Genomic DNA, 70,369 nt, shown 5'->3' on the forward strand with positions numbered 1-70,369 from the left:
TCGTTACACCCTCATCGAGGACCAGCTGTACAGGCAAGGCTTTAGCGCCCCTCTCCTCCGATGTGTAACCGATGAAGAAGCAGATTACATCATGAGGGAAATATATGAAAGGATCTGCGGTAATCACACCATCGCACGATCTCTTGCGAACAAGGTTGTTTGTCAAGGGTACTATTAGCCCTGAATCCAAGAAGACACCTACAACTTTGTCAAGAGGTGTGATAAGTGTCAGCGGTTCACGAACATATCGTGAACTCCTTCTCACGAGCTGATAACAATGACTAGCCACTGGCCATTTTCCATGTGGGGAATCGATCTCATCGGTCCCATGCCAGTCGGTAAAAGGGGAGTCAAATAAGTCGTGGTCGCGGTAGATTACTTCACCAAATGGGTGGAAGCCGAACCGCTAGCCACGATCACGACCAAGAAACTCAAAGACTTTGTTTTCAAGAATATTGTGTACCACTATGGAATTCCTCATACCCTCATCTTGGATAATGGAAAACAGTTTGACAACGAAGAGTTCAAGCAGTTTTACGATGAGCTGGGCATCCATAAAAAATTCGCCTCAGTCGCAAGACCGCAAGCAAATGGTCAAGTTGAAGCTGTCAACAAAACCATCAAGCAAACTCTAAAAGCCAAACTTGGCAAAGCCAAAGGGCATTGGGCCGATGACCTCCCCGAAGTCATATGGGTGTACAGGACAACTCCGCGAACCTCTACCTCAGAAACCCCTTTTTCGCTAACATACGGTTGCGAAGCGATGATCCCTGTGGAGGTAGGAACTTGTTCACTTCGGAGGGACTTGTACAATGAGGCCGACAATGAAGCGCTTATGAGAGCAAGTCTGAACCTTGTTGAAGAACATCGCAGCAAGGCATTGCTAAGAATAGTAGCCTATCAGCAACACGCAAAGAGGTTCTTTGATTTGAAGGTTAGACGAAGAGACTTCCAGGTCGGTGACCTTTTATTAAAGGAAGTTCTTCTCGGTACTAGGGAACCAAGTGCGGGAGTGTTAGGACCAAACTGGGAAGGTCCATACCGCATCGATAAGGTGATAAGACCGCAGACTTATCATCTCAAAAGACTGAATGGTTCCAAAGTACCTCGAGCTTGGAATGCTGAGCACCTTCGACCTTACTATCAGTAATTCCGAACTCAGTTTTTCTTGTAAATTAATTTTTGATCTTTGTAAATTATTTCCTCGTAAAGTATTACTTTGTTCGCTTGTAACAGTCTTCGCATGTAATCTTGTTCGTATAAATGTGTTATCATGTTCGCATAAACTTGTTCCAATATTGTAGATAGAATGTAAACTCATGTATAATAAAACGAACATAAATTGTAAAAGAAAAATGTATTTCATTAATGCGAAGAGTACAACAGGCAAAACAGTACAACTGTTAGCCCTAATCTGACTCCTAGAGGACCGACCTCATCATTCTAAGGCTGGTCGACTGGGGGCTTCTCCGAGGCCTGTCCTGAACCCTCTGTCTGATCGGATTTTCGGGTGGCCGCCTCTTCATCATCCTGCCAAGCCATGGACATGAGAGTTTCCCGCCAATCCTTCGGGAGATCGGACATATCAACGGGCGGATTCTTCGGTCGCAAGGCATAGATAGACTCGATCACCCATTCAACAACCTTTTCCTCGACCTCTGCTGCCTGATTCTGCATCTCTTTGGTCAGGGAAGCAACTTTTCCCTAACTTGCTTGGAGCTCGGCCTCAAGAGCTTGCTTTTGCTTCTCGAAGGTATCCCTCTCTTATTCTGCTCGCCAAGCCTGCAGAGAGGTCGCTTTGAGTTCCTAGTCCTTCTCTCCGATCTCCTTGGAGAGTCTAGCTATAGTCCTTTGGAGCTCTTTTACTTCCTCTGCATGTTTCTCGAGCTCGGCTTTTTAGAAGTCTGTTGTGCGAAGAGCCGCGTCCCTTTCGCTCAGGTACCGGTTCGTCGACTCAGAAGATAGGTTTCTTTCTGCTTTGGCAGCTTCTAGGCCTCACTTGAGCTATGCGTTCTCTTCTTTCAGTGCGACCTCCCCCTTGGCAGCTCTAAGCCGAACCTTCTCCAGGGATAGTTGCATGGAAAGCAAGGCCTGCAAACAAGAAAAATAGCAAGTTAGTTTATCAAAAGGAGCTAAAAGAAGTCCTTGCCGAGGACAGTTCGTTTACCTTGCTCAAGTGTTGGAGCGATGTGCACATCAGGTCCACGTCGCTGGAAGCTACGAACTACTCGAATGATTCCAAGAGTCTGCACTCCAGCAAAGTATAGACTATCAGCTGTAGGTACTCCGGCAGGTTTTCCAGCGAGTCCAGCACTAGAGTTTCCTTCTTCGTGCCTTCCATAGGGGTCATGTCGCCCGTCGGTTCCTTAGCCGACCTCCTCCCGATGTCCGGTTGTGACCTCTCGGGTTGATCACCCTCGGATTCGATCCCTGACTCTTCAACCTAAATTTGCCTTCTCTTCTTCTTCACTCATTGAGTCGTTGTCTTTAGCCTTGGGCGAACAGCAGATGGCTGGGAAATTTTGGCAGATTGGATTGGTGCGTCCTTCGAAGGCTAATGCTGGGAAGTTCCAGAAGGTCACACCAGGGGGCTCGATGTGGCACCTTCAGTCGGGGGATCGGCAGGAGCAGCATCAGTCGCCTTGGCGGTCCTTGACTGCGAAAAGTTGAATTACCTTCGTCGCAGCGGCTCTGACTCCTTCGGAGGCATGGTCACTGCATGCAAGCATCGTTAGCAAAAGTATTTCATTTCATGACCAGGAAGGAACAAGTTAGCAAGACTTACTCAATGGGGGCTCTAAAGACGCGTTTGCATTGAAGAAACCGTATTTCTGCATATTCGCAGTCGTCACGAGCTTCTTCTCATCGCGATTGGCTTCAGGCAGGAAGCTGAAAGATACGATCCTATCCGGATCGAAGAGCAGCCCTAAGTCGGTCGTCTTGTTAACTGCCAGAAAAGAAACAGGTCGTTAGAAATAAAATGCATTCCAAATTTAATGAGTTCAACAAGGGAAAAGAGCCTACTCGGGTCCTGAAAGCGGTAATGGCTGTCGTAACGAAAAAAGAAAAACTTCGTTTTGCAGGCGCCCGCATTGCTAGGGTAGCTGTATATCCTCTCGGCTATGGTAGGTCGCTTGGACAAGTAATAAGAATCCTTGTCCTTGCTTTTCTTCAAGAAATACGAGCAACTGAGCTCCGTCGCAGTCAGCTCACCTAGCCCGTTCTCACGATACGCGATGTACATTACAATAACAATAACATACGCGTTCGGAGTGAGCTGCATTGGCGCTATCCCGAAGTGATTCAAGATTGACCTGACGAAAAGGTGGAATGGGATCAACCCCCCACCCTTGATGATCTCCTCGGAGATCGCGGCCATCCCACTTGATGGGTATCGCGATGAGTGGGCCACATCGTGGAAAACTTCCACCTCGATACTGTATTGTTTCATTACCCTCTCGAGCTCTTCCTCGGTAAGTATCGAATAGACCTCAGAAGTGACACTCGGAGCACCTTGCGAGGACGAACCGATTCCTTCCTAGGATCTGGTCGTTGAGGAGTCCATTCTACTGGTCTGTAAAAGCAACAAGCAGGGGGCTCATTTAGCCATCGTACGTTACTCCATACGATGATGTGAAAGAAAACAAACTCCCTAAAACCTAGAGAAAACCCTAACAACATGATTTGAGCCGCCATTCATGGCTCGAACCCAACATGAGCGTCATGTCTCCGATGAGTTATCGGAAGACTAACGCCATTTACCAACTATGGAGAATAAGAAAACAAAAACAGAGAGATATTTTTACCTCTCAGAGTACGAAAATAGCTTCTGCTTCAAATATTGAAAAAATGCTGGTTTGGAAGGCAAAGGTTCCAAGCTTGCGAAAATCACTTGCTCTCTGTGAAAAAGACGAGTGTGGTGACATTGCCTGAGAAAGATCTGAGTTTTTATAACGCATGAAACGACACTTTTTTTTCTCGGAATCAAAACAACGTTTGGGTGGCAAAATTTTCCCACCGTTGATCATGACCACGTGTCGCAGATCAGTGAGAAAGAGTGAGCGTCATGATTACAGAAAACCAAACCATCACCTTTTTCCGTTGAAAAAACTCAAGCGACGACACTCTTTCCCTTAACATTAATTGCGCCCCAATCTGCATTTAATGCACTGATAAGGGGTGTCGTTTCAGCATGTCACACATTTAATGTTCTAATAAGAGATACCGTGTCAGCATACAACGCATTTAATGCGCCTGGCTGGCACTTATCATGCACAGGACACATCTGTCAGCGCAGAGACTGCTTCATTAAATGCATCCATACCTAAAGTACAACAGATAACGCCTGACGAAGTCAGGTCGCTCATCCTCTGCCAACAATGACCATGCGAGGTCGTGTTCACAAAAAGTGCTATCCCGACCTATTTTCAAATAGGTCAGGAATTGCCAGAATTTCCAAAAATCATCCAATCGCGGGATGACTTGTAGTTTCCAAGGTTCGATCCTCAAACCTTAAAAACTAGGGGACTTCTGTTATGCCTGAAAAATATAGGGCTGACGTAAGGTCCACTCAGCGTGCAAAAGTCAGAGCATAGGTACACCCACAGCCGAGTCACGTGAGGAAAGGGGCAACATGCTTCTGTCAAAATAGTAGGTGCGCACCAGACTAGCCAGAAGCTGTGGTGATCCTACGTGTCCAATCCCTGCTCCAAATCACGTAAATCACTCTAGAAGGTGGGCAATGTGACATAAAGAAGGATTTGTACACTTATCCCACCAACTCACAGATTCGGTAATCATTAGTTCAATGCATCCCACTATAAGTAGAGGGCTCATCTCTCATTCAAGGGATTCGCTCATTTTTTACTCTTGATTAGTTACCCTCTCTCTCTCTAATATAACACACACTCTCTCTCTTGTACTATAATTTGTAAGTCAGTCCGCTAACGCGACCTGACCCTTATCATTAATATAAACATCAGTGGACGTAGGACTTGCTACCTTCGCATCCGAACCACTTTAAAAGTTGTCCCCATTGCAGTTACCCTTATATTTCCTTATATTCACGTGTGTCTTCTAGGCTAGCTCGGCATTTCACACGTGCGTTTTGTTGGTGTCAAAATCACGCATCAACAGAAATAGACAAACCAATCAAACTCAAATAACTAGTATGGGTGATACTTAACATTATAATTCTAATGTATATGGGGAACAATTAGCTTTATATATTGCTGCGACTAATCAATATATTAATATGGTTGAAGATAAATATTTTGAAAGATTTATTAAAAATTCATTTTTACCAGAATTTAAAACTTATTCTAAAATTGCAACAATGAATGATTTAATAAGGTTATTTAACAAAATGAAATTAGAATTAAAAAATAAAATACATAGTTGTCATGTTAGTGTGGCTAACAGCCGATATTTGGAGTGGTAGAGCTAAACAAGATTATATTTATGTGACTAGTCATTATTTTGATAACGAATGTAAATTAAATAAATCTTTATTAGGATTTAATTAATGGATATATATCATAGTGGTCAACAAATTTATTTTAAAATTGTTGAAGTTTTAGAAGAATATGATTTGGTTAATAAAGTAATAAGTCTAACTTTAGATAATTCAAGTGCTAATAGAAGAGCTGTAGATTTTATTTAAACTAAATTTTCCTTTTTATGATAATTTAAAGTTTTTTCACCAACGTTGTGTATGTCACATTATTAATTTAATTGTAAAAAGTGTTATGAAAAGAATTAGAAATAATATTGATAGTATTAGGGGTTGTTTAGCTTTGATAGAATTGGGGATTATTTAGCTTTGATTACTAGTAGTAATAGAAGAAATTCTGAATTTAAAAATGCTTGTAAAACTTCAAATTTATCTCCTACAACTTTTGCATTAGATATGCCAGTTTGGTGGAATAGTACTTATTTAATGTTTGATTCATGTTTACCTTATACAAATTTAATTAGTTATTTTGTAGCAAATAAGAGGGGTCCTCATTTTTTGGTAGAGAGTGATTGACATATAGCTAAAAAATTTCATTATTTTCTTGAAACTTTTTATGTTGTCACTTAAAAACTTTATGGTATGTATTATCCTACGAGTCTATTGATAATACATACAATTTTAGAAATTTCAAATTTATTTGCTTGAAACTGAAATAATGAAATTTTAGAGGGACAAATAGAAGTAATGGAATTTAAATTAAAAAAATATTGGAAACTCATTCATTTTCTTTACTGTTTAGCTGTCATATTTGATCTTAGATTTAAATTAGCGGGTTTAGAACAAGTTTTAGACAAGTTAAGTGAAAATTTACAAGAAGAAGACTATGCCAATCAACTAGGACAGATAAGAGAGTGTATTGGAGAGGTATATTTGCAATATGTAAGTAGGTATGGGAACCAGCGAAGAGGTGCAATACTCGAGGAAGAACTAGCAGAAGGCATAAATGCAGACTTCGACTTCTGAAGTGCAATTGATAGGCGGAAGAAAACCTGAACCCGAAGCACATTCTCTTCTTCAGAAGCATACACAATGAATATAATCTCCTTCATGTAGCTGCAAAATAATGAGCTTGACCAATATTTGGGAACCCCTGACTTGCTACCAGTAAATTCACAAGAAAGAGTCAACTTTGATGTCTTAAATTATTGGAAAACAAGAAAATATTTTTTTTTTTTTGGTATTATCAAGATTTTCCCTAGATGTTCTCTTTGTTGTTGTCTCTACCGTCTCATCTGAACAGACATTTAGTGCAAGTGGAAGAATTTTAAATGAAATGAGGACTCAACTTTCACCAAAATTAATTGAAATCCTCACATGTCTTTGAGATTGGGAACGGTCTCGCATTTAGGATAAATACGATGTTGTCGACGATATTTTAATGGAATCATTTCAATTTTGTAATTTAGAAGATATAGATGAGACATGTCCTAGTCAACCCTCAAATTAGTTGTTTTGTAAATTGTAACTTTGTAATTTGTAAATTAATTGCCAATTATTGTACTCTTTTTTCCTTGCCAAGTTTTTGTCCCAATTGAGTTTTTCTTGGTAAGGTTTTTAACGAGGCAATAATTGTTGTAATTTCTTATTTCTTATTTTATTTTTTGATAAATGAATAAATCTATTTTTTTTTTTTTATATTAAACTTGAATCAATATTTGAAATGTGAACTAAAAAAAATTAATTTAATTGAATTGATATTTGAAAAGTTAACTAAAAAAAAATTACACAAAAGACAAAAAATTTAAAAAATAAAAATAAAAATTAATTTTTTTGTGGGCTGGCCCGACCCGCACAAAAACTCGCTAGGTGAGGGTTACTGGGCCGAGCCAGGCTGGCCTTTTTGAAAAAGAAGCAGGTCAAGTTCAATGGCGGGGCGAGTTAGGCCTGACTCGCAAATTGCCCTGACCAACTATGACTTGTGAGAAGAGATTGTGGATGTAACACTTTCCCAAATGAATGATTCGAAATTTAATTTGCAGAAAAGAAATAGAAAGGGTCCCTTGTGCATGTTAAGTGAAGAAACAGACAATTAATTGTTAAATAAAGACAAATAGTGGACGATAAAACCCATCTCTTAATAAACGTTTTGATTCTTTTGTCTGTTTGTTTAGTGGGCCTTATTCAATTTAATGCAAATTGGGTCAACCAGGCAACACGCTCCCTGTCCACTTGGGCTTGTCTTAGGCTTGTTTGATATAAAATTTAAATACAATGTAATCTTTTGTNCATTCTGTGAATTTCTACTAGATTTTTGTTATATTTTAGAAGCATTTTTCGAAGTTTAATAATTTAGTAAAACAAAATTCGATTACATTAAAATATTCCCTTTATTTTAAAAACGTTAAAGTTTATTGCTGATCAATATAAACCATCTCTGTTGTGTTGGTATTTAGTATATTTTAGTTTGATTTAAAATTATTTTTAAAAATTAAAATACGATTTAAATTTTTTAATTAAATTTTAATATATTTATATTTGAAAATATATTTAATATAGTATTCAGATTCTGTTTTTAAGTTAAAAACTAAGAAAACTTATCACTATTCTATCTATATTCCAAATACAAATGCACGTTTGTTTTCCTATTTTCAAAATCCTATTCTAAATTAAAAGACTTTTTAAACCTCCCTAGATTTGTTCATTAACAAAAACACCCCTAACAAAAAAATTTATAAATTAACAAAAACACTCTCACCCACCCATAATTGCTAGATTCCTGCAACCATCGTCGGTGGTGGTTGGAATTTGTCACAACGGCGCACTATCGGTCGATAATGCGTCGATCTGGCCGGAAAAGGCAAGAACTGACCGTCAGCCACAGCTAAAGAAATGGCCGTCGTTGACGGTCAGCCATCACTGATGGCCAAATCTGGCATTTTTTCGATCGTCGACGGCTAGATTTGGCCGTAGATTTGACATTTTTCGGTCAGATATGTGATGAATCTAGTCGGAAAAGGCAAGATCAACACACGACTGGCCAGATCCGACCAGTCATGCGTTGTAATGCCAGATTCCGACCAGATTTCAGCGGTGGTGGCCGGAATCTAGCACTGTGGGTGGATGAGAGTGTTTTTGTCATTTTACAATATTTTTATATATTAGGGTGTTTAGTTAAATTAGTAAACTTACGGGTTTTTTTTGTTAAATTTTAAATTTTACCTCGTAATAATCACCCAACTCTATCTACCAATAATATTTTAAAAATATTACTAAAAAATACTAAAACAAACAGTATTTAGATTTTGTTTTTAAGTTAAAAACTAAGAATAACCGTGAAAACAATTTCTAATCATTTTCTGATTTTACACTAGTTTTATATTTAAAAATATGTTTAATAAATGTATCTAAGTATCAATGAAATGGTAAAACATAATTGTGTTAATAAAATTTTGTCTCTCATGTTGTGATAATTCCCTTTGTGAAAGAAAATGACGACTTTTTTATTTAAATAAATCATATATATATTGAATCATCCTTTGACGAGGCACCAAATGTCTCTTATCCACGGTTGATAACCTGCCTCTTAAATGAAAATGACACCATAATTAATATTGATAACTACCAGTTACAATAATATTAATGACTGGTTGTTGAATTATGAGTGTTATGACCTTGTTTAAATATAATTTTTTCAGATGGTTTAAAAAGATAATCCTGGATAAAAAGTTTATGTGTGGAGAAGGAAACTTCGTGTGTAAGTTAGTGTTGGTTGAAGAATTTGTATTTATTCAAATGGATTGGGATGGTTTTGTTTCTATACTCTATACTACTGATTTGACTCATTAATAATCGTATAATCGGTTATCTAAAGTGCGATGATGTTTCTGATTCCGATATCATTACGATTATACACTATTATCATTATTTTCTCTGATCATCACTCATTAAAACCTCTCAAATTCTATTCTCATCGACTCATTTGACTGTCAATAATCGAGCGATTAGAGTTTACATAACTAACCCTCCCAAGTAAAATTTTAATCAATTTCAACCACCAAAATCCAAACTTTCACTACCAAAAGATACATCGGTCTCCCCTCTTCAAAAGCCTTAACAGCATGGACCGACTTTGCTCTCTCTTTGACGTATTTAGTATGATAATCAAATTATGTTTTTAAGTTAAAAACTAGAAAAATTTCTAATTGTTTTCTGATTTTACATGAATTTTATATCTAAAAATATGTTTAATATATATCTAAGTGTTAATAAAACCGTAAAACATAACTGTGTTAATAAAATTTTTGTCTCTCGTGTTGTGACAATTCCCTTTGTTAAAGAAAGTGACAACTTTTTTATTTAAATAAATCTATATATAGACATGATAATTAAAAATAAAAATAAAAATTGAATCATCCTTTGACGAGGCACCAAATGTCTCTTTTCCACAGTTGATAACCTACCCCTTAAATGAAAATGACACCATAAATAAAGAGAGAAGGGATCATGTGATTAATCACAATAATATTAATGACTGGTGGTTGAATTATAAGTGTTATGAGCTTGGTTAATTATAATTTTTGAAATGGTTTAAAAAGCTAATCGTAACTATTTTTGGGTAATCGAATGGTTTGATATAGACTCTTAGATGTATTATTTAAGTGGTTCTGAGTTCGAGTCTTTCTTTAATTATTATTAGAGATAATCTTTGAAACTGTTAGTTGATCGATAATTTCAAAACCTCGTAATATTAATTAAAGTATGCATAAATTGATTTATAATTGAGTTATAAAAAAATAATAAAAAAAGCTAGTACTGATAAAAGGTATTTAGCAATTAAAGGACAAGTTTACGTGTCAGAGAAGGAAACTTCGTGTGGAAGTTAGAGTTCGTTGAAGAATTTGTATTTATTCAAATGGATTGGGATGGTTTTGTTTCTATGCTCTATAGTACATATTTGACACGTTAACGTGGTTGTCTAAAGTGTGACCATGGAATTTAATATCTCAAAACTTTATAAATCTATTTTTTTTTTTTTATTTTATACGTTTTAGAAGGTGGATTTTATGTATTTTTTTTTCTTAGGTAACCGAGGTATCCAAGCCTATATTAGAGCATGTCTAATTGTCAGGCCACAAAACACTATACAAGCTCAATAGACTAAGGTAATTGTACAAATATAATAGGTACATTTCCTGCGACTCGAACACAAGACTTTTTAGGTATAGCTAACATCAGTGGCTAAAAGATTTGTCATTCGGTCACAAAGAGGAGATTTGATTTCTAATTGATGCCATAATACCTTCTTAATTAGACAACAATTTGACCAGTTATATAATTTATCAAATATTGTTTGAGAATTAGGGTTTATTATTACCTGACTTTTTCCTGTGAACGTGACGTGTCAACTCGTAATTGATCAACTCGTAATAGGTTTTGCTTACCCAACAATAGGTCCCGCCTGATCAAATGCAAGCGGATTAATTGTGAGCTGTTACGTCAGCGTTAGTGGGAGAAGTTTGTGAAAAATATTTGTCAATCTATCTTTATTATATATGTAGCCTTACTTCATTGGATGAAAGCAAAATCACTTTATGTTATAGAAATAGTTAATGACATTAATCCCCATGTGATATAATACTCTATGATACAAAAAATCTCATTTTTGTTAAGTTTTAAGTGTTAAAATAAACGGTGGAAAATTTGCTAATAATTAATTCATAACAATGTTAATTTTAACGGCTTTGAATAGTTCATTAACTATAGGGAGATTTTTGTTATTTCGAAAACCACAAAGAAATTTTGTTATTATATCATATTTCAAGAAGATAATGTTATTAACTCTTCTACAGAATAATAAGTTATAGATACAACAACATTGAAAGCATGATCGAGTATCAAAAAAATTAAGTTTACATAAACCTAATAGATCATATATATTAAAGTAATTTATTTTTTATTTAAATTGAAACATTATAATTCAATGGACTTTAGAGGAAATCATTTTTATGTTACCTCAACAAATTCTAAAACATTGAATTATACTATCAATAATTATAAGTTTAATTTCATAAAATTAATAAAAGATTTAAATTATATAATCTAAAAAATATCACTTATATTCTTAGTGGGGAATGGGGATTAGTTGTTGAAAGAGAAAGTATGAATATATTCCTTTGTCTTGATTGAAACGATGACGTCTGATTACCCACCACTAAATTCGCAGCCAAGATGATTATAACAAAAGTACAAAACAAAGTGAATCTATGGACCCCTCAGATATTCTTAATAAATACACCACTCAATTAGTTATATGCAGACGAGTAAACAACATATTCCCACCTGAGATGTAGCAAAATTCTAGGTTGATACCCAAGGTTTCATTTATTCCAGATACCCAGCCTTAAAGTAACACAATTAGTTATTGTTAGGTTTTGACGAGTATTATTACTAAACTAACCTTCACCCCATTCCATACCACCACCATAGTTCATTCCAAACCACCCCATCCCAAACTATCATAGCCATCCAAACCACCACAATCAGTCAAACCACCCCATTCCAAACCACCACCACAACCCATTCCAAACTATCCCATCCTAAGACCACCACACAGCCATCCAAACCACCCGATTCCAAATCCAACATCCACCACCTAAAATCACACCATTTCAATAAAAACAAAAACCGGAAACCGAAAAAAAAAAAATACAAAACACAAAAGCAAAATAAAAACCCTAGGGAGAGGGGGCTTCAATCGATGTTGAAAGGTGAGAAATCGGGGACACAAGCATGGGGTTATTGGGGAGGGCTCTTTGATGAGTCAAATGGTGGGCTCGATGAAGATTTTCAGTGATGGGGTTGGCCGGAAAGAAGTTGGCAGAGTGCGACACTTGAGGTGAAGGGTGATGGCGAAAAGAGGAGTCAAGGGGGTAATGGGTTGGAATGGTGAGGCGTCGGGGAGTCGGAAAATGGGATAAGGGCAATTTCCTTCATGGGAAAGTGCCAGAAAATGGTCGGAGACGATTGGTGAACAAGCAGCTGGTGTGGCCAGGAAGTGATGGGGTTTTGATGACGGTGGGGGATGAAGTCGATGGTAGTGGAGGGAAAAAGAAGAAGATGGGTGGAGGCAGAGATAAGCACGAAATGGGAAGGGAAGAAGAAGAAGATGGGAGGAGGAGGCGGAGATAAGGACGAAATGGGAAGGGAAGAAGAAAAAGATGGGATGATGAGGCGGAGATAAGGAAGAAATGGGAAGGGAAGAAGAAGAAGAAGAAGGGAGGAGGAGGCAGAAATGAGGAAAAATTGGGAAGTGAAGAGAAAAAAAAAAATGCCCATTTTAGGCCTTAACTATTAAAATAAATGAAATGGTGTTACTTTAAGGATGAATATTTGAAATAAATGAAACCAGGGGTATTAATAAGTTTTCACTAAACCTCGGGTAGGAATATGTTGTCTACTCTATGCAGACAAATTAGACTCTGTTTATCACTTGACTAATCAATGATGAATGACACTTTGAACGGTGCAAATCGACCATCCAAATATTTGAAATCAAAACAAAAATGGGCTTCTCTTAATCAATAGCATATTCTGTTTTCCTAAAATAAATATAATCTAACAAGAATCTTTCCTTAATGATTCCAAGCCACTATATTTATTTATTTTTTGACTTCTATAATTATTTTAATATGGTTTGATTGAAATGTATGGTTTTTCTTCTTTTAAATTAAAATTATTATTGTTTTACAAGTACACGATAATAATTAATAAGTGTATTATTAGTTCTGACTTTCCCTGTGCAATACCTTTTCTGGGCATACATAACCAATTCAATCATCGTACTTTCTCAAAATTTATAAGTATTAATTTTTATTTAAGAGTAAACGACTTTTTTCCCACCCAAATAATGACTTAATGACACTTTTTCACCTACAGAATTTTAAAATACTATTTTATTATCTAAATTTATATTTTATTTCCAATTCCGGTATCGTTACGATCCCAGATCACCATCATTCTTTTCCCTGATTATCACTCACCATAACCTCTCAATCCCTACTCCCGTCGACCCCGTCAATCGTCGATAATCGAGCAATTAGGGTTTGTGTAGCCGCCCTTCAAAGTCAAATTCTGATAAATCCCAACCACTAAAATTCAACATTCCACCACCAAAAGACTCATTGACCTTCCATTTTCAAAAACCCCAACAACCTGCACTGAGTTTACTCTTTGTTTGTCGTTAGAATATAAATTTGGATAATAAAATAATATTTTAGAAGTCGACAGATAAGAAAGTGTCATTAAACCATTATTTGGGTGAGAAAAAGTTGTGAACTCTTTATTTAAAGAACAAAAATAGCTGTAAAATTAGTAACTTACCAATCATATTCTTAATGAAACAATAAATAATTTATTGATGATATAAAACGTTAGATTATGCTAGACTATTGACTATACAAAACTCAATAGTCTAGTACTAGTTAAAACATGGAGATAATTTCAGAAACCCCTGAAGTATTTCGTAAATACATAAACCACCTCTCATTTTGGATATTGCTATCAATCCCCTGCCGTTTGTCAAAGTTATCCAAATCCTTCACCTGACAGATGCAGATCATTTAAAGACCAATTTTAACCCTATTATTAAAAAAATAAAAAAACTTTTTAATTCATAGAAAAAATTAATAAATACAAAGAGAAGCACTCTTTCCCCCACATTTTCCCTCTAACCTTCGTTATTGGCCAAAAACAAAAAAAACCCGGCAGCTCTTCTTCTCCCACCGCCCTATCACCTTCACCTCCTATAAAATCCAGCAAAATCAGAAATGAAGCAAAAAAAACAAAAAAGATCAAATACTAATCTGAAAAACCATGAGACCACAGCCCTTAAGCCGCCATTCTTCATGCGCCAACAACCTCCATAGTCCATCCCTACCATTTTCGCATCACCACTACCATAATCGCCTCTCAACCTCCATCCCCACCACCGTCACACCACTACTACTATACTCCGAAAGCTTCCCTCCTTAACCTCAACATCCAGCAGCAACCCATTAGCCATTCCCATTAGCAATTCTCTACTTTTTCAGGGAACATTAAATAATCCAAGTACCATATCACATCAAAATTCCAAAAACTTCAAACAAAAAACATTTTGTTTTAGAGGTGGGAATTTGGGCCTAGAACCAAAAAACCGGGCTGGGCCTAGGACCGATCCTCACAATGACCGATCCTATAAGGTCTGGTCCCAAAACCGGACCAAGCCCATGGAGGAGGGCTCAACCCCAGGTTCAGTCCCTCCTCCAAGGCTCGGGCTTGGGACCCATCCCAAACCCCTCGTCCAATTTTGTTTAAGCCCCTAGTAAATATCCAAAACATTTTATAGGAAATACACAACAACCTGTCATGGGCCTATAGGATCGGTCCTAAGGACTAGTCTGGGCCCTGAAAAATTCCATAGGCCCAGGACTCGTGTATTAGGTTGATTTTTCTGGCTAAATTCCGATTGATTTCGACGTCCAAAATTCAATCCGACACCACCCCTTAAACCACCGCTTCCACTCTAAAAAACCCCTTTAACCCCAATATTTGGTAGCCCCTTGTTCGTTGGCGGCCGGTAAGATTAGGGATTTGGATGAACAGTAAAATTGGAAATTCGGATCGGGCAAGATGTCGGTCACCAGTCGAACCAGTTCGGTTTAGTTTTCAAAACCTTATTAATGACTCCTATGGGCTTTTTTTAGACTTGCTTGCATTGAAAGAGTAATGTATATTGTTAATCCATAATATGTATCCGGTAAATTATGTAATGCATATAATTATCCTAGTAATTTTATATATTTAGACAAATATATATATGATAAAAAAGTAATACGAAGATTATTGTGGTTACGTCATGAACTCATAAATGGTGCTAGAAGATTAGGATGATTTTATAGATAAGCTCGAAGGAAAGACAAACTTCTGATTCACCATAAAATATAACTTCAATTATAGTTCTAGTAATAATAAAATTGTTATCAATAAATATTCAAACTTTAATGTTTATCAGTTTGTTTAAAATTTTAATTTATATAATCTTTTCATGTTTTCTCTTTCTCATTCAAAACTCTAATGATACAATTAGTCAATTAAGAAATATATATCAATTTTGACAATTAGTTAATTAGTGGTTGTTTAATTTACTCCACACCCACAACTTTTATAAAGTATTACAAACTCTCCTTAAATCAATAAAAATTCCTTGATACATGTAATATTTTATAAGAAAAGTAGGATTAATCAGGAGATTTGGACCATAATAACAAGAGTTAACGACTATTTCCCACTCAAATAATGACTTAATGACACTTTTCTACCCACACACTTTTAAAATACCATTTTACTATTCAAATTGGTATTTCGATGGTGAAGAGAGGCAAACTTGGTCTGAGTTATTGCGGCTTTTGGAGAGGGGATGCCGATGAGTCTTTTGGTGATTGAAGGTTGGATTTTGATGGTTGAGATTGATTAAAATTTGACTTCGAAGGAGCGACTACGCAAACCATAATCGCTTAATTGCTGGCGATTGGTGGTGTCAGTGGGAATAGGGTTTGAGAAGTTTTGGTAAGTGATGATCGGATAAGAGGATGGTGGTGGTCTGAGGTCACAATGATACTATAATTGGAAACATAATATATATTTGAGTAATAAAGTGATATTTTAAAAGTCTATGAGTGAAAAAGTGTCATTAAACCATGATTTGGGTGGGAAAAGTTGTTTACTCTAACAATTATAATAAACAACTACAGTAAAACCTCTCTATAGTCATAATGGTGGGACTAACTAATTGTATTATTATAAGGAAGTTAATAGAGGTGTAGTTACACAATTTTTTTATTTTATAATTCATGTTTTAGTAGTACAATATTAGGATTTAAATTCATGTTTTAATAATATTAGGATTTCAAATTCAGCGCTTCAATTGCCTACTTTTGAAACGGATAGAAGATCATGTCTTGGAACTAGCAAATATAAATGTCCTTGATGAAATTGTAAATACAGTTTCTGCATTGTCAATTGATGTGAAACCACAGACAATTGCCAATTGTTTTAAACATTGCAAGATTAGGACCCCTGATGCCGATGAATTGCTAGTTACGAATTAAGTGAAGGAGGAGAATCAAAGAGTCATAGTAAAATTGAGTAATTGTATTTGATAATTTCACTACAATAATCGAATGGATATTAATATCTTTCTCAATTATATAAATGAACAACAAGCCATATATGTTTTATTTGAACAAGAAATCATTGTTATAATTAGAAGGAAATAATCATGAGTACAAGAGTATGAAGATACAAAAAATTTAATGACTAAAAGCTCTAAACATACTTGAGATGCTAGAAATATTTTGGTTTCAATAAGAAGATGTCCATGTTAGTAACTAATGTACCCGTAAGTTAAAAGATATGGTATCAACTCTAAAGCATAAATTATTGTCTCAAATAATTTTAGATAAATATTTTATTTTATCTTAAACTTTTAATGTAGTATACAGATAGTTATTACTATATGAAGACAACTTTTTTTAAGATGAGAATTAGAAAAATGATAACTTATTATAATATAGGATTTATTCTTATTTAAACTTATTATAATATAGGAATTATTCTTATTTATAACTATCTTAAAACGAGAATAAAATTTGTTATAACTAAGTAGAGTTTACCATGAGGTAAGATACCATCTAAGAGGTTTTAGTGTATTTATTAGTAAACAAGGGCACGGGCCATAGGAAACGGAAGGCCGGTACTTCACGACTTCATTTTTTTTTTTTTTTTTATCTTAGTTTCGCCCTTTTATAATTTGATTGGTGCACAGACTCACACAACACGCACACCAACTGAGGCCGCCAGCTTCCACCCAGCACGCCAGCAATGGTAGTCGGCGTTCTCGCTTTACAGGGTTCTTTTAACGAACATATTGCAGGCACCCTTTCTTTTCTCTTACATCATGTTAATTTCGTCTCATTTGTAACGTTTTTATGTGGATATAATCTTGTTGAGTGATTATTTATGCAGCTCTTAAGAAGCTAGGAGTGAAGGGGGTGGAAATTAGGAAGCCGGAGCAGCTTCAGAATGTGAGCTCTCTTATCATTCCCGGTGGTGAAAGCACCACCATGGCCAAGCTCGCCGAGTACCACAACCTGGTTATTCTCTCTTTAGATTTTTTCTTTTTCTTTTATGTATTAAGTATCTTTTGTGTCTATTGCTGATAGATTATGTATCTTGATGAAAGTGGGTTTTCTTGTTCTTATTTAAGTTCTGGAAACCCTGTGTGGTTTGATAATTAATCCTTGTATCTTTTTTCCAAATATTACTGAATTAATACGAATGAATTTTGTCTGAAGTAATAGTCTTGAATTGCATGTCAGAGAAATTATTGTGATTTGTGAGTGTTTTGTGATTAATGTGTGATTATTTGATTACTTTTTCTTTTATTGGAAGCTAAGGTTCATATATTGGCTGGCATAGGGCATTACTGGAGTCACTGTAACTAATTTATTGTCACCACAGAAACATATATTAATTTGGTTATGAAATGACGGATAGCTTATGCTTGAGAGAAAACATTGTTACTGCTATAAAAAAGAAAGGCTTGTATCTAGGAAATCTATGTTTTCTTTTACCATCTCATATAAGAAGATACACTTATCTTTTGACATCTATTTTTTTCCTTTTTCATTTGTAGTTTCCTGCCTTGCGCGAGTTTGTTGAAACAGGAAAACCTGTTTGGGGAACCTGCGCAGGTCTTATTTTCTTGGCAAATAAAGCTGTTGGTGGGTTTTTCTTCTGTTGATTCTTCTTTCATCTTAACCTTTAATTGTGGATTGTGTTAGGGCTGTTTGACATGACTCCAGCAACTTCTTTTCCTGGTTTTTTTATTACCAATTTGAATAAATAATAGATCCTGTTACTGTCTTGAATTGAAATGGGTGGCATTATTCTTCCAGGACAGAAAATAGGAGGACAAGGTCTAGTTGGGGGGCTTGATTGCACTGTTCATAGAAATTTCTTTGGCAGTCAGGTAAATTTTTTCACTTCTTCACTCCTTTGGTTATACTTTTTTCCGGCGGGAAGTATATTCTGCACTCTACATTAAAATGTTTAATGTTCAGCACATGTGCTGTTTCCAAAATGGGTAAAAAAATTCTTGGTATAGTGAATATAGAAATTTTGGTGTTCAGGTTATGTAGTCATGGTGCAAATTTCAGTAAAGACAAGCTCTTGTGTTCCTTTTAGCATTTCAAGCTGCAAATTTGTTATCTAGTTTGGAGCGTTTGGTATAATGGGGATGGTAAATGATATAACATGATGGAATGTCGTGATTTAAGTTTACATATATATAATAATTGTTTTATTTTCTTCCTTGGACCCATTCATGTTGATGAGTTGGCTCATGTAATCTTATAATACAAATAACAATCAAACATGCCTTCAATAATACATTTTTTTTTTGTTTGGGTAATGTTCGGACCCGCTTGCGTGCATCTCAACTAATCCTTGAGGTCTATTAAACACCTTACAAACCCAAAGGATCAGGTAAGTTACAATGTGGTGGGTGGCCTCAAGGTTGGTTTGAACTTAAGAACTTAATGAAGAGAGCAAACCTTCTTGACTACCAGGCCAACCCCTTGAGGTTCCTTCAATAATACATTGTGAACCACTAAAATCTGTTAGAACTTGTTAGAACCAAAATTTGAATTTCATCAATTGCTTATGCTGCATTCTGCATGTGGTAGCACAGAATTAGAGTGTTTCAGAATTGAATGTGCCAATCCCTTGTTTATCTAGTAGAATATTACCTTTAACTACATCAAATTCTAATTGTAAGGCTATTTACCATACTGCCAAACAAAGTCTTAGTATATTTTGCTGAAAATGTGCTTAAATAATGTCTTTATGTATGTGCATGTCAAAAGTGATTTGCAAAGTGTTTCAACATTTACCCTTATGTTTTCTTTCTATCTTTTTCTACACTTTGTCTTTATAGCCTGAAGCGCACGATTTGCTTGTCAAGAGTCAAGACCCCTAGATAATAACCCATTGCACTGACATGGGTACTAATATTATTTTTTGTGTTAATAAAATGTTGTTCAGATTCAAAGCTTTGAGGCCGAGCTATTAGTGCCAAAGCTTGCTTCTAAGGAAGGTGGTCCTGAGACATTTCGTGGAGTTTTCATTCGTGCTCCTGCAGTCCTTGAAGTGGGACCAGAAGTTGAAGTGCTGGTTGATTACCCTGTACCATCTAACAAGGTGTTATATTCAAGTTCTACCGTTGAAATCCAAGAGGTTTGCTATATGCTCTTTTATCATTATGGTTTATAGTCTAGCAATAATTAGAGTGACTTACACTGCTTTTGAATATACAAAATAAATTAAAAGTAGTCTTTTCATTGAATTGTATTTGTTTTACTAACTATTTAATGAAGTTGTACTTGACGATTGTGCTTGCATGTATCTCTCTGAAATTACAGGTCCCAAAATTCGTTTATTTTAATAAAAAAATTAAGATTAATTAAGTTGGATGTGTTATACGAAGGTGTTTTATGTTTAAAGTGACATTTATGTTAGTTGATACAATTATAATAGAGCAGGTCTTCTTCTTGTCTCTTATTGAGCTTCTCCTGTGCTGCTTCTACTAATATTCTAATCCCTTAAAAGGAAAAGATCCTAGATGCACCATTATTGCTTGGAAAATCATGTAATTCACTGTGCGCATCATGCTATTAGGAAAAAAATAAAAATATTGCTGTTGTTTGATCTCTTTTTGCTGCCACTTTTAGTTTCTAATTGAAATATTGGATATTTCAGGAAAATGCTATGCCTGAAATGAAAGTGATTGTTGCTGTAAAACAAGGGAATCTGCTAGCGACTGCTTTCCATCCTGAATTGACAGCTGATACTCGATGGTATAAATCATTTCCAGTGTCCTACTATACTCATTACCTTATTTGAGTTCTAAAAAAATTGCTTGTGCAGGCATAGTTACTTCTTGAAAATGGGTAGTGAGCTTGGAGAAGCGTCTTCCAGTAGCATTGTTGCAGTTGGAGGAGAGGATCTGAGTTCCAACCTACAATCAAAAACTGATCTTCCTGTATTTCTGTAGTGGCAATTAGATTAAAATCCTTTTCTTTATAGTTAGCTTATATATTTGTGATCTCAAAATCTTTTAAATAGTAGTCCCATGCAGCAAAGATTCTTGTTATGCTGTTGTTAAAGACGGATATTTGGTTTTTCATCCTATATGGCATATATATTGTTTAAAGTTATCTTCTAAAAGAGATAAGGTGGTTAGTTTTCTACTCTCAGGTTCTGTTAAATGGCTATATATTTCATATATCTCAAATGCCCTGAATAAGATATCGTGTTATGGATAATGGGATTCTAAAACTATATTTGCCCGTTTTAGTGAAATAAAATTCTGTCTGCACGAAGTGTTAAATGTGCATGAAATTGAATGCTGTCAAGGGAACAAGTGTGATAGGCAGCCCCCAATTTTGTTCTTTTTGTTTCTGATTTATTATTATGTTTTTGTCAAGAGAAAAAAAATGGATCAAATAACGTTACTCGGGCAGTATTCAGAAGTGATCTTGCCGATAACAGGATTTCCTTTGTAACTAATGAGAAAAAGAACATGGAATCTGCTACTTTATGAGTAAGTTTTACCATCCAGTGGTAAACCTTCGGACCTTGATTCAAATGGTACTGGTCCTGGTCCTGGCCTGGAAAGTAATATATATATTTTTTTTATCACCAGTATGTCGATTCAGTTTGTGTGCACCTCAATTAATCTCTTGGGTCTTGGAACTGTCGATTGGATAAGAGTTTTAATGATCATCTTTATTAGTATTTTGGGGGATTCGAACACAGAAGCTCGTGAAATTTTTTTTTGCTTTTTTATTATGGTCACCCAATGGTAGTTAAAGGTAAAATTTCTTAAAAGAACAAATTTGAAATCTCCTTTTGTGGTATTTGGCGTCATCGGTATTGTTCTCCAGGGCTTTTTGGGTGGTTCGGTCTTTTCAGTCTTACAGTTCTTCAAGGTTGGTTCAATAGTGTTATAATAAGGGTTTATTGTATGACTGATTTAAGGAAGAGAGTTGGAATTTGGTAGTTTAATTTTCTGTCGACAAGAGTAAGAAGAATCAAATAATAAGAAACCTGCCACAAGAAAGGTGGAGTGGCGGTGATATTCGAGGATCCATGCTTGCAGGGCATTCAACATCCTTTAATAATTTTCTTCTTACGCTTTTACTTCAACTCCACCTTACTTATTTAATAACACATTCATCACCATCATCAAATTATTATTTTGACCAATATATATATATTACTTTCAGTTATTCCAAGTCTCCATTGTTGTATAAGCTTGTATTGTAAACTATTCACGTCTTGTACGCTACAAAAGTTAGTGTAAGCAAAATGAAAGGAATAAAAACTTTCAGTTTATGAAGCAATATCCTGAATTACGGATCCCCTGAACTTCATTCTTATTTTTTAGCCGAAACTTCTGTAAACTGCTTTCCGCATAGAAGCAAAAACAAGTTTAAGCTTCCTAAAGAATTTATTTTGACAACTACTTTATAGCTATTTTGTTAATCACACAACCTAAACTAATCCTTTAGTTACTGACTAGACAACTTAATTTGCTCCAGGAGGAAGCAAAGATGCACAAAAATTAAGGCTGACTCTATGGACAATTTCTTTTTTCAATTCCAGTATAAATTTTTCTTTTCAGTCTACACATTGCATCTCCTCTATATATTTTCCTCGGAACTGAATTGAATTGAATATCAAGAAGAGAAGTAGTAAAGAAAATGTTTCAGTTTAAAAGCTTTGAGATGGCAGCCCGAAAGTCATATATTTTGNAAGTCTCCATTGTTGTATAAGCTTGTATTGTAAACTATTCACGTCTTGTACGCTACAAAAGTTAGTGTAAGCAAAATGAAAGGAATAAAAACTTTCAGTTTATGAAGCAATATCCTGAATTACGGATCCCCTGAACTTCATTCTTATTTTTTAGCCGAAACTTCTGTAAACTGCTTTCCGCATAGAAGCAAAAACAAGTTTAAGCTTCCTAAAGAATTTATTTTGACAACTACTTTATAGCTATTTTGTTAATCACACAACCTAAACTAATCCTTTAGTTACTGACTAGACAACTTAATTTGCTCCAGGAGGAAGCAAAGATGCACAAAAATTAAGGCTGACTCTATGGACAATTTCTTTTTTCAATTCCAGTATAAATTTTTCTTTTCAGTCTACACATTGCATCTCCTCTATATATTTTCCTCGGAACTGAATTGAATTGAATATCAAGAAGAGAAGTAGTAAAGAAAATGTTTCAGTTTAAAAGCTTTGAGATGGCAGCCCGAAAGTCATATATTTTGGCGGCTATCTTTATTGTATTACTCTGCACAGAAGCCACACTTGTTCGAGGTGCTAACAGTGGCAACAACAGTGGAAACGGCAACAGTGGCAGTAACAATGGAAGTGGAAACACTGGCAACAACAATGGAAATGGGAACACTGGAACCAACAATGGTAACGGGAACAACGGCAATAGCAATGGAAATGGCAACAATGGCAACAACAATGGAAACGGCAACAACGGAAATAACAATGGAAATGGGAATGGTAATAACGGCAACAATGGAAACGGAAACAACGGCAATGGCAATGGCAACGGAAAAGATTTTGATGACTTGACACCATTAGCTTCCGGACAGGAACGACAGTTGTGCAAAGCAAAAGGAAATTGCTACTACAAGACCCTTACTTGTCCGTCCGAATGCGCTCAGAAAAAGCCTAAGAAGAATAAGAAGAATAAAGCTTGTTATGTTGACTGCAGCAGCAAGTGTGAAGCCGTTTGCAAATGTAAGTACCCTACTCAATTTCATTTTTAGTCATATAATTTCATCAGAATTAATGTATTCTAATACCTAAAAATTGATGTTATTTGTCAGGGAGAAAAGCAAACTGTGATGGATATGGTTCTCTATGCTATGACCCTCGCTTCGTTGGCGGTGACGGTGTGATGTTCTATTTCCATGGAGCTAAGGGAGGAAGCTTTGCCATCGTCTCCGACGATAACCTTCACATCAACGCTCACTTCATTGGAACTAGACCACAAGGAAGGACTCGTGACTACACATGGGTGCAAAGCCTTGCTGTGATGTTCGATACACACACTCTTGTCATTTCTGCAAAGAGAGTTTCACATTGGGATGACAAAATTGATGCTCTCTCTATCAGATGGGATGATGATCCAGTTGATCTTCCTCTTGATGGAGATGCTGAATGGGAAACTAACGTTGAGGAAAGAAAAGTTGCGATTGAAAGAACTGATGATACTAATAATGTTAGAGTCAGTGTTGCAGGGCTGCTTCAAATGGACATAAAGGTGAGACCAATTGGCAAGCAAGAAAACAAAGTTCATAACTATCAGTTACCGGAGAAGGATGCTTTTGCTCACTTGGAGACTCAGTTCAAGTTTAAGAATCTGAGTGATCTTGTTGAAGGAGTTCTAGGAAAAACTTACAGGCCGGATTATGTGAGCCCTGTGAAAAGAGGAGTGCCAATGCCTATGATGGGTGGAGAGGATAAGTATCAAACTCCATCTCTCTTTTCACCTCTTTGCAGGGTTTGCAGATTCCAAAGACCATCTGGGGTTGCATCAATCTAAGAAGAATATTCATCAAAAGATTGATAATAAGTACAAAAGAAATAAATCATATAAATTATACTATACTGTTCTTTTTTCATTTGTAAACTAAACGGGCATCTAAATGTATGTATCAAGATTATCTTGTTCTCATATTTTCATTTTGTTTAATACACAAATAAGGGCCATGAAAGATGCCCAATATTGATTATTTATGAAATCAAGTTTACAGAAATGCTTGAAATCATTTTCAACATTACCTTTTGTGCAACCTGTTGTAATACAATCAGTCAATGAGAAAACAAGTGTGTTTAATTCATGATAGTATACTCTAATTAATCGATTGTATTACGCCAGGATAAGACTTTTCCTGAATTCCAGTCCTTGTAATTCCAAAGTACAGTATCAATAAATCATCAGGTTCCTCAAAGAAATTAAAGCGGCTTCATAGCAAGATATATAATAACCCTTCAGTAAGTCTAAATAATAAGCAACTCACCTGCATTTGTGTTTTTTTAATGCATGTTTTAATAAGAAGCCATTGAAGATCAAGTACCAGCATAAAATTTGAATTAACGTCCTGATAACGCTAGCTTCATGTGATTGGATGCCGCCGGTGCCTTGGATCCCATGACAAACAATAGAAAATTGTAGGGTATAATCCTTGTATTACTAACATTTCACCAGTGTCATGGTGACCTTCATTACATTGTAGCATTTCTAGATTTACATCATAAAATTTGCAGTTCATAATTCATGTGAATCGGAAACATAAAAAAAATTTAATTAAAATACATGGCTGATGCAGCAACATGTTGAAACCCTGCCATGAAAACCATATGGGTTTCGCATCCTCCCTCTACCCATGACCCCAACTTACCAATTAATTTTGTAGTATCAAGTTATGGACCTTAAAATGGATTTATTGACAATTTAAAATAGTGTGTGTAGCTGCCTAGATTTCTGGTAACACCGTATTGAAACTTTGGTGGGTGGGTTTAATTAAGAGTAAACGACTTTTTCCAACCCAAGGTTTGCCTTAATGACACTTTTCCACCCTAAAGGTTTCAAAATACCACTTTCCAACCTAAAGTTAATATTTTGTTATTACCCAAAATACACTTCACTTTCTCAGCCGACTTTCAGCGAGATACTAGGATGCAGGGTAAGAGGGTTATTATAGAGTAGAGGCCGGTGGATCGAATGGTGGTGACTGATAAATATTCATTATCGAAATCAGTCGGAAATCAACTAAGAACAAGAAACCTTAACTTTGCGGTTGTCGGCAATCGGCGAGAAATTAGGTGTTGGAATGAGAGGGGTTTTGTATAGAGGAGACTGGAGGTTTAAATGGTAGTTATATAGAGAATTTTTGCCGTCAAAATCAACATTGGGTTGTAAATGGATATTAACTTTGGGTGGGAAAGTGGTATTTTGAAACTTTTTGGGTGGAAAATGTCATTAAGCAAACCTTGGGTGGGAAAAAGTCGTTTACTCTTTAATTAATTCTACATAACTTAAAGAGTGAGAAATTAGATTTCACCCAAACTAAAAAGTTAAGAAGAAAACAATGTGCTCACACCAAATAATGTAAGTTGTGAACAAATACAACTGGAGAAACCCATCTACATATTGTAATATAATATAGCGAAGATTAAAAAGTAGTAATGCAAAGCAAAAATGGATTAACAAACAATTTAAGGTTGGTCAAATTATGCTTAGGAGAATGTTCTGAATCATTTCTTTGGAAGGATATTTCTTAGAACTTGTTCCGCTTAAATTGGAGCAAGTACAGGTTGTGAAGCCAATTACTTGTTAAAAACTCAATCTAACCCCATTTAGTCAATTCTACATCCCTCATAGACCCCATAGAATAATAATAACAAAGAGCTGTTTCTCAACTGTGTTAAAAGTAAGAGGAAAGTTAACATGACTTAAGCCGAATTATAAGGGCCTACTTGTTCCTCAGCACTCCTTTATATACATCTCTTCCCATCCAGTCTCCACCATTAAGAAAGAATAAGCGAAAGTAGTACCAAATAGAGAATTTTGGGGCATGCAAGAGATGGATATAAGAATATCAAGTGCTCTGGTANATGGTGACCTTCATTACATTGTAGCATTTCTAGATTTACATCATAAAATTTGCAGTTCATAATTCATGTGAATCGGAAACATAAAAAAAATTTAATTAAAATACATGGCTGATGCAGCAACATGCTGACCCCCTGCCATGAAAACCATATGGGTTTCGCATCCTCCCTCTACCCATGACCCCAACTTACCAATTAATTTTCTAGTATCAAGTTATGGATCTTAAAATCGATTTATTGACAATTTAAAATAATGTGTGTAGCTGCCTAGATTTCTGGTAACACCGTATTGAAACTTTGGTTGGTGGGTTTAATTAAGAGTAAACGACTTTTTTCAACCCAAGGTTTGCCTTAATGACACTTTCCCACCCTAAAGGTTTCAAAATACCACTTTCTAACCTAAAGTCAATATTTTGTTATTACCCAAAATACACTTCACTTTTTCAGCTGACTTTCGGCGAGATACCAGGAGGCAGGGTAAGAGGGATATTATAGAGTAGAGGCTGGTAGATCGAATGGTGGTGACCGATAAATATTCATTATCGGAATCAGTCGGAAATCAACTAAGAACAAAAAACCTTAACTTTGCGGTTGTCGGCAATCGATGAGAAATTAGGTGTTGGAATAAGAGGGGTTTTATATAGAGGAGACTGAAGGTTCAAATGGTGGTTAATTATATAGAGAATTTTTGCCATCAAAATCGACATTGGGTAGTAAATGAATATTAACTTTGGGTGGGAAAGTGGTATTTTGAAACTTTTTGGGTGAAACATGTCATTAAGGCACACCTTGGGTGGGAAAAAGTCGTTTACTCTTTAATCAATTCTACATAACTTAAAGAGTGAGAAATTAGATTTCACCCAAACTAAAAAGTTAAGAAGAAAACAATGTGCTCACACCAAATAATGTAAGTTGTGAACAAATACAACTGGAGAAACCCATCTACATATTGTAATATAATATAGCAAAGATTAAAAAGTACTTATACAAAGCAAAAATGGATTAACAAACAATTTAAGGTTGGTCAAATTCTGCTTAGGAGAATTTTCTGAATAATTTCTTTGGAAGGATATTTCTTAGAACTTGTTCTACTTAAATTGGAGCAAGTACAGGTTGTGAAGCCAATTACTTGTTAAGAACTCAATCTAACCCCATTTAGTCAATTCTACATCCCTCGTAGACCCTATAGAATAATAATAACAAAGAGCTGTTTCTCAACTGTGTTAAAAGTAAGAAGAAAGTTAACATGACCTAAGCCGAATTATAAGGGCCTACTTGTTCCTCATCACTCCTTTATATACATCTCTTCCCATCCAGTCTCCACCATTAAGAAAGAATAAGCGAAAGTAGTACCAAATAGAGAATTTTGGGGCATGCAAGAGATGGATATAAGAATATCAAGTGCTCTGGTAGCTTTCATGCTAATAATATTCATTTCAATGAAAGCTACATTTGTTGAAGGTCAAAACAACAACAACAAGGGTGCCTATGATGCTGCTTCAACAAATTACTACATGTTAACAGCTCTACCTACAGGGCAGGAAAGAGCATACTGTCTAGCAAGAGGGGCCTGTAACCAAAAAACTCTTGTGTGTCCGGCTCAATGTCCACAGAGGAAGCCGAGAGAGAACAAGAAACAGAAGGGATGCTTCATTGACTGCAGTAGCAAGTGTGAAGTCACTTGCAAGTGTAAGCATATCTTCTAACCCATTACATAAATTTGTTTTCTAAAAATGGTATTTTTACAAGCTGAATAAGCTCAGGATAAATTGATTTTCATGTAGGTGTAGTAGATTCATAGTGTAACTGATTGTTGTCACTAGTTGTTTAAAACAATGTTCATGTGCATATCAATTTTTCTGTTTTCCTTCTTTGTTATACTTAAAACGCAAATTTTCTGGTTTTCATTGTTTTCTCCGTGTGAAAACAAGAGATCTAGTGTTCTTAAAGGAACCCTCTAGATTCACCTAACTTGTAAATAAATAAAACGTAAGAAACTTTGAGATGCCTGAATATATGCTCTACTTAAGACCACATGTTGACGAATATATTAACATTTGGCAGGGAGAAAACCAAACTGCAATGGGTATGGCTCTCTTTGTTATGATCCGCGTTTTGTAGGTGGTGATGGTGTAATGTTTTACTTCCATGGAGCGAAAGGAGGGAACTTTGCCATTGTCTCAGATGACAACCTTCAAATTAATGCTCACTTTATAGGCACTCGACCTGATGGAAGGACTCGTGACTTTACATGGGTGCAAGCTCTTGCAGTCATGTTTGATTCTCACAATCTTGTCATTGCTGCTAAGAAAGTCTTACATTGGGATGATGATGTTGATGCACTCATTGTAAGATGGGATGGTGAGACGGTTAATGTACCCACGGATGGAGACGCAGAATGGAGGATAAATAATGACAGAGAAGTTGTGGTGGAGAGAACCGATAATACTAACAGTGTAAGAGTGACAGTTTCCGGTTTGTTGGAAATGGATGTGAAGATTAGGCCTATTGGAGCTGAAGAAAACAGGGTTCACAACTATCAATTACCAAATGATGATGCTTTTGCTCACTTGGAGACACAGTTCAGGTTTCCAAAACTAACTGACCTTGTTGAAGGAGTTTTGGGCAAAACTTACCGGCCAGACTTTGTTAGCCCTGTCAAGAGAGGAGTTCCAATGCCAATGATGGGTGGGGAAGACAAGTACCAAACTCCATCCCTATATTCACCTCTTTGCAGAGTTTGCAGATTCCACAGGCAGTCAGAGACGATTGCAGTTGAATAACTATATCAATACTGATAACAATCGCGAAAGCTGTGAATCTTGTTGGTGTATGTGCAACCCAAATAAGGGATAGTAATTTTTCCCATGTGACATTGTCATTCTTTGTTCATCCAGTTAACATCAATAGTGTGCATATTGTCCGTTGAGTCATGTGTGTTTTCATCTTGTCTCAGTTCATATTTTTGCATTTGGAATACAAAAAAGAAACAGTTTTTGCCAGGCCACATTTTTTTTTCATGCAGTTTAAGCTTTCTCTGTGCTGAAAAAGATGGTATTCTGGCGAAGCTTCTCAATGCCTAATATGTGCAGTTGACTTTACCTTTTCAGAACTATCGATCTATCAGATCCAATCCGATCTAATATTGTTGTTCAAACAGTTTCGAACGTCAAATAACTCTGACCAGAGTTCAAACTCATCAAAATTGTAAAGTTTTGTGATTTAAATAAGGCCATGCAATCGATTCAATGGTTATCTAAAACCTTAAGGTTGATAATTACATCAAGTAATGAAGAATGTTAAAATTTGTGGATACCCTAAATATATCTGAATATAGACAACTTCTAATTTCTAAACATGGTAGATGCTTAATTCCTTTTAGTTAATTAGTTGTTGTCGTTACAGCAAAGAGAGTTTCACATTGGGATGACAAAGTTGATGCGCTCTCTCTAATGGATGGGAGGGTGATTCAGTTGATCTTCTTCTTCATGGAAAAGCTGACTGGATGAGTAATGTTGAGGAAAGAAAAGTTGTGATTGAAAGAATGTAAGTGATGTTGTTGATGGAGTTGTGGGAAAATCTTACAGGCCACACAATGTGAGCCCTGTGAAAAGAGGATTGCCGATGCCAATGGCTACCTTAAAACTACCATAATTCCAATTACTATATCTATTAGTACTCGAGAAAAGATTCAAACTTAGAATTTCTTAAGTAATATACTAAAAAGTCCCTATCAAATTGCTCGACAGTATGATACACATTACTTCTTTGTTAACTTTCGTTTCGTCGAACTCTAAATTTATAACTCATCTCACATTTATTTGTTCCGTGGAAAGGCACATGGGCATTATTTGTTTCTAATTAAATGCTAGTTATGAGCAAGTACATATAATTATATAGCAAAGAATATATAAATGTATTCATACAAAGGAAAAATAGATAATTAAACAAACATTTTGATTAAGATTAGGTACGATAATTTAATTCCTGAATCATTTCTTTGATGGCTGTTTCTTAAAACTTGTTCTAATTTAATTTAAGCAAGCACAAGCTGAAGTTTTGAGGCTAATTACCTGTTAAAACTCGGGTCTAAACCCATTTTATTCTATTCCACGTTGACTAATACTACTCTTCTTAAAATATATCCCAAAAATCTCATCTCAAATAATGTATTATTTTATGCAATGTGTTAAAACCCAACCCGGGGTGAAACCCAGCAAAGTTTCCGGGTCCCGGGTTGACCCGTTAACGGTCAAACCGGTTGACAAAATCTTTTAAAATTTAGCAAATACACCCTTGAAAATGACATGTAAGTCCCTATATGTTTAAACTTTATAAAACACACCCCAAATGCAAATCGACCGGCTACTGATTGGCGGCGGCAACACCCTAGATGTAACCCCAATAGTCCCTTGAGCCCATTTCCATTAAAATCTACCCAAGATCTAGCCGAAATAGGTTCGATTTGGCCATCTTACCGACGACGGCATCGGCATTCCAAGCCCGATCTCATCCACGCCGGTGTCAACAACCCTCCCCATCACCCAGGAATTACTCCTTTCTTCCTCCCGACCAAAACCCACCTCACCCCACCCCCGTTAGCCTTGCCAATCGCAGGCAAAATCCCATTGTTGCCGTTACTAGATTTGTTTGATTTCCGGTCGATTTACTCACCGGAAATCAACGCCGTCAACACCATTGCATTCACCGGCCCTTTATCTTCAAAAGCCCCATGATTCTGGCTGTCAATTGATCGCCGATCACCCTCCCAAATCCTAGGGTTTTGGGTGAATAGAAAAAGCATAAACCCGACCCGTTGAAGCTTCCGTCAGGCCGGGTTTTAAAACATTGATTTTATGTAGTGCTCACATGAATACTACTTCACTTTCCAAAAATCCCAAAGAATTGTTTCTCAATTATTTTTAAGAAGGAACTTCACATTAATTAGGCCGAATTATAGGGCATAGTTTTCCTCATCACTCCTTTATATACATCTTTCCATCCAATCCTCTCAATCTCTTTCAAAAGAGAAAGTAATACAAGTATAGAATTTTGAAGCATGCAAAAGATTGCTAAAAGCTCTGTTTTAAAACCCGGACTGGATCGATCAATCAGACTAGTCCGACTAAGACCCGACAGCCTCTCTTGCCCGGTTCAGGTTTAAGGCAGTTTCTGCTATATTTCAAATTTGTAGTTTTAAGGATGTTTTTGTAATATTTCAAAAATTTGGGGACTAATTGTAATTTTTTGGGCACTTTCAAAATAAATTAAAATTTTAAGGACTAATTTGAAAGTTTTTAGAGATATTTTTGTAAACTATTAAAGTTTGAGGGATGAATTTGTAATTTTTTAAAAATACTTTGTTACTGACATCACCAATCCAACCGGTTGACTCGTGACTCGATCACTAGCCGGATCTAAGAACAGGTCGGGTTTTAAAGCAATCATAAAAGAATATCAAGTGCTGCGGTAGCTTTCATGCTTCTATTCATTCCAATGAAATATTGAAATTAGCTGCATTTGTCGAAGGTCAAAGCAATGGGAATGGAAGTAGCAAGTGTAAGCATATCCTCTAACCCACCCTCTTCCGTTCTATACTTTATGTAATTTTGTATTATAAAAACGGCGTTCTTACATGTTAAAGATCAGGATATGTCGATTTTCATGTAGGAATATATTGATTCATAGTGAAACTGACTGAAGTTGCTAGGTGTTCAAAAACAAGAGATGTAGGGTTCTAAAAGGACCCACTAGATTCACCTAATTTAGTCTGCAAATAAATAAACGCCCGATGTTCAAATCGTTAAGGGCAATTAGACTAAACCGAAGGAACTTGAGATGCCAGAATTTACGTTCTACTAATTAAGATTGCATGCTCGCTAATATATTAACATTTGGGAAGGAGAAAACCAGACTGCAATGGACATGGCTCTGTTTGTTATGATCCCCGGTTTGTAGGTGGTGATGGTGTAATGTTTTACTTCCACGGAGTTAAGGGAGGAAACTATGCCATTGTCTCAGATGACAACCTTCAAATTAATGCTCACTTCATCGGTACTCGACCTGAGGGATTGACTCGTAACTATACATGGTGCAAGCTCTTGCAGTCATGTTTGACTCTCAAGAGAGTCTCACATTGGGATGATAATGTTGATGCCCTCATTGTAAGATGGAATGGTGAGACAGTTGATGTCCCCATGGATAGACTTGCGGTTTGCCCAACAGAAGATAAAGGATGACAGAGAAGTTGTAGTGGAAAGAAATGAACAGTGAAAGTTGCTGACCTGGTGGAAATGGGTGTGAATATTAGACCTATTGGAGCTAAAGAAAACAGGATTCAAAACTATCAATTACCTGATGATGATGCTTTTGCTCACTTGGAGACAGTTCAGGTTTCAAAATTTAACCCTCCTTGTTGAAGGAGTTTTGGGCAAAACTTATGTTAGCCCTGTCAAGAAAAGAGTTTCAGTGACAGTGATGGGTGGAGAAGACAAGTACCAAGCTCCATCCCTATATTCGCCTCTTTGCTAAGTTTGCAGATTCCAGAGGTAGTCTGAGACTGCAGTTTAATAATTATATCAATACTGATAATCATAAAGAAAGTTGTGCATCTTCTTGGTGTATATGTGCAACACAAATAAGGGATGGTAATTTTCTCAATGTGACATTGTCATTCTTTGATCGCCCAGTTCACATCTATAGTGTGCTAATTGTCCGTCGAGTTATGAGTGTGTTCAGCTTATTTCAGTTCATATATTTGCATTTGGAATTCAAAAAAGAAACAGTTCTTGCCAAGCTACATTGTTTTCATATACTTTAAGCTTTCTCTGTACTGAAAAAGATGGTTAGATGGTATTCTTGCTGTTGACGCTTGATTTTGGATGCCAACGACTCGCACGTAGGAAACGTTGAGCTGACTCAGGAGACACACGTGATGGATCCATGAGATTTGAATATGGAGCTGAGATTATATATTTTGCAGAAAAATAAATAAAAGATTGGCAAGAGGGGTTTTTATAGTGGTTCGGATGCAACAAACGACTCCTACATCCACTGTTATTTTATTGATCTCTGACTATTTCTATGATTTTGCCTGTAAGACATACAAAGATGAAGAAATATAGTGTTTAAAGAGAGAGAATGAAAATGAAGCTCAAATCTCAGCCCAGCATGCAGCCTCCTTCTTCGTGAAGAGAAATGCCCATTTATTCACCCAAACAATGTAATGAGTGTTTTGCAAGTTGCCTTGACACATGGAAGACTCTCGTCCATTCATCTCTTAAAAGGAGATATGGTTGGTGAGAATATCTTTGAAGATATGGGCTTGGCAACTGGTACAAGAAGACATTAAATGAGTTGACATAGACGTGACTTTTTAGGCATAACATTTTGCAAAGCTTCGATGCTAGAACTACAAGGAATAACGTTCTCAATGCCTAATATTGTGTAGTTGACTTGACCTTTTTAGACCTAGCTATCAGGTCAGAATCAACAGATCTAACATTGTTATTCAAACAGTTTCAACCATCAAATGACTCTGAACAGAGTTCAACTCATCAAGATTGTAAAAGTTTTCTGATTTACAAAAGGCTATGATGCAATCTAATCAATGGGTATCTAGAGCATTAAGGTGGATACTTACATAAAGTAATGGAGGATGTTAAAATTTATGGATAGTACTCTAAATGTATCTGAATGTAGACAACTTCTAATATCTAAACATGGTTCCATGTTTGATTCCTTTTAGTTAATTAGTTGTTTATCGTGAGATAATCAGTGCAGGTGAGTTTTTTTGACACAGTAGTAATTTTCTTCTCCCATGAACAAGCAACAATAACAGTATTTCAAAATGATTCAGAAATCAGAGCATTCTCATTGTAGATAATATTAGTACTTCACTATTTTCTGGGCTAATAAAATACACCTTGTGGTATGATTTCCAAGCCTATTTCTTTTTTTTTTTTTTTTTTTTTTTTCTGGTAAAGTACAGTTTACAAATTTCAATCATTCCAAATTTTATTCAATTAAATACTTGAGGGCAACACTAGATTATAACCCACATAAAGTGAAAGCTTAGAGCATCATCGCTTCATGTACAGGAAGCTTCTACTGCTAAACTTTTAATTACTCCTGTACATGGGTCACCAAAGGTATTGCTTGACACTCCAATGCTACAACTCTTGGATCCAACGCAAGCCTGTGTTTGAAGGGAATCCTTGTCAGTACATACAGATATAAGTTAAATATGATACATTTATATTTTGAGGAGTGAGATCACACCTTATGTACAATGGAAAGAGCTCTTTTACTACTGCAATTTCCATGGCTAAAACTCCCACAGGTGCCATTAGGAGTTCCAAAACTTGCAAATTTGATTGAAGAAATGACCTGATTAGGCAATGGACATTCGAGTGATAGTACAGGCCCTGATGTCCTTGCAGTTTTTGAATCTGAATTCCACATATCTACAGGTAAAGGGTGAGACTGTGTCACATGGGAGCATAAACTTCCAATCTGTTTTGTGGCAAAAGTTATTTTTGTTGGATCCCCGCCTATCTCCTCAAACAATACAAGAATGTTGCCACTTGATTTTAACCAGGAACGGGGTAAGTGATACCTGTGAGATAGGTGATATGAGAGCAAAGATTTTCTGATAATTTGGTAACTATTTCAATGTAGAAGAACTTACAGTTCCTGAGATGGCTTTCCACAGTTCTTAAGGCATTTGTTTGAGCTGTAACTTCCTCTGTAATTACAAGAGTTAGTGCAACCTCCATTAGGGGAGCCATAGGTTGGCCAGTAACGCCCAATGCTTTGTCCATTTACCCATGCCTCACCCTTTCCCATCCCGGTGAAGTCTATTGCAAGAGGGTCATTTCCAGCAGGGGCATTAAATGTTGTCTATATCAACAAGTATTGCTTTTTGTTAGTAACTAAGAAATTGGTTCCATTAAATTATGGAAACCTAGCCTAATTGTAACTATTAGTTGTTTCACAGGCAACTAGTGAACAAGCATTATTTAAATTGAACACGGTATATCTTATTTTCCCAACTTCACTCAAATTTGGTAGTACAATATGGTAATCTAATTTACATACCGTAACTATATATCAAAATTTTAACATTACCTTGTACCATATCAAGGGCTGATTCTTGGGGAAGGTTGATTTTGAAACCCACTGTGGAGAACTTCCACTAGGCAGATCTAATGCTTCTCCTTGTAGTCCAGTCTGCACTCATAATGACATACACAGAGAGAGATTTGAATCATTTTATTCATATTTTTCTGGACGCTAATATGCTCCTCATTTAGAGTTAATAAATTTGGAACTTAGTTTTACAATTTTCATAGACTGTGGACTGTAATAGAGACACAGTTTAATAACCATGTAATGTTACTTTCAGTAACTATATTGAATAAGGAATACTAGGACATTTTTGGAAGACAAAGACAGACCTGATAAGTCCACTGCTGTGAAGAAAGATCACTAGTTGTTCCATTTTTCAAACCTTTCAGCTGCACAGGACCAGTGATCCCTGCCCCTGTTTTGTCATAGAATGCTCCGTAGTTCTGGTACAGATTAAAAACAGACTGCATCAGATAAGAATAGCATTTGGGAATATATATTAAATATTGTAATTGTTCATCTAAATACTTTCAGTCACCGTCAAACTATTGTGCAAGAATATAATGTAGATTTTTTTTCCATTAAATGCTCATATAAAATCTTAATCATAAGGGCTAAACCTGAAGTCCAACGGTAAAACTCAGGAGATCAATTGTGTTCTTCCCAGGTACAAGTGTGACAGGGAACTCCCCTGAAACCTTAGCATTGCTACTGCTGCCTCTTCCACTCCCTGCAAGGCTCCAATTATGATTAATATAAAAGTGTTCATAATAACATTTTATGATTTCCTTAATATAGGGTTCATCTTAACTAGCTTACACTCGTAAATTGCAATTAAAATATTCAAATAACCGAGGAATGTGATAGGGGAGGCCCTATACAGAAGCTAAAAACTTCAAACCACAATGTTTGAACCCGTGCAGTTGGTGCCTGATAAGAGGCATATCTGAGTGCCTCTGAATTTAGCTAGCAATGATTCAATTCACTACCCTTAATACCCTAAACAAGATGATGCAATAAACAAAAACAGAGTTGGGTTTAGATAGGTGAAGGTAGTTTCATCATTGTCCTATACCCAATTATAAATGCATGTTCCCTATTACTGCAAAGACCTAATAGCTGGAAAGATAGCATCCATCGTTTTTTGTTTTCCAAGAGAATGACACAATGTATGCGGAGAAAGATGTTTCCTTCAAGACAAAAGCTAGGGCATAGGCATAGCTAGAAGGAAAATTAAAAAGCAAACAACCAAGTCAAACAACAATGAACTGACCCTGTATCAGTTGATGAAAGGTACTGTTGTCTGCCAAGGCCCTCTTTTTGTTTAAATAGTTTGTTTGTATGCCATCTAGACACTCACATAAAGAAGCACTCCAGCAAGTGCGAAACTTACAGTGCAGATATAGTGTATGAGCTTGCACACAGACAGTCAACCTACCAGAATCTACACAATAATTATGGTATTCGATTTTTGAACCTTGCATTAGATTTCTGCAGGGAAACCCTACTTCAGCTCTTCCAAACTGAGAATGGAAGAAGAAAACAATCCTTCCATCAGGATTTCTCAGAGGGCTATCCAATGCCTATTTACCTCAGTTATCAGGGAGCTACTATCCTGAGTTACTGAAGAACTTAACACAAAGGACTTCCCAAGAGAAGTGAAAAAAAGAAAAAAATCACATTACTGTGGCAACCACATAATATTATTTTCTGATTACATTATTTTATAACTCCTAGTACCTGCTAACTTCCCATTTACGAAAGCATGAAGGCCATGACCAAGTGATTCCACATGAAGAACAGTTTTAGATCCATCTTGAAGGAAAGGCTCATCGGTTTTGAAGACAGTGCTGCCAGTTGCAAACAGAATGTCTTTAAATACTTTAACATATCAAAATAATTGGTTAGAGAGGCAAACGGTATGCCTTAACAAAGAAGTGAAATTAATAGGCTGGTATACACACCTTAATGAATACCACAGGTAGTCACTTTTATCAGCTGTTGTGTTTATTTGTTCTAATAATCCGACCTTCGTAAATGCATCCTTCTTTGAGATGCCCACAGGTTCATTTACATAACTCCAGTCTGACTGGAATGCATCGGAAGAATCACCATCAACTTTCAGAGATTGACGTGTGAAGCTTGGAACCACAGTCACAGAATTAATCTGTCATGAGACACATAATTAAATTATACAAGAAATTTTAACCCAAAAAAGAAAGAAAAACAAAATTGTGTACTTAAGTCATTTGAAAAAAGAAAAAAAAATTACAAAATAATAATAATGAAACAGTTCCAAGGAAATACTTTATGAAGAACAAGTTCCATAATGAAAATTTTAAACTAATGCCTCTGTGTCACTCTCTTACAAAGAACTTTCAATACAAAAAATTTAAAAAAAAAAAAAAAAAAAAATACCAAATTTTGTCCTTGAAGCAGACAAGTAAATCAATTATTTCTTTATGAAAATCATTAAAGTATTAAAACAGCAGATTTGTCACCGAATTCTCAAGCTATCTATGCATGCCGCGTTTACAGAAGTTTGGAAGTAAGCCAACTGGCAACAGAAGTTCTTCCACATTATTTTTCCATTAGAAAAAGGAAAGACAGAAACAAATCCATGAGCACCGCTAGAAAAGAGGCAAACCTTTGCAGTATTCAGAACTACATTCTTGCAATCTGGTAAAATGCTCACAGACCATGCAGGCAACTGGTAAGAATTGCCACTGAAATTTACAGTTACGTCTGACTTCGTGTCTATGTTTGCAAGAAAGGCAGCACATGCTGATCCCGATTTATATACAGCTGCCTGAGGAAAAACAAATAATGTATCAAATAAAAGTAATTTTTTTACATCACAACCCATCAAGTAGAAGCTGTTGGACCTCTATCAAAGGGGCTTAGTATTTAGTACCTCTAAATTTTGACCTAGAGATGTAATGTTTGGATCAGTGGCCACCAATGCTGGCTCGCAAAGCTTTATGGCCTTATGCAGGTCTTTTAGATGGCCCCACTTGGGTTGTCTGAGTTGCCCTGAGACATAAATTGGAAATGGTGATATCTATCACATTCTTTCGTTTAATTCAACATGAGCACATAGCAAGTGCCCTTTTAGCGTGACAGTGACTGCAAATATTCATGAGGCAGCAGACAACTGATGAATAGGAAATGCATTTAAATGAAATAGCAGTGGCTTTAGACATCAAGGGGTGGATATCCAACAATAACGGTAGACAGATACAGAACATACCATATTCATCAAGTGGAGCGTCATAATCATAACTTGTAGCAATAAAGGGGCCACCAGTTGTCCGACCAAAGTTAGTTCCACCATGGTACTGGAAATTTGCAACCAAAACAAATTTGATAAATAAGTTGATGTTCCTCTTGGTGTGAGTCTGGTCTTTGTCCAATAGTACAAGTCATAAGCATAAAAAATTATGTTCAGCAACTAAAAATTGCTAATATCATTGCTAACCATATAATAATTTTGGAAAGTTCCACCTCGCTGGAAAAAACGTGCCACTGCAAATGCAATGTCTTCCACTGGTCTGTAAGGCACAGCACCTCCAAAGGAAAGAAACCTAGATTTGTCGATTATAGAGAAACTAATTAGTGAATAATTTCATGTCAAGAAGTTAAAGATCGGAAAAAAAAAAAAAAAAAAGACCAACTGGAGGGGGGGCCTCATCCAAACAACCAAAATCACTAGGATCAACAAGTTTAGACACCTTACCAACCAGTCCAATTCTCTGTCCACATTTTTGGTTTCTTGTCAGAATTTGGGGTGAATTGATCACAGTAGAACCCATTGCAAGTGTTGATCTGCAAGAGAAAAGTTANGAAATGCATTTAAATGAAATAGCAGTGGCTTTAGACATCAAGGGGTGGATATCCAACAATAACGGTAGACAGATACAGAACATACCATATTCATCAAGTGGAGCGTCATAATCATAACTTGTAGCAATAAAGGGGCCACCAGTTGTCCGACCAAAGTTAGTTCCACCATGGTACTGGAAATTTGCAACCAAAACAAATTTGATAAATAAGTTGATGTTCCTCTTGGTGTGAGTCTGGTCTTTGTCCAATAGTACAAGTCATAAGCATAAAAAATTATGTTCAGCAACTAAAAATTGCTAATATCATTGCTAACCATATAATAATTTTGGAAAGTTCCACCTCGCTGGAAAAAACGTGCCACTGCAAATGCAATGTCTTCCACTGGTCTGTAAGGCACAGCACCTCCAAAGGAAAGAAACCTAGATTTGTCGATTATAGAGAAACTAATTAGTGAATAATTTCATGTCAAGAAGTTAAAGATCGGAAAAAAAAAAAAAAAAAAGACCAACTGGAGGGGGGGCCTCATCCAAACAACCAAAATCACTAGGATCAACAAGTTTAGACACCTTACCAACCAGTCCAATTCTCTGTCCACATTTTTGGTTTCTTGTCAGAATTTGGGGTGAATTGATCACAGTAGAACCCATTGCAAGTATTGATCTGCAAGAGAAAAGTTAAAGTGCCAAGATTACATAAAACGTGAAGGAACTCTTCTGACTTGCAAGTAAAAGACATCATTCGAATGAAGTTTATGCAGTGCCACTATTTTGGTAACGTACCATGAAAGACAATGGAAGAGGTAAATAAACCAAAAAATAACTCACCATAGGATCAGGAGCATCTGATTGCTGGCACATGACCCACGGTACTCCTGTATCCTGAGATACAGCCATACTTGCTGCCCATTTGATATATGACTTTGCAGCAGCCCCGTAGGCCGAATCAATGTTTCCATACTCATTTTCAATCTGGCAAAACCAAAATGGGGAAAAACATAAGAACACTTTCAGCGATTATACTCTTCAATAAAATAAGAAAGTCAAACAGTAATCAATATATGACTCATTTTATTAATTATGAAAATGCATCAACTGATTAGAGTTCACAAATAAAGCCAAACACCATCATTAGTAAAACATTATTAAAAACAAAATAAGGACCTGTGATAAAATGATGGGTCCTCCTTGAGAGGCATAAAGTTTCTCCTGCTTCATCAGACCAACAATTTTGGTTGTAAATCGCTGCATTTCAGCCTGAAACAGAGAACCAAGAAATTTAATAACCGATAAATCAATAAACACCAATAATCAACAAACTGAAAGCATAAAATAGGCATAGTGAAAACCTTGTATGGTTCGTTATCAGTTCGAAGCTCAATGCCCGGTACAAAATGCAACCAAACAGGAAATCCTCTGCCCAGAAAATCAAAGAAAATTATATAAAATTTTACTTTAAATGTTTAATCGAAACTACAAATATGCAGTATCATTATCGAATAAAGAATAGAAAAAATTCTCACCCGTAGTTCCATTCAGCACAGACATATGGACCGATGCGTAGATGAACATAAAGACCAGCCTCTGCTACCAACTTCACGAACTTAACTATATCATATCTTCCTTCGAAATTATACTGTAAATTATCCAAAAAACAAAAACAAAAAAATAAAAAAATTCAAAGGCTTCTTTCTTAAACATCTAAAACTAGTCAAATAAAACCATCCCAAAAAAATATTCCAAAATATCAGATAAGATTAGTTACAACATTATGTCCCTCCACTTAATTCCACATAACAGAGAGAAAAAAAAAGCAAATATTAGAACCTATCTCAAAAATTTCACTTCTTTCTTTCTCTCCTACATTTTCTTAACAACCAAACGCACACACACACAAACTAAAATGAGAAAAAGAACCTGGTTTCGAACTGGTTCATGTACGTTCCAAAAAACATATGTCTCGATCACGTCCAATCCTCCATCTTTAGATTTCTGTATAAGGTCCGGCCACATCTTCACACACACACACAAAAAAAAAAGGTTATACATACATAAATAATAATAAACAAAACAGCTAATTAAAGAGTGTTTGTTACTGTGTTTGATGTTACCTCGGGAGTGCTGCGAGGATAATGAATGGAGCCGGAGATGAGGACCCTACGCTTGCCATCAATCACCACCGCTCTGTGATCGTACGTTACATCAGCACCCAACGACTTCGTCGCAAGAATTCCCAACGCCAAGCACAAAACCACCAGAATCTCTCTGCCTCTCATATGAAGCATGGTATTAAACCATAAAAGCATACACTTTTCTCTATGTATTCCTATTTCTCTGTAAGTAATATCTTCTTCTACTGTAAAAAAGGATAACAGCGGTTAATGACTTGAAAACGCTTTCCTTCTTGAAATAGTTGCTTTTACTTTTTGTTTTGCTTTTCAGGAAGACGTCCTTGTTGCTTCCCACTTCTGCAAAACGAAAACTAAAACTAATTAACCTCTGTAAGAATCAAGAACATAAAGGTATCTTAAAGACAACCAGTTGGGTCTCCACGTCAACTATCGCTGTCTTGTCAATGTTTCACCGTAATTGAATTTAACTAGCTCGTTTACATTGATGGATAGTGTCTATTTGGTTCATCCATTTTGTGGATAAAGATATGCTCATGTGCCATCTCCGTTCTTACTTATCAACTGGATGTAGAGCATGGCAACCAGTGGAGCATACACTGTCAGTGAAGTGGAGCAGAAATCATGTGTCTGCTAGAGCATGTGTAATAATTCTACATCCACCACTTATCATAAACCTACTCGATATATCTCTGGATCTTCTGCATTTCTTAACTGGCTCTCTAAATGGTCCCGCCAAACTCTCCATCACAATTAACCTTAAAAACAGTATGCATTTAATTGAAGATCAGTAAATTAATTACAAAGTTTCAAGAGATTACCAAAGATATGCTAATTGGGTGAGTGACACAGAATTCACGAGGAGGTACAAGTTGGTGAAGCACAAAGAGTAATTGTCGGTGCCAGTTAGTGAAGCACAAAGTCCACCACCAACACCAACCATTCTCATTTGTCAAGCACAGAGCTTGACACATCAAGACAAATTATTGGTCAGTGTTATTATCGACATTCGTGCTCATAATTGTCTATGTATAGGAGTTTATAATTAAGGATTAGTTTATAGATATATTAAATGATTTAATCATAATGCCATCGATTCCACGACAAGGGTCATCTTCAAACACGGCATTGGCGTTAGTCTCGGATTAGAGCTGCGTCCTTGTCAAGCTCTTAAATAAACCTATTTTTTCCTGGCTTTTAATGGGTTGTTGCTACTCCATAATGCAAGGTTCGTAGAGATCATTCACACTGTATTAGGTTCATCATCTAAATGGTGAGATAGAAATAGAATCAAACACCCTTTCAACATGAGTTCCTTGAAACTAAAATTTTATAAAAATTCCATATTAAACATAATAAAACCATGGGGGGTATAGACATAGTTACGTGTAAATGCTGAATCCGCAATGTATTTAGTTTCATATGTTTTGTACCCATATACAATTACATTTGGATAAAATCTTATCGAGAAATTCCACGTCAATCCATGTCATTGGATTGTTGATTCAATTAACACGCGATTAAGAGGAAATGGGTTACGGAAAATAATTTGAAAAATTGAAGGATAAAAAGTGAACGCATTAAACACCATTGGATGGGTTGATGGTAAAAGAGCAAAGAAGAATCTAACATGACCTCTCAAATTCGAATCTCTTTGATAGTAAAAGAGTAAGAAGATGAGGATCTAACATAACCTCCTAAATTTGAGTTCCCTTGAGGGTAAAAGAGCAAGAAAATAATCTAATATGATATTCCGAATTCGAGTCCTCATGATTGTTAATATTGGTGGTTACTGGAGCTTGTACCCGATTGATAGTTCTAACATCTCGAAAGATTAGTTGAGATACGCGTAAACTGACTTGTCATCAAAATAGAAATAATAATTGTTAAAGTGGAAGCCTGAAACAGCGTCGTTTTGGGTAAAGGAATACGACGTCGTTTTAGGCATAATAACCGGGACAAATTTAGACCGCAGGATGCACTCTAGATCTAACGGCCAGAATTAGTCACTCAGTCAAACCATATATAAACTCTCTTTCGTGCAGAATAAAAGAGACACACATTTCTTAGGGTTTTTTCTGGGTTTGCATTTTCTGAGTTAGGGTTGAGATTATTATTCCAGATTGTGGTGTAATCAGTTCGAGTGGTTAGGGAGATTAATCATTCGGATGACAGTGTTGTTCTCTCGGGTTAGGGATATTTAAAGGGTATCTTGTTAGGCTGTTTGCAGTTTGTATTTGTGTAGATCTAGTGAGTGTCGAATCTGTGTAATCTTGATTGTTCTTGATAATAGAAAGTGCAGCGAGCTCATACCATTCCTGAGCTCAACGTGGATATAGCTTATCCATAAAAGGATAAGTGAACCATGGTAAATCGTGTCTTGATTGTGTGTCTGTTTTAATCTTGAATCTTGGTGTGATTGTTTTGTGTTGGTGAATAGATCAAAATTAGGCTTGAGTTCTAACAGTGGTATCAGAGCCATTTCTTGAAGTTGAAGATTCTACGAAATTAGGGTTTTGCGAATTTTGGATTTTTGCAAAATTAGGGTTTCGTGAAATTGGGGGTTTTTTCGAATCAGTAATTCCTTTGAGTCTCCAATTGGCTCCAGTGAGTCAAATCTTGACCAAGTGTAAGGGTATCTCGGCTGGAAAACCAGTAATCGCCTTAAAAACTGCATGGCAGTACTTGGCAACCTCTGGTGTAACAATGCCACGTACACCTTAGACTTTCCTTCTCTGCCGTTGTTTCGATAGAAGAAGTTTTTATGAAATTAGGGTTTTGCGAATTTGGGATTTTTTGCAAAATTAGGGTTTCGGGAAATTGGATTTTCGAATTAGTGATTCCTTTGAGTCTAAAATTGGTTATAGGGAGTCAAATCTTGATAAAGTGTAAGGGTATCTCGGCTGGAAAACCAGTAATCGCCTTAAAAACTACCTGGTAGTACTTGGCAACCTTTGGTGTAACAACGCTACGTACACCTTAGACTTTCCTTCCCTGCCATTACAAGTACAATGAGCACTACTCGTATGGAGATCTCCCAATACGATGGAAAGATCGATTTCGGGAGTTGGAAGAAGAAGATGAAAGCTCTCCTCTCACACAACAAGGTTACAATCGCGCTGGAAAAGGATCCCAAGAAATGGTCAGAAGAGAAACTGGAGAAGAAGGAAGAGATTGACAAAGAAGCTTATAATTTGATCGTGATGAATCTCTCGAACAGTGTCCTTCGGAAGGTAGATGGATTCGAAACTCCTCTTGGTTTATGGGGTAAATTAGAATCTTTATATGCCTTACAGTCTGCACCGAATTTGGCTTTCTTAAAGGGAGCCTTATTCTCTTATAAGATGGATAATTCGAAGTCCATTGAGCAAAATTTAGACGAATTTCTTAAGATGAATCTAATTTTGAAAGGCACAGACCAAGAACTAGGACAGACAAGTCGTGACATGATATTATTAAACTCTTTAACTGAAGACTACCAAGTAATCAAAAATGCTCTTCAGTACTCCAGTACTATACTTAGTGTTGATTTGATAGTTGCCGGTCTTAAGGCTAGAGAATTAGAGCTTAAAACTCTTAAGAAGAACAATAGCACTCTATTTGTGAAGGGTAGATTAGAACCTGGTCAGTCTAGTAAAGGATTTCAGCCAAATCAAGGGGGTAAGAATAAGAAGAAATGGAAGGAAACAATAAAACCAAAACAAAAACCAGGAAATGTTACTATTGTAACAAGACAGGCCACTAAAGAAAAACTGTTTTGACTGGAAGAAGAAATAGAAACTAGGTAATACAGAGAGTAACCTAGCCACCACTAGTAACCAAATGGATGAACCAGAAGTCCTAACAATGTCAATATCTGACACTACAAAAGAATGAGTTTTAGATTCAGGTTGTACTTTCCATATGAGCCCTAATAGGAGTTGGTTCCAAGACTTTGAGGATTTTGATCATGAGACTGTGTACATGGGGAACAACCAAGCATGTAGAGTTAAGGGAATTGGCTGCATAACCCTTAGGTTAAGTGGGGAAAAACTAATAAGGTTAACCAAAGTCAGGTATATACCTGACTTAAAAAGAAACCTCATATCATTAGGCACCCTAGATGAAGCAGGCTGCTGCTATAAGGAAAACAATGGGTGGTTGAATGTCTATAAGAATGAAAATCTTGTGCTGACAGGAGAAAAGAAAAATGGTCTCTATGTACTTTGTAGTAGTTTCTATTTTGATTGTAACAGCACAACTCTTGGGTCTCCAAATTTATCAGTAACTAAAAGGTGGCACTTAAGGTTAGGCCACATGAATCAGAAGGGGATGGATGTACTAAATAGGCTAGGACAGTTTGGGAAAGATACTGTCACTAGTTTAGAATTCTGTGAAAATTGTGTACTTGGTAAACAGCACAGGAATAGTTTTCCTAAGGGAGTTCACTTAGCAAACAACTGTTTGGATTATCTACATTCTAATTTATGGGGGCCAGAAAAGGTTAAATCTCATGATGAAAACAATTATTTCCTCTTAATAGTAGATGACTATAGCAGAAAGGTCTGTGTATTCTTACTTAGGTCAAAAGATCAAGCCCTAGAAAAGTTTAGAGAATGCAAAACCCTAGTTGAAAACTAGTCTGGCAGAAAGGTCAAAGCCTTTAAGACTGACAATGGGCTTGAGTTCTGTAATCTGGAGTTTGACAAGTTCTATAGTGAACAGGGGATCTTGAGGCATATGACAGTCAGAAATACCCCTCAGCAAAATGGGGTGGCTGAGAGAATGAATAGAACACTTCTAGACAAAGTTAGGTGCCTATTGATCACTTCAAACCTTCCAAAAACATTATGGGGAGAGGCACTCTCCACAGTTGCCTATTTAGTGAATAGGAGTCCCTCCACAGCAATAAGTCTAATCAGTCCAGAAGAAAGATGGTCTGGAAGAAGACCAGAACTAGGGCATCTAAGAGTGTTTGGCTGTGCTGCATATGCTCACATAGTGGGGGGAAAACTGGAACCAAGATCAACTAGGTATGTGTTCCTTGGATATCCTGAGGGCACAAAAGGATTCAGGCTGTGGGATAGAGAGTCACCAGGGGTCAGGATCATAGTGAGCAGGGATGTTGTGTTTAATGAGGGAGTATTCCCATGCAAAGGCATTAACCCTGATAAAGGTACCACCGAAAGCACAGAAATAGTTACTAGACAGACTAATACCACTCAGATTGAGGTGGAGTCCACAACCCATCAATTAAATCCACCTCAAGCATAAGCACAAACTACCCAGCAGCCTGAAACTGAAAATGCATCTGAGGAACCTAATCAAGCTGAAGATGAAGAAACAGAAGAGTTCCTAGAACCAGAACAAAATGAACTGACAAATTATCAACTGGCCAGAGACAGAACAAGAAGAGAGGTAAAACCACCCTCAAGGTATTCATACGTAGAACTAATTTACACTGCTCTGCTTGCAGGTACTGAGGTGTTTAGGTCTGAACCTGATACATATCAAGAGGCCATGGAATCCAAGGATAGGGACAAATGGAGAACAACTATGGGGGAGGAAATGCAATCTTTAAAGGTAAATGAAACTTGGACATTGGTTCCAAAACCAAGTAATCAGAAGCTGACCCAATGTAAGTAGCTATTCAAACTTAAAGAGGGCATTTCCATAGCTGACCTACCTAGGTATAAAGGCAGACTTGTGGCTAAGGGCTACACCCAAAGGGAGGGGATAGACTTCAATGAAGTCTTCTCCCTTGTAGTAAAATACAAAACAATTAGGATGATGCTGTCTGTAGTTGCATATCAAGACTTGGAATTAGAGCAGTTAGATGTCACCACTACATTCCTTCATGGAACACTAGAAGAAAAAATCTATATGAGCAAGCCTATGGGGTTTACTGACCCTAAGTTCCCTGACCATGCATGCCTTCCAAAAAGGTCTCTATATGGGTTAAAACAGTCTCCTGGGCAATGGTACAAAAGGTTTGACACCTTTATAATAGGTATAGGATTCACTAGAAGTCAATATGACTATTGCTTCTATTTTAAAATGGACAATAATCTGCCTATTTACTTGTTATTATATGTTGATGATATGCTGTTGATCAGTAAGTCAAAAACCCAGATTAGTGAATTGAAGAAGAGGCTAAACACTGAATTCAGCATGAAAAACCTAGGAAATGCAAAGAAAATTCTAGGCATGGAAATAAATAGGGATAGAAAGAGATGTGAACTTAGACTGCAACAACAATCTTACTTACTGAAGCTAGTCACAAAGTTTGGCATGGCTGGTGCCAAACTAGTCTCAATGCCCTTAACCAGTCAGTTTATACTTAGTAAGTCCCAATGTCCCAAAACTGAGTCAGAACTGTTGAAAATGGAGTTTGTTCCTTATGCTAATGTTGTGGGGTCACTAATGTATGCCATGATTAGTACTAGGCCAGACTTAGCCTTTGCCATTTCCATGTTAAGCAGGTATATGTCCAACCCTGGTATGGAACATTGGACTGCTCTAAAATGGATGCTGAAATATATAAACAGTACTGTTTGTGTTGGGCTTGAATACTGTAAAAGAAATACTACACTTAATCTGGTTGGGTTTGTAGATGCTGATTTTGCAGGTGATAAAGATACCAGGAAATCAACTACTGCATATTTCTTTACACTGGGTGGAAATTGTATAAGCTGGAAATCACAGTTGCAGAACATTGCAGCACTGTCTTCAACAGAATCAGAGTACATTGCAGTAACTGATGCAGTTAAAGAAGCCTTATGGCTAAAAGGAATTCTGACAGAAGTAAACCTAATTGGTAGAAAGGTGACATTGTATTCAGATAGTCAGAGTGCGATTCATCTAAGCAAAAATCTAGTGTATCACGAAAGAACTAAACATGTGGATGTCCGCTATCACTTCGTGAGGGATCAAGTTGCAAGTGGAATCATTGAACTTAAGAAGGTACCCACATAAGAGAATCCAGCAGATATGGGCACCAAGATTATCACCCCAGCCAAGTTCAAGCACTGCTTGAACTTGCTGTATATCAAGTAGTCTGGAGTGATAAAGAGCTATGACAGAATGGTACTGGGCAAGCTGCACAAAGAGATTGTTTCCAGTGCTTCCAAGGTGGAGATTGTTAAAGTGTAAGCCTGAAACAGCGTCGTTTTGGGTAAAGGAATACGACGTCGTTTTAGGCATAATAACCGAGACAAATTTAGACCGCAGGATGCACTCTAGATCTAACGGCCAGAATCAGTCACTCAGTCAAACCATATATAAACTCTCTTTCGTGCAAAATAAAAGAGACACACGTTTCTTAGGGTTTTTTCTGGGTTTGCATTTTCTGAGTTAGGGTTGAGATTATTATTCTAGATTGTGATGTAATCAGTTCGAGTGGTTAGAGAGATTAATCATTCGAGTGAGAGTGTTGTTCTCTCGGGTTAGGGATACTTAGAGGGTATCTTGTTAAGCTGATTGCAGTTTGCATTTGTGTAGATCTGGTGAGTGTCGAATCTGTGTAATCTTGATTGTTCTTGATAATAGAAAATGCAACGAGCTCATACCGTTCCTGAGCTCAACGTGAATGTAGCTTATCCATAAAAGGATAAGTGAACCACGGTAAATCGTGTCTTGATTGTGTGTTTGTTTTAATCTTGAATCTTGGTGTGATTGTTTTGTGTTGGTGAGTAGATCAAAATTAGGCTTGAGTTCTAACAATAATAATAATAAAAGTGGACGCATTTATTGACTCTAAGGTGAATGCTGATTCTGGGCGGTGTGAAAAAGATATGTGAAATCCAAGTCCTACCACTTAAAGCCACTCTTCAACAAAAGAATTGGGCATATCTATTAAATGCTTTTTTTTATGACATTTCCACAACTAGCCAAACTCCATTTTCTTGCTCATAATTTTCTATTTTTTTATACTTTTCAAGAAAGTTGAATTCTTAGTGACATAATTAGGTCCNACCGCTTATCCCAATTCAGTGAATATATCAACAGGCCTTACTAACACTAGTGTAGCTGCTATCGTATACTCAGATGGCCAGCTTGCCATTTATCAAGTTGATAAGGTTCTTCTTCCTTGGGAAATTTTTGGAGCTAAGCCTCCAGCAACTGCTCCGGCACCGGGACCTGAAAAGCCTAAGAAGGAGAAGCCTGCGACCGTTGCATACAGTCCTGATGATAGCAAAACAGATGCCGCCGATGCCTCTGGCGCAGTGAGCCTGGTAATGACCATGCAAAATGTGGTTTTGTTTGGGGTTGCTATGGTCGCACCATTAATTACTTTTTCTTAACTTTAAGAGGACAAGATGGGTTATTGGGTGCATTTTCCCTAATGGACTGGAATATGATTTGCCGGATTTTCCAATAATGCGCAGACTTGCTGAATTCATGCTTGTGTTTGCAATATTTTTTTTATTATTCTCTGTTATCAGGAAAAAAAATAAAAAAACCTTAGTGCTTCACTGTTTTGAGTTTTTCCTGCCAAAATTTCAGAAATATGAAAGAACTCTAATATTTTTTTGGGCTGAATGAAACTTTCCCACCCGAAGTTCGGTGCATTTACAATTTCCCACCTTAAACTTTGAAAAAAAAAAAAAAAACATTTTCCCATTAATAGTCAAAATTCAGACTTTAGTTTTAGCGGTAGAAGGACATTCTCGTCAATTTACACAATATATTTTATAGGGTTAATGTCACTTACACCCCTAAAATCCAAATAGGTCACAGTTTCCTTCACCAACTTGGAAATTAGTCACTTAGAACCCCTATTTTCAATTTTTACTATTAAAATAGAGGTTTGACGAGATTGACCACTGAAATTACATATGTGTCCACAGAGTTTTGGGTTTGCAATTTTATCCCTATACTTTCACTTAAATTATAATTGTGTTTCCATCAAAAGATGCAAAAACTTTTATTTGTAGTTATATCTGTAAATTAAAAATTATAAAACTACAAAACAATTTTCATTAAACTTGCAATTTTTTTTAAAAATATATATTCTATGAAATTACAGTAAAACTTCTTTATAGTCATAATGGTGAGACTAATTAATTTTATTACTATAAGGAGGTTATAATTTAATGGAGGTGTAATTACAAAAATTATAGTTTTGATTTCTTATTTTATAATTCATGTTTTAGTAGTACAATATTAGGATTTCAATTCATATTTTAGTAATATTAAGATTTCAATTCAGGGCTTCGATTGCCTACTTTTGAAACGGATAAAAGATTGTTTCTTATAATCAGCAAAAATAAGTGTCATTGATGGAACTGTAAATGCAGTTGATGCATGGTCAATTGATGTGAAGTCACAGACAATTGTCAATGGTTTTAGGGGGAAACGACTTACACCTACCCAAGGTTTGGAGAAACGACAGATTGGTATCCAAAAGGTTTCAAAAAGACAAACAGGTACCTTTCGTTAGGGAAAAGACTAGAATGCCCTTTGAAAAATATTAGTCTGTTTTTTTAATTACTTTTAGACCCCTTAAGTTTATTAATTCCATCAAATACCCCCAGAAAAGAGTTTAAAATTTAACAAAAACACCCTCACTCACCCATACTTGCCAGATTTCGGTGGTGGCGTAGACCGTTGTGATAGATTCCAGCTACCACCGACGGTGGCCATCGGAATCTGGCAAGTATGGGTGGGTGGGGGTGTTTTTGTTAATTTTTAAACCTTTTTTTGGGGGTATTTGATGGAATTAATAAACTTAAGGGGTCTAAAAGTAATTAAAAAAATAAACTAATATTTCTCAAAGGGCATTCTAGTCTTTTCCCTAACAAAAGGTACTTGTTTGTCTTTTTGAAACCTTTTGGGTACCAATCTGTCATTTCTCCAAACCATGGGTAGATGTAAGTCGTTCTGCCATGGTTTTAAGCACTGCAAAATTAGGACAACTAATGTCAATTAATTGTAAGTTACAAATGAAGTGGATGAGGAGAATAAAAGAGTCACTATAGAATTGAGTGATCAGATTCGACAACTTTACTACACTAATCGAATGAATATTAATGTCTTCTTCGATTATCCAAATGAGCAACAAATCGTGTATGCTTTAACTAAATGAGAAATCATTGTTGCAATTAGACAAGAAGAAAAAAGAAATAATCATAAGGATAATAGTAAGGAAATATAAAAAGTCTTGTGCCATGAAGCTCTAAACATGTTTGAGAGACTAAAAATATTTTGGCTTCAACAAGAAGGTATCCATGCTAACGAGCTATTACATACTCGTAAGGTAAAAGATGTGATAACAACTCTAAAACATAAATCATTGTCCTAAATAATTTTAAATAAATATTTTATTTCATTTTAAACCTTTAATTTTACATAACATATATATTTTTGTAATATATAGATAATTATTACTATGTAGAAGCAACTTTCCTCAAGGCTGGAATTAGAAAAATTATAACTTATTACAATGTAGAGTTTATTCTTATTTATAACTATCATAAATTGTGATTATAATTTTTTATGACTATGTAAAGTTTATTCTTATATAGAGTATTATTATAGAGAGATTTTGTTGTATATAAAAATATAATTTTCAAAAAAAGTAAGGAAAACTGAAAATTTGTAAAAAACAAAACAAAAACTTCCAAAAGTAAAAATATAGAAATATTCAAAAAATAATAATAATAATAATTCAAAAACAGAAAGAAATTCAGTTGGCCAAGTACGATTCCGTGTTGGATCAACCAGCCCAGGTACGATTTGGCTGGAATCGCACTTGGATTGGTGCGATTCCGTCGTTGACAACAAAGGCTGTCAACGATTTTTTTTTTGGTTAATTTTTTAAATAATTGATTTTTTTCTAAATTTTTTAAATCATTGACCTTAAAATTAATATGAACCAAACTATGGGTGAAAATACATTTAATGGTATTTAGCCTCATTAAAATTGTAAAGTCAGACAGTAGAGGATATTATAGTCTTTTTGCTACTATACCCCTAAGATAACATAATTGATTGACAGGAATTAACGACGAGTGCGAAAATGTTTTTTTTCAAAGGTTGCGGGTGGAAAAGTGTTTAGTCTACTTTGCCTGGGAAAATTTATTCGGCCTATTTTTTTTTTTGATTTTATTTGGCCTCCACTCCTCCAGAAAACACGGTGACTTTTATTATAAATAAGTAACACTAGGTTTCATATAAAATAAAAAATTATGGTCCTAACTTGGACATGTTATAAATAAGAATAAATTTCACATTATAATAAGTTATAATTTTTCTTAGTCCTATCTTAAGGAACTTACCTCTACATAATAATAATTATATGTATATTGCAAAAAATATATGCTATATTACATTAAAGGTTTAAGATGAAATAAAATGTTTAGCTAAAGTTGTTTGAGACAATGATTTATGTCTTAGAGTTGTTACCACATCTTTTATTTTATGGATACGTAATAAGTCATCAGCATGGACAACTTCTTGTTGAAACCAAAATATTTTTAATTTCTCAAGCATGTTTTAGAGCTTCTTAACATGAAACTTTTGGTATTTATTTACTATCATGCTCAGAATTATCTCATTCCTCTTATTCTCTAATTCCAATAATGATTTCTTCTTCAATTAAAGCTAGTATACACGACTTATTGCTCATTTAGATGATTAAGGAAGACATTAATATTCATTTGATTAATGTAATGAAATTATCGAATCTGATTATTCAATTTTACATTGACTCTTTAATATCTATTTCCGTACTATCCTAATGCTACTAAAATAATGAATTGAAATCCTACTAAAAATGAATTATAAAATAAGAAATCAAAACAATAATTCTTGTAATTATACCTTTCTATTAAATGATAACTTCTTTATAGTAAATTTAATTGGTCCCAATATTATGACTATAAAAAAATCTTTTACTGGAGAAGAGTCAGGAGCAGCTAACTAAGAAGTGTGCCATGATCAAAAGTCAACAATATTGACCCCGATAATCACATATATGATATAAGTATTCATTTGGATATTTATTTTATGACAAACTTTCTATATATAATTTATGTATTATTATAGGAAAAATAATATCAAAAATACAATTAAACACATTCGATTAGTGATGATCTGAACTCCTCATATATATATATATATATATATAACTCAGCAGGGAAATCTCATAGTGTGATACATGAGAGATTATTTTTGGGTTGTGGTCATCTGGAAGAGTAATGAGTCTAGCTAACTAAATGTCATAACCCTCATATTTCTCCACAACCAAACTTCTGCAGTACAATTCCAAATTTTATATAACTAGACTTAGATAACATAAATAATCCTCAAAATTCAAACTCAAACAGGCAAAATCATACACATATATATATTGCCTTAGTACATATATAGAGAAATGACAGTTACTGCAAAGCACTCATCGTAAATATATAGACTGATAATCGATCACCAGTACCGTTCCATTTGCCTAAGAAAAAATGATTGGTGCAACCATAACAGCGAAAAAGAATACCACATTTTGCATGGTCATCAGACTCGCTGCACCAGAGGCATCCACTTTAGTAGTATCATCATTAACAGGAGTAACTGCAATGGGGGCAGGCTTCACCTTCTTAGGTTTCCCAGGTGCGAGTGCTGGTGCAATTGGTGCTGGTGCTGGAGCCGTTGCTGGAGGCTTAGAGCCAAAAATTTCCCAAGGAAGCAGCACCTTGTCCACTTGATAAACAGCAAGCTGCCCATCAGAATATATCACAGCAGACACACTAGCATTAGTAATACCTGTTGATATGTTGATTGAATTAGAGTAAGAAGTCGCATTAAGCTGATATCTGTATCTACTGTTGTCTCCCGCATTTGTTCTTAATGGGTTGCTTGCAGTTTGAAATTGTGATTGCGCGATATACGAAGAGAGTACATGAAACTGAATGAGTGATTCTTTCTGTGGATCGGTTAGGGAGTTTAGAGTGCCTGAACTGAGAGTGGAAAACGCACTATCGGTTGGTGCAAAGATTGTCATGCGACCGTTTGTGTTGTTGAGTTGATGCTCGATCTGCTCAATGACAGTGGTGGCTTTTAGGAGGCGAATAAAGAGTGTGAACCGGCCTGCTTGTTCAAGGATTCTGGTGACGTTGAGTGGTCCTGAAGGAATTGGAGCTCCAATAGGGGGTGGATTTAGAGTTACGATTGGACCCGGTGGAGGAGCTGCGGTTGGGCCAGCTGGTACAGCCGGTGCAGCGGCTGGCTGGGCTAGTGTTGTGGTACAATGGAGGAGAAAGAGGAGGATAACTGAAAAAGAGAATGAAGATTGTTTCATCATCATCTTTCTTGTTTTTTGAGTGTTGTTGTTACTGCTAGAAAACAATTGCAAATGCAAAGAATATTAGTCCTTGCAGAAAACAATGCAAAGGATTAATGAAAGAAGTGTTTGATGAACTTCGAAACGAGGAGAGAGGGTATTTATTATGGTGGTACGAGGACGAAATTAGGTAAAATGTGCAGTTTTAGTTAGCAAAATCTTAGTTGTTATCACGAAGTAACTCCATATCTGTGTTAGATAGGTGGAGGGAATCAATGAAGAGTTAAAGTGGTTGTGGGGGCAAAATATAGATTGGTTTGATAGCTTACTAGCTTTGTTTTCAGTTGCGGTAAAAATGTTGAGTTGCTTATTGCATTGCAAGAGCAATATTTGGTGAATCGTGAAATGACCCAACTTCATGAATGTTACCCTTTATCCTTACCAGAATAATCTTATCATCTTCTGTCAATGTCTAAGCTGATGGCTCATCTGGGAATCCCTTAGATTGTGGATGGTCTACATTATCAAGGAAGTTGAGATGGTTCATCCCCTGATCTTGACCTTCTTTATATTAGCTGCTCTGGCTTATCTTGATTTCATATTTAGCATCTGGTTAATTGTGTGCATCACTATTGGACTTGGCCCTATCCACACTGATGACAACTGTAGGTCGCTTGGTGGCCCTTCACATCCCACACTCGTGTATTCTTAAAGGGACGTTCGGTTAGAGGTAATCTAAGATTATTGAGATTATGTCATCTTATATTACTTGATTACCATGTTTGGTTGTCAAGTAATATAAGATTTCGGTAATCTTGTATTACCATACTATTGGTAATATTTGAGGTAATCTGATTACCTCTATTTTTTTAGGTATTATAAAATTATCAGGGTAATCTTATTTTTATTATAATTTTATCTCTTATTAATAAAAATTTTAGACAATAATGCCCCTGTTTTAAAATTAAGTTACATTAATATAACATTTCAATTTTACCCCTGTTTAATTAAGTTTTTGGACAATAATGTCATTATATTTAAAACAAATTACAAACCACCACTGCTGACAGCGGGCCAACCACCACGGACCGCTACCGGAAAGTCGTCGGAGTCCCTAAAAATGACTGAGAGTAGCTGGGAGGCTTCGATATGGCCATTTCTGGCCATATCAGGCCAAATCTGGCCGCAATGGCCAAGGATCTGGCCTAATATGGCCGTTTTTTGCCATCAATATGGCCAAAAACGGCCATATTGGAGCCTCGTGGTCACGGTGAGCTACTCACGACGACCTTCGACGACTTCTAGTGGTGGTTTGCTGTGGCGATAGAGGGTAGGGTGATTTTGTCATAAATTAGAGTTTTATATAAGCGGGAGTGTTTTAGCTAAATCTGAAATATTGGGGGTTAAAAAAAATTCAAAAATTAATAATAAAAATAATATTATATTAATATTTAAAGAGAGGGCAATTTAGTAATTTAAATAACATACCCATCAATTTATTTCCCCTAACCAAACATATTAATATAACATACCCACCAATTAACCAAATACATTTTTTTTAAGATTCCCAATAATCTTTAAAATAATATAAGATTTCAGTAATCTAACATTCCCAGTAATCCAACATTCCCTGAACCAAACGCACCCTAAGAGTAATTCATGACCCAAGGCACCAATTTTCCTGTGGATAAATTTTTTTTAATTGTGCTTAATCAGTTCATTAGCTTGAATTTAGACGGAGATTTTAATTGAATACTTTGATGCATTCAAAGTAATTTTTCTCCCTTGATTTTTGTTTTTTATTCTATAATAATCAACACGAGTTTGTTCGAGACATGTTTGAGAAATCTTTTCAATAGTGATTAAGACTGTACTATCATAACATTCTTGACGCCACAAGACAGCTTCAGCTTGTTTTCTCGTAGTTCAGGTGATAGTTTGCCTTGATGCCAGATATTGTGAGAGCGGCTGTGTATTAATAATAAAAAAAGTAAAAAAAATATATTAATTATTCATAATATATTAATAAAATTCTTTAAAAGTATTTTTTAAGAAAAATATTATGTCATGATTTACAATCCTACCATCCAATTTTGTTGATATTTCAATATAGAGTAATCAACATATTCTCACCCGAGGTTTAGCGAAATCCTAAGTTGATACCCCTGGTTGTATTTATTAAACTAACACTGTTAGTAACTATTGGAGTTAGTCGGAAACGGTGAGTGAGGTTGGCAAGTGAAGATACAGGTTCTATAGAGGAGGTTGTGGGGAGTTCAACGGTGGTCTCAGAAATGATTTTAAACTTTGGAATCAACCGAAAAAACCCAAAAACTGTCAGCTTGGATGCTGCTAATGTGAGCTTTTTTTTGCTAACATGAGACTGTCTTGTCCCAAATAAAGCGCCGGTATAATTTAGCATGCTAATGTGTGTTACGCTAAAGTGAAAAGTTGAAAATCTGTTAAAATGAAGGAAACAAGGTTATTAAAGATTTAAAGGTGAAAATTTAAAATAAATGCAACTAAATGTATCAACTTGAGATTTCGCTAAACCTCGGTAGGAATTTATCGTTTGCTCTTCAATATATTATCTAAGGTAAATTACTAAAAACCAAAAAAATTGACAGTAATATGATTATAATTTATTTCTTAATAACAAAATCTTCTTATTTTATAATATTTTTGTTCATTAAGTCAAACACTGTATACATTTGTGAAAATTCCAAATTTATTTTAAATTAAGTATTAAAGTAAAAATGATGCTTAAAAGAGAAATTAATGTATATGGTATGAATTTTCTTTTTTCTAAAAAATTATGTGACTTTCAAGTAATTTTGATTAAGGATAAAATTGTAATTAATGAAATATTCGGAATGTGGACAAGTAATTCGTACAAAGAGATATTGGCAACTTTTAGACTTTTAGTCCACAACGGTTTGTAACGTAGGGGCTTATGGATATTTGCATATCCACAAGGGGTATATCTAAAGTTGATCATATAAGATAGGACACATATGACATTCGTTTTAAAGATATACGACATGTCGTTGAGGAAATAATTTCAAAAATTATTCAAAACAAATATCATTGAAATCCATTATGATAAAAAAATATCGAGAAAAACTTGTATGAGATAGTCTCATTATGGTAAGATCATCCAATAAAATAAAGAAATATATATTTAATTTTTAAAACTACCTTTTATGGTTGTGGACTTGTGGTTATTAATGGATAATAATTAGTTATTCATGGATCATTCTGATGAGTGGATGAATTAAAAAAAAAATAGGACAAATATGTGATAACATATATCATTTTTTTCATTAAACGATCTTATCATGCCAATAAGGAGAGATAATAAGATTGCCTCATATAAGTATTTTTTTTTTTTTTTTTGTCTTTTTTACAAATATAGGGCCTCTCAATACCATCTAAATATATAGAGATATAGTAATATTTGTAAAAACAAATGACATATATCGCTTGCATGGAAAATGACATTGTTTCTCTAATAAGGTAAAGACAACATGTCATTTGGATGACATGTCATCTATATAAAAACTCAGATCGTGTACATATAAACAAAATATTGCTCATCATGGACGACATGTCGTGTATCGGCTACACATAAAACAATGGTTGTTTATCATGGACGACATGACGGTTAATCGGTTATAGAGAAACGAGATGTCATACTTTTTTTTTAATATCAATTAAACCTCTTTAGTTTAGCAAATATCATATAGCATATTATGAGTGTGTTTGTTTTATTATTTTGGGTAGGATTTTTGAAAAAGTTGAGTTGGACGGTTATTACGAGATAAGATTTGAAAATTAACAAAAACATCTCCCTAGGTTTGTTAATTTACTAAATACCTTTATAAAAAAACATTAAAAACTAACAATAACACCCCCATCCACCCATTAAATGCTGACAGCCGGCCACCACTGTCGGAGGGTGGTCGGAAGTCGCTACAATTAGAGGTGTTCAAAAGCGGTTAACCGTTTTTTTGAACTAAACTGGTTTTTCGGTTCGGGAAAATTCCCGAACCGAAACCGAACCGATTTGGAGGGAAAACCGCTTTTTTTAAAGCAGTTAACCGGTTTTGAACCGGTTTTCCCTTTTTTTTATAAAACTTATTTTTTTTATTTTTTCCTAAATTAAATTGTAAATATAAATAATACATATCCAAATAAAAATTAGACATTCATATATATCCATTGACCATTACTAACAATACATTAAAAATATTATTATTTTTTATTTAATATATAATATTATTATTTTTTATTTAATATATAATATTTATTTTTATTTAATATATAATATATATATATATATATTAATATATAATATTATATATATATATATATATATATATATATATTTTGTAAAACCGGTTCAAAAAACCGGTTTCGGTTAACCGCTTTTTATTTTTTCCCGAACCGGAAATTCGGTTTTTTGAATTTTTCGAACCGTAACCGAACCGTTTTTTCGGTTGGTTCGGTTTTTGCATTTTTTTGAACACCCTAGTACAATGGTGGGTGGGGGTGTTTTTGTCAATTTTAGATTTTTTTTTTGGGTGTTTATTAAATTAACAAACCTAGGGTTGGATGTGTCGTTTGATTTTGAATTTTCTATTCTTAGTACAAATCTCTTCATTAATATTTTTATTTCAATAATTTCACCTTCTAAAGTCAAAATTTAATATTAACCTTCTATTATATATTTAATTAAGAAAGCTAGTGTAACCTTTTTCATATTAAAATTCACAAGCCAAAAAAAAAAAAAAAAAAAAAAGAGAGAGAATCAGTGTTTCCCAAAATAAAAAGCACAAAGAAACATTAGAATGATTTCATACAATTTCTTACAGTTTATGAAAAATTGGCAGTAAAAACTCAAAGCACCATGACATTTCCTGATAACAGAGAACAATGAAAAAATAATACTGCAAACACAGCATGGCTTCTGCAAGTCTGCACATATTGGAAAAAAAGAAGACTCAATCACCCATAGTTCAATCCGGCAAATCATACTCCAGTCCATTAGGGAAAACGGACCCAGTGAACTCATCTTGTCATCTTAAAGTTAACAAAAAATTAATGGTGCAACCGTAGCAACCCCAAACAATACCACAATATTTTGTATGGTCATTATGAGACTCACCGCGCCAGAAGCATCGGCGGCATCTGTTTTACTATCATCAGGACTATATGCAACGGCCGCAGGCTTCTCTTCTTAGGTTTTTGATCAGGTCCCGGTGCGGGAGCAGTTGCGGAGGTTTTGCTCCAAAAATTTCCCAAGGAAGAAGCACCTTATCAATTGATAAATGGCAAGCTGACCATCAGAGTATACGATAGCAGCTACACTAGTGTTAGTAAGGCCTGTTGATATATTCACTGAATTGGGATAAGCGGTGGCATTAAGCTGATATCTGTATCTACTATTATCTCCCGCATTTGTTCTCAATGGATTACTCACTGTTTGAAACTGTGATAACGAGATATACGAAGAGATAAGATGAAACTGAATCAACGATTCCTTCTGTGGATCGGTGAGGGAGTTGAGAGTGCCTGAACTGAGACTAGAAAAGGCACCATCAGTTGGTGCAAAGATAGTGAGGCGACCGTTTGTGCTATTGATTTGATGTTCGATTTGGTTAATGACAGTGGTGGATTTAAGGAGGCGAATAAAGAGAGTAAAGCGACCTGCTTTTACAAGGATTTGATGACATTAGTGGGGCCAGACGGAATTGGAGCTCCAATAGGCGGTGGATTTATGGTTACGATTGGGGTCATTGGACTCGGTGGAGTTGGAGCTATGGTAGGGGCGCTTGGTGGAGTTGGTTTAGTTGGGCAGCTGGAGCAGCAGCCGGCTGGGCTTGGGTTGAGGTGCAATGAAGGAGAAAGAGGAGGAGAAGTGAAAAGAGACGAAAATTTGTTTCATCATCTTCTTTATAGTATTTTGATTGTTTCAGCCTTTGTTGTAGAAAATAATGCAAATGTTTGATATAAGACTGGACTTAGCACTCTACACAAAGTGTTTGATGAATTTGGAAGGAGGAGAGAGAGCGTTTTTATAATGGTGTCAAGGATGGAGTTCGATAAAATCTGCTGATCTAGTTGGCAAACATAGTTGTTGTCAAGTAGTATCTCCATCTTTGTTAGAATGGTGAGAGATAGTGGGATGATACAATTGCAGAAACTAGTTTGCTTGAAAAGGCAGGGAAAAACTGAAGATTCAGGTGGGCCTGTGTGTGGGCAAATGAAGATGGATATAATACTTTGTTTAATGTGACATATTCTTGTGGGTAAAAGTGTGTTGAGTGCTTATTTCAACAGAACATCATTCAAGACAAGCATAGGAAAATTAAAAATTGTTTCTTCACAAATTTTTTAAGTATAATATTATCAAATTATACTTTGCTCAGGTTCCGGTTCAAATGAAGGAACAGTTTTGTTATAGTTCTCATGTTCAAGCAAAAGCTCCACCCAGATAAGGCTTTAGAATATCAGTTCAGAGAAAGGGAAGAATATGTGTCAGATGGAATGTTGAAAATAAATAATAATTCAAAAAATTAAAATTGGGTTTTTGAGTGAAATCTTAAACCAAAATCAGCTATAGTGTTAAACTGCAGAAATGAATAAAAAAAAAAAAAAAAAAAAAAAATCCTGAAAATTGAGTTAATTCATAGCTAGCATACTAAACATCTTGTTCTAATTGAAAGTGAATTTGCAGCCCATCAAAGTCACAATTAGTCAGTCGCTCTCAGTTTTCACCTTCACAATTTACAATTATACGTTTGGAGCGACCTCATTGTTCCCACAATTATTGGCATGTAATTATCCTAAGTGCTAAACATGGTTTAGTTCCAACAAAAGTACAGATGGGGCCAAACCCAGCTCACATCTCATCTGGAATTTAAAAATTAGGATATATAAAAGGAAAAATAACATCAAGATGAACCATTTCAACTTCCATGCTTAAGTGGAGTACCATCCAACATATAACTCTCAGATAATTTTCATTAAGATAGAGGATATCATTCATTAGGTTGGGGCTCTTCTTCATCTCACAAATCACCATCAATCTTCATGCAATCCTCTTCGCAACAAAGTAGAGCAAATGGAACTTCTTTCCTGATAATAGCTGAGCCATTGTGGCAACAGAAAAACTCAAAATTTTACCCAGAAGATATGTTAAATGTCATGGGTAACTGAAAGCGAAGCTATCATGTCCATCTTTATTAAATTTGCCCACACACCCACTTGGCGTATTTTCTGTTTTTTATTTTCCTGATTTTGAAAGCAAACTAGCTATCTGCCGCCACAGGATCATGTCTCTCCATTGAGTCCCTCCACCTTATCTAATAAAAGATTGATCTTGCTATTTGCTAAAAACTAAAGTTTAATTGGCTAACTAAAGCTTCACATTTTACCTAATTTCATCCTTTTACAACCATTATAAATACCTCCTCCCCTTCTTCCGAATTCATCAAACACTTTCACCCAATTCTAGTCTTGCATTGTTTTCTAGAAAATAGCTTAGCTAAACTCTCATAATACCAAAGACATGATGAAACAAACTTTCTTCTCCTTTTCACTTCTCTTCCTTTTTGTCCTCCATTGCACCACAAGTGTAGCCCAGCCAATCCCAGCTCCATTGCCTCCTCCAACTCCTTCCACCCCCACCGCATCTCCTCCAGCTCCTCCCCTCCCTAAAAGTTCACCTCCAGCTCCTCCTCTCCCTAAAGGTTCACCTCCAGCTTCACTGGTACCCGCTTCTGCTCCAGGTCCATCTGGTCCCGCCAATGTCACCAAAATCCTTGAAAAAGCTAAGGGATATTCCATCTTTATTCGTCTCCTAAAATCCACCTCAGTCGGTGATCAGATTGAGAAACAACTCAATGACTCAAGCAATGGCGTTACCATCTTTGCACCAACTGATGGTGCGTTTTCTACTCTCAGTTCAGGCGTTCTCAACTCCTTGAACGACGAGCAAAAGGAAGAACTAATCCAATTTCATGTAATCTCTTCATACATCCCTCTGTCACAGTTTCAAACCGTGAGTAACCCACTAAGAACAAATGCAGGAGACACAAGTAAATACACCTTTCCGCTTAATGTGACCGCTTATCCAAATTCAGTGAATATATCAACAGGTATTACCAACACTAGTTTGTCTGGTACCGTATACAGTGATGGGCAGCTTGCAATTTATCAATTAGACAAAGTTCTACTTCCCGTGAACATTTTTGGCCCCAAGCCTCCGGCACCGGCACCTTCACCAACAAAACGTAAGAAGGAGAACAATGATAGCACTAGCGATGATAATAATACTGTTACAGATAGTTCAAGTGATGATGGTAAAGTGAACGCCTCAGGTGCAATTAGTCTCAAGATCATGACCATGCAAAATATGGTTTTCTCGGGGGTTGCCATGGTTGCAGCAACAGTATTGTCTCTATGACGACCATAAAGAAATGTGTGCGATAAGAGTACTAGTCTATGATTTTGCAGAGTCGGATTGAAGGGTGGTGACGGAAAATAAATCGACATGGTGAGAGCTTTCAAGTAATTCTCCATTTCGATCAGTCCTTTGGGAATCTGTTTGATATTAATTGCTTGTTTATGTTTGAGTTTTGAGGATTTCTTTTATTAATTTTCTTTTTTCATTTTCAGTGATGTAACATCTGAAAATGTACTATAAACCTATAATGTGCGGCACTTTTTTTTAGATGCATGTATCTTAGGAATAAAGATGTTTCAATGGTTTGTTTTTCTCATTTAATGTAAGATTGTAAGGAATTTATATGTTAATATAAATAAATAAAGGTCAATGTTTGTGAACTTATCTTAAACGTAAAGTTTAATCGTCATTTATTTAATGATACATTTAGGACTGCTGAGTGCCGACTGCTGAGGGAGGTAATTGAGAATTTGAAAAGTATTTGGAAGAATTAATACGAAACAGAAACCTCAGGGACAGAACTGTCATAAGCCATCACACATATTCTGGAAGATAAAAAGAGACATATTCTGGAAAAAAAAAAAAAAAAAGAGACATATTCTGGAAGGTGCCAGTGTGCCATAAATCACACTTTATCTTTTCTGCTTATTATTTCTCGCAAACCAAACACTTTCCCTTCACCGAAGCACAGAACATGTCAATCGTTCCAATCAGTGATCACCATGGCACAATCGCCACCCCCTTCCCCTCAGACGTATGGGAACCGTTCAAGAATTTCCCAGGAGGGTTCCCTTTTTCTCTTGACCTTTGGGACCCGTTCACTGATTTTCCTTTTCACTTTCCTTCATTTTCTCAGGAATTCTTCCCCTCTCTTGGATCCCAAATCAAGTGGAAAGAAACTCCAAGAGCTCATGTGTTCCAGGCCTTTCTTCCCGGACTTACCAAAGATGAAGTCGTAGTTTATGTTGATGAGGACAACATGCTTCAGATAAGCAGTGACGACGGCAAGTTCATGAGCCGGTTTAAGCTCCCTGAGAATGCCTTGGTGGATCAAGTTAATGCTTCGATGAATCATGGCGTGCTCACTGTAACTGTCTCCAAGAGGAACTCGACAAATCAGAATGTTAGAGTAGTTGAAATTACGGGCGAAGATTAATAAATTTTGTTGCTTTTTTGTAATATTGTTCATCATGTGGCTTGTTATGGGTTTTTAGAGTGGGATTTTGTTTCTCGCTGTCTGATTTAGTGGTGAACAGTGTTTGTTGTGAGTTATTGTAATAGTGGTTCCTGTGAAATTTAACTTTATCTTATGTTTAACTGCTTTCCTTATAGAATTGATGAAGAGGATTAAAGATTGAAGATGCAAAGTGTAGGAGGAAGCTGAAGCGCTAAGGTCATGTACTCTTCACACCAATCTACAACAGCCTGTTTCTTGGATGGGCTTAAAGGAAAAAAAATTATGATAATAAAGGATAAATAATAAGAAATATGTTAAGGGAAATTTCAACAACTGTTTCTGGGTTTTAGGTAAGCAAAAATCTTGTGTTCTGTTGTTCTCTTATGTGAGCGCCTCTGGTTTGAGTTGGGTTTTAGGCTAGCATATAAGGTGTCACAGTTGGCTACGGAAATCCTCGCCGTGAGAGGGGGTAGAGCGGGTAGAGCCCCTAGCCACTTGTCACTTAAGCATGCACTTTGGGAGTAAATCTTTCTTATGCAAAAGATTAGAAGGGGCTAGTCGCCTCTAGACACTTGACAGTGATTAAAAAAAAAAAAAAAAAAAACCTGCCACATGTTACGAATTAAGGGGCCTCATTGGGATAAAATTTACCCCGACTTCCCCAAATTGTAGCACTAGATACTCTTTCATTCTTTGACTAAATGCCAGGCTAAAAAAGATAGAAAATGCAGTTGTATGTAAACTTGGAGGTAGGCATTTGAGATTGGGTCTAAAAACTTAACCTGAAAAGTGGATCTTAAGAGGGGATCAGACCTAAGGAGGAGGTCCTAATCCCTCGACTGTGCTCTCCTTAAGGCTTGGGTTCAAATTTTTTTACATATTTTTGTTTTAGTTTTTTGTATAATTATATAAAATTCTTTATGAATTTTAAAATAAACATTAATTATAGGGGTTAAAATTTTTATAGGCCCTGACAAATTTATAAATTTTACTTTTGAAAAATACTAAAAATCCTCTATAAAATTTTATTCTCTCCCTAAAATATAAAAAAAAATCGGGAAAAGAAAATTTTCTTTAAGCCCATGGAACCAGTCTAAGGGACCGGTCCGAGTCTTATAATTGCTGGATTTGGGACCAGTCCCAAATTGGCTCAGGCTTGGGCCTGTTTGGGACTGGTCTTTGATCAGCTCTAGTGAACTCTATAAATTTGGAGTGACGAAGAGACATTTGGGTATTATAGACGGAAAAATAGTCAAGATAAGGCCACTGATAATATCGTAGATTTGTAGATACAAGAAGAGTAAACGCGAAAGCTCGTGAAGTAGTTCAGCTCGTGAAGAGGGCTTACTATGGTATGTACTAGCTCGTAGAATAAGCTAGTTCATAGAACAGATCTTTTTACAAAGTGGGCTATCTTATTTGATAGTCTTTCTTCTAAGGTGGATTTAAAACGTGAATCCAACTAGAATTAAGTTAAACCACCAGGCTATATAATGTTTAGTTGGTTATTAGGCTTGATGGGCTGACAAGATCCAATACCATTTTTGACCCATAAAGTATGAAAAATTTNTTGTTTCAATAATTTCACCTTCTAAAGTCCAAATTTAATATTAACCGTCTAATTTATATTTTAATTAAGAAAGCTAGTGTAACCTTGTTCATATTAAAATTCACAAGCAAAAAAAAAAAAAAAAATGAGAATCAGTGTTTCCCAAAATAAAAGCACAAAAAAACATCAAAATGATTTCATACAATTTCTTACATGTTTATGAAAAATTGGCAGCAAAAACTCAAAGCACCAAGACTTTTTTACTGATAACAGAGAACAATATAAAAATAATACTGCAAACACAAGCATGGCTTCTGCAAGTCTGCACATTATTGGAAAAAAGAAGACTCAATCACCATAGTTCAATCCGGCAAATCATACTCCAGTCCATTAGGGAAAACGGACCCAGTGAACTCATCTTGTCATCTTAAAGTTAACAAAAAATTAATGGTGCAACCGTAGCAACCCCAAACAATACCACAATATTTTGTATGGTCATTATGAGACTCACCGCGCCAGAAGCATCGGCGGCATCTGTTTTACTATCATCAGGACTATATGCAACGGCCGCAGGCTTCTCCTTCTTAGGTTTTTGATCAGGTCCCGGTGCGGGAGCAGTTGCCGGAGGTTTTGCTCCAAAAATTTCCCAAGGAAGAAGCACCTTATCAACTTGATAAATGGCAAGCTGACCATCAGAGTATACGATAGCAGCTACACTAGTGTTAGTAAGGCCTGTTGATATATTCACTGAATTGGGATAAGCGGTGGCATTAAGCTGATATCTGTATCTACTATTATCTCCCGCATTTGTTCTCAATGGATTACTCACTGTTTGAAACTGTGATAACGAGATATACGAAGAGATTATATGAAACTGAATCAACGATTCCTTCTGTGGTTCGGTGAGGGAGTTGAGAGTGCCTGAACTGAGACTAGAAAAGGCACCATCAGTTGGTGCAAAGATAGTGAGGCGACCGTTTGTGCTATTGATTTGATGTTCGATTTGGTTAATGACAGTGGTGGATTTAAGGAGGCGAATAAAGAGAGTAAAGCGACCTGCTTTTACAAGGATTTTGATGACATTAGTGGGGCCAGACGGAATTGGAGCTCCAATAGGCGGTGGATTTATGGTTACGATTGGGGTCATTGGACTCGGTGGAGTTGGAGCTATGGTAGGGGCGCTTGGTGGAGTTGGTTTAGTTGGTGCAGCTGGAGCAGCAGCCGGCTGGGCTTGGGTTGAGGTGCAATGAAGGAGAAAGAGGAGGAGAAGTGAAAAAGAGACGAAAATTTGTTTCATCATCTTCTTTATAGTATTTTGATTGTTTCAGCCTTTGTTGTAGAAAATAATGCAAATGTTTGATATAAGACTGGACTCTAGCACTCTACACAAAGTGTTTGATGAATTTGGAAGGAGGAGAGAGCGTTTTTATAATGGTGTCAAGGATGGAGTTCGATAAAATCTGCTGATCTAGTTGGCAAACATAGTTGTTGTCAAGTAGTATCTCCATCTTTGTTAGAATGGTGAGAGATAGTGGGATGATACAATTGCAGAAACTAGTTAATTTGCTTGAAAAGGCAGGAAAAACAGAAGATTCAGGTGGGCCTGCAGTCTGTGGGCAAATGAAGATGGATATAATACTTTGTTTAATGTGACATATTTCTTGTGGGGTTAAAAGGTGTTGAGTGCTTATTTCAACAGAACATCATTCAAGACAAGCATAGGAAAATTAAAAATGTTTCTTCACAAATTTTTTAAGTTAAGATTATCAAATTATACTTTGCTCAGGTTCCGGTTCAAAGAAGGAACAGTTTTGTTATAGTTCTCATGTTCAAGCAAAAGCTCCACCCAGATAAGGCTTTAGAATATCCGTTCAGAGAAAGGGAAGAAATATGTGTCAGATGGAATGTTAAAATAAAATAATAAATTTCCAAAGAAAAATATGGGTTTTTGAGTGAAATCTTAAAACCAAAATCTAGCTATAGTGTTAAACTTGCAGAAATGAAATAAAAAAAAAAAAAAAAAAAAACCTGAAAATTGACGTTAATTCATAGCTAGCAAAGTAAACATCTTGTTCTAATTGAAAGTGAATTTGCAGCTATCAAAGTCACAATTAGTCAGTCGCTCTCAGTTTTCACCTTCATTGTTCCCACAATATGGCAGTAATTATCCTAAGTGCTAAACATGGTTAGTTCCAACAAAAGTACAGATGGGGCCAAACCCAGCTCACCAAAGCCGCATGATATTTAAAAATTAGGAAAAATAACATCAAGATGAACCATTTCAACTTCCATGCGTAAGTGGACCATCCAACATATAACTCTCAGTAATTTTCATTAAGATAGAGGATATCATTCATAGGTTGGGGTTTGGGCTTCTTCATCTACAAATCACATACAATCTTCTGCAATCCTCTTCGCAACAAAGTAGAGCAAATGGAACTTCTTTCCTGATAATAGCTGAGCCATTGTGGCAACAGAAAAACCAAATTTACCCAGAAGATATGTTAAATGTCATGGGTAACTGAAAGCGAAGCTATCATGTCCATCTTATTAAATTTGCCCACACACCACTGGCGTTTTTCTGTTTTTTTATTTTCTGATTTGAAAGCAAAACTAGCTATCTGCGCCACAGGATCATGTCTCTCAATATTGATTCCTCCACCATCTAATAAAGATTGATCTTGCTATTGCTAAAAACTAAAGTTTAATTGGCTAACTAAAGCTTCACATTTTACCTAATTTCATCCTTTACAAACCATTATAAATACCTCCTCCCTTCTTCCGAATTCATCAAACACTTTCACCCAATTCTAGTCTTGCATGTTTTCTAGAAAATAGCTTAGCTAAACTCTCATAATACCAAAGACATGATGAAACAAACTTTCTTCTCCTTTCACTTCTCTTCCTTTTGTCCTCCATTGCACACAAGTGTAGCCCAGCCAATCCCAGCTCCATTGCCTCCTCCAATAATTCCACCCCCACCGCATCTCCTCCAGCTCCCCCATCCCTAAAAGTTCACTCCAGCTCTCCTCTCCCTAAAGGGTCACCTCCAGTTCACTGGTACCCGCTGCTGCTCCAGGTCCATCGGCCCCGCCAATGTCACCAAAATCCTTGAAAAAGCTAAGGGATATTCCATCTTTATTCGTCTCCTAAAATACCTCAGTCGGTGATCAGATTGAGAAACAAATCAATGACTCAAGCAATGGCGTTACCATCTTTGCACCAACTGATGGTGCGTTTTCTACTCTCAGTTCAGGCGTTCTCAACTCTTGAACGACGAGCAAAAGGAAGAACTAATCCAATTCATGTAATCTCTTCATACATCCCTCTGTCACAGTTTCAAACCGTGAGTAACCACTAAGAACAAATGCAGGAGACACAAGTAAATACACCTTTCCGCTTAATGTGACCGCTTATCCAAATTCAGTGAATATATCAACAGGTATTACCAACACTAGTTTGTCTGGTACCGTATACAGTGATGGGCAGCTTGCAATTTATCAATTAGACAAAGTTCTACTTCCCGTGAACATTTTTGGCCCCAAGCCTCCGGCACCGGCACCTTCACCAACAAAACGTAAGAAGGAGAACAATGATAGCACTAGCGATGATAATAATACTGTTACAGATAGTTCAAGTGATGATGGTAAAGTGAACGCCTCAGGTGCAATTAGTCTCAAGATCATGACCATGCAAAATATGGTTTTCTCGGGGGTTGCCATGGTTGCACGCAACAGTATTGTCTCTATGACGACCATAAAGAAATGTGTGCGATAAGAGTACTAGTCTATGATTTTGCAGAGTCGGATTGAAGGGTGGTGACGGAAAATAAATCGACATGGTGAGAGCTTTCAAGTAATTCTCCATTTCGATCAGTCCTTTGGGATCTGTTTGATATTAATTGCTGTTATGTTTGAGTTTGAGGATTTTTTTATTAATTTCTTTTTTCATTTTCAGTGATGTAAATCTGAAAATGTACATATAAACCTATAATGTGGCGGCACTTTTTTTAGATGCATGTCTTAGGAATAAAGATGTTTCAATGGTTTGTTTTTCTCATTTAATGTAAGATTGTAAGGAATTTATATGTTAAATAAATAAATAAAGGTCAATGTTGTGAACTTATCTTAAACGTAAAGTTAATCGTCATTATTTAATGATACATTTAGGACTGCTAGTGCGACTGCTGAGGGAGGTAATTGAGAATTTGAAAAGTATTTGGAAGAATTAATACGAAACAGAAACTCAGGGACAGAACTGCATAAGCCATCACACATATTCTGGAAGGAAAAAAAGGAGACATATTCTGGAAGGTGCCAGTGTGCCATAAATCACACTTTATCTTTCTGCTTATTATTCTCGCAAACCAAACACTTTCCCTTCACCGAAGCACAGAACATGTCAATCGTTCCAATCAGTGATCCCATGGCACAATCGCCACCCCCTTCCCTCAGACAGTATGGGAACCGTTCAAGAATTTCCCAGGAGGGTTCCCTTTTTCTCTTGACCTTTGGGACCCGTTCACTGATTTTCTTTCACTTCCTTCATTTTCTCAGGAATTCTT

At 36.1% G+C, this 70,369-nt stretch overlaps 8 protein-coding genes, 1 long non-coding RNA gene and 3 pseudogenes across 11 annotated transcripts; 7 read left to right on the plus strand and 5 right to left on the minus strand.

Annotated features, from left to right (window-relative positions):
• The first annotated feature begins 17,274 nt into the window (after nucleotides 1-17,274).
• On the plus strand, nucleotides 17,275-20,805 carry LOC116114445 (probable pyridoxal 5'-phosphate synthase subunit PDX2). Its single transcript, XM_031400594.1, has 7 exons — nucleotides 17,275-17,426; nucleotides 17,519-17,646; nucleotides 18,189-18,276; nucleotides 18,451-18,524; nucleotides 19,598-19,789; nucleotides 20,312-20,409; nucleotides 20,480-20,805. The coding sequence occupies exons 1-7, from the start codon at nucleotides 17,375-17,377 to the stop codon at nucleotides 20,604-20,606; spliced, it is 759 nt and encodes a 252-aa protein (XP_031256454.1). The 5' UTR covers nucleotides 17,275-17,374; the 3' UTR covers nucleotides 20,607-20,805.
• A 1,895-nt stretch (nucleotides 20,806-22,700) lies between these two features.
• Nucleotides 22,701-24,287, plus strand: LOC116114438. Its single transcript, XM_031400587.1, has 2 exons — nucleotides 22,701-23,377; nucleotides 23,467-24,287. The coding sequence occupies exons 1-2, from the start codon at nucleotides 22,840-22,842 to the stop codon at nucleotides 24,183-24,185; spliced, it is 1,257 nt and encodes a 418-aa protein (XP_031256447.1). The 5' UTR covers nucleotides 22,701-22,839; the 3' UTR covers nucleotides 24,186-24,287.
• Nucleotides 24,288-27,614: 3,327 nt separating this feature from the next.
• On the plus strand, nucleotides 27,615-29,294 carry LOC116114443. The gene is made up of 2 exons (XM_031400593.1): nucleotides 27,615-27,946; nucleotides 28,322-29,294. The coding sequence occupies exons 1-2, from the start codon at nucleotides 27,631-27,633 to the stop codon at nucleotides 29,038-29,040; spliced, it is 1,035 nt and encodes a 344-aa protein (XP_031256453.1). The 5' UTR covers nucleotides 27,615-27,630; the 3' UTR covers nucleotides 29,041-29,294.
• Nucleotides 29,295-32,148: 2,854 nt separating this feature from the next.
• LOC116114356 lies at nucleotides 32,149-32,809 on the plus strand (annotated as a pseudogene).
• A 1,388-nt stretch (nucleotides 32,810-34,197) lies between these two features.
• LOC116114437 (beta-galactosidase 8) lies at nucleotides 34,198-41,589 on the minus strand. 2 transcript variants are annotated; one of them, XM_031400586.1, is made up of 19 exons: nucleotides 41,337-41,589; nucleotides 41,143-41,238; nucleotides 40,749-40,861; nucleotides 40,575-40,641; nucleotides 40,390-40,482; nucleotides 40,054-40,197; nucleotides 39,123-39,211; nucleotides 38,865-38,970; nucleotides 38,637-38,724; nucleotides 38,301-38,419; nucleotides 38,034-38,195; nucleotides 37,351-37,553; nucleotides 37,127-37,236; nucleotides 36,007-36,116; nucleotides 35,716-35,829; nucleotides 35,387-35,488; nucleotides 34,947-35,158; nucleotides 34,538-34,874; nucleotides 34,198-34,454 (listed from the first exon to the last, which is right to left on the minus strand). In XM_031400586.1, exons 1-19 carry the CDS (start codon nucleotides 41,529-41,531, stop codon nucleotides 34,347-34,349), a joined length of 2,568 nt encoding a protein of 855 aa, XP_031256446.1. In that variant the 5' UTR covers nucleotides 41,532-41,589; the 3' UTR covers nucleotides 34,198-34,346. The 2 variants fall into 2 exon arrangements, with proteins under 2 accessions (XP_031256446.1, XP_031256445.1); XM_031400585.1 differs by lacking the exons at nucleotides 38,637-38,724; nucleotides 38,865-38,970; nucleotides 39,123-39,211 and adding exons at nucleotides 39,315-39,402; nucleotides 39,543-39,648; nucleotides 39,801-39,889.
• A 4-nt stretch (nucleotides 41,590-41,593) lies between these two features.
• LOC116114448 lies at nucleotides 41,594-42,326 on the minus strand. Of its 2 annotated transcripts, XR_004125549.1 has the most exons (3): nucleotides 42,176-42,326; nucleotides 41,764-41,953; nucleotides 41,594-41,693 (listed from the first exon to the last, which is right to left on the minus strand). It is a non-coding gene; the product is annotated as an uncharacterized LOC116114448 (long non-coding RNA). The 2 variants fall into 2 exon arrangements; XR_004125548.1 differs by lacking the exon at nucleotides 42,176-42,326 and having other exon boundaries at nucleotides 41,764-42,039.
• An 11,328-nt stretch (nucleotides 42,327-53,654) lies between these two features.
• On the minus strand, nucleotides 53,655-54,726 carry LOC116114450 (fasciclin-like arabinogalactan protein 12). Its single transcript, XM_031400599.1, has one exon. The coding sequence runs from the start codon at nucleotides 54,631-54,633 to the stop codon at nucleotides 53,782-53,784; it is 852 nt and encodes a 283-aa protein (XP_031256459.1). The 5' UTR covers nucleotides 54,634-54,726; the 3' UTR covers nucleotides 53,655-53,781.
• Nucleotides 54,727-59,626: 4,900 nt separating this feature from the next.
• Nucleotides 59,627-60,445, minus strand: LOC116114454 (annotated as a pseudogene).
• A 1,650-nt stretch (nucleotides 60,446-62,095) lies between these two features.
• On the plus strand, nucleotides 62,096-63,440 carry LOC116114432 (fasciclin-like arabinogalactan protein 12). Its single transcript, XM_031400579.1, has one exon. The coding sequence runs from the start codon at nucleotides 62,183-62,185 to the stop codon at nucleotides 63,077-63,079; it is 897 nt and encodes a 298-aa protein (XP_031256439.1). The 5' UTR covers nucleotides 62,096-62,182; the 3' UTR covers nucleotides 63,080-63,440.
• A 236-nt stretch (nucleotides 63,441-63,676) lies between these two features.
• LOC116114433 (18.1 kDa class I heat shock protein-like) lies at nucleotides 63,677-64,535 on the plus strand. Its single transcript, XM_031400581.1, has one exon. The coding sequence runs from the start codon at nucleotides 63,774-63,776 to the stop codon at nucleotides 64,233-64,235; it is 462 nt and encodes a 153-aa protein (XP_031256441.1). The 5' UTR covers nucleotides 63,677-63,773; the 3' UTR covers nucleotides 64,236-64,535.
• A 1,438-nt stretch (nucleotides 64,536-65,973) lies between these two features.
• On the minus strand, nucleotides 65,974-67,136 carry LOC116114451 (fasciclin-like arabinogalactan protein 12). The gene has a single exon (XM_031400600.1). The coding sequence runs from the start codon at nucleotides 67,103-67,105 to the stop codon at nucleotides 66,239-66,241; it is 867 nt and encodes a 288-aa protein (XP_031256460.1). The 5' UTR covers nucleotides 67,106-67,136; the 3' UTR covers nucleotides 65,974-66,238.
• A 187-nt stretch (nucleotides 67,137-67,323) lies between these two features.
• On the plus strand, nucleotides 67,324-69,582 carry LOC116114357 (annotated as a pseudogene).
• The last annotated feature ends 787 nt before the right edge of the window (nucleotides 69,583-70,369 follow it).

Source organism: Pistacia vera, unplaced genomic scaffold, assembly GCF_008641045.1.
Source record: "Pistacia vera cultivar Batoury unplaced genomic scaffold, PisVer_v2 Contig71, whole genome shotgun sequence".
In the NCBI taxonomy this organism is placed as follows: domain Eukaryota; kingdom Viridiplantae; phylum Streptophyta; class Magnoliopsida; order Sapindales; family Anacardiaceae; genus Pistacia; species Pistacia vera.

Bases quoted from the DNA above. Each gene is read 5' to 3' on its own strand.
- LOC116114443 (XM_031400593.1), top strand. From the start codon at position 27,631: ATGCAAGAGATGGATATAAGAATATCAAGTGCTCTGGTAGCTTTCATG. The intron at 27,947-28,321 runs GTAAGCATATCT...AACATTTGGCAG, and splicing joins GTGTGAAGTCACTTGCAAGT to GGAGAAAACCAAACTGCAAT.
- LOC116114433 (XM_031400581.1), top strand. From the start codon at position 63,774: ATGTCAATCGTTCCAATCAGTGATCACCATGGCACAATCGCCACCCCC.
- LOC116114450 (XM_031400599.1), bottom strand. From the start codon at position 54,633: ATGATGATGAAACAATCTTCATTCTCTTTTTCAGTTATCCTCCTCTTT.
- LOC116114432 (XM_031400579.1), top strand. From the start codon at position 62,183: ATGATGAAACAAACTTTCTTCTCCTTTTCACTTCTCTTCCTTTTTGTC.
- LOC116114445 (XM_031400594.1), top strand. From the start codon at position 17,375: ATGGTAGTCGGCGTTCTCGCTTTACAGGGTTCTTTTAACGAACATATT. The intron at 18,277-18,450 runs GTGGGTTTTTCT...TTATTCTTCCAG, and splicing joins CTTGGCAAATAAAGCTGTTG to GACAGAAAATAGGAGGACAA. The intron at 20,410-20,479 runs GTATAAATCATT...TTGCTTGTGCAG, and splicing joins TTGACAGCTGATACTCGATG to GCATAGTTACTTCTTGAAAA.
- LOC116114437 (XM_031400586.1), bottom strand. From the start codon at position 41,531: ATGCTTTTATGGTTTAATACCATGCTTCATATGAGAGGCAGAGAGATT. The intron at 40,483-40,574 runs GTTTTCACTATG...TCTCTGTTTCAG, and splicing joins CTGATAACGAACCATACAAG to GCTGAAATGCAGCGATTTAC. The intron at 37,237-37,350 runs GTGTGTATACCA...TGCAACTGGCAG, and splicing joins TACCTGTGGTATTCATTAAG to CACTGTCTTCAAAACCGATG.
- LOC116114451 (XM_031400600.1), bottom strand. From the start codon at position 67,105: ATGATGAAACAAATTTTCGTCTCTTTTTCACTTCTCCTCCTCTTTCTC.
- LOC116114438 (XM_031400587.1), top strand. From the start codon at position 22,840: ATGTTTCAGTTTAAAAGCTTTGAGATGGCAGCCCGAAAGTCATATATT. The intron at 23,378-23,466 runs GTAAGTACCCTA...GTTATTTGTCAG, and splicing joins GTGTGAAGCCGTTTGCAAAT to GGAGAAAAGCAAACTGTGAT.